Here is a 60,948-nt window from a genome sequence, read left to right on the forward strand (position 1 = left end):
AAATCAGAAAGAGAAATTAAGGAATCAATCCCATCCCCCATTGCAACAAAAAGAATTAAATATCTAGGAGTAAACTTACCTAAGGAAACAAAGATCTGTATTCAGAAAATTATAAGACACTAATGAAACAAATCAAAGATGACATAAAAGGTGGAGATATATTCCATGTTCCTAGGTAGAAAGAATCAATATTGTAAAAATTACTATACTACCATATGCAATCTAGAGATTCAATGAGATCCTTGTCAATTACAAATGACATTTTTCACAGAACTAGAACAAAAAAATTCACAATTCATATGGAAACACAAAATACCCTGAATAACAAAAGCAGTCTTGAGAAAGAAGAATGGATCTGGAGGAATCAAGCTTCCTGACTTCAGATTATACTACAAAGCTACAGTCATCAAGAGAGTATGGTACTGGCACAAAAACAGAATATAGACTAATGGAACAAGATAGAAAGCCCAGAAATAAGCCCATGCACCTATGGGTACCTTATTTTTGACAAAGCAGACAAGAATATACAATGGAGCAAAGACAGCCTCTTCAATAAATGATTCTGGTAAAACTGGAAAGCTACATGTAAAGGAATGAAATTAGAACACTTCCTAACATCATACACAAAGATAAACTCAAAATGGATTAAAGACCTCATGTAAGACCAGAAACTATAAAACTCTTAGAGGAAAACATAGGCAGAACACTAGATGCCATAAATGAAAACAAGATTCTCTATGATGCACCTCCTAGAGTGATGGAAATAAAAACCAGAGTAAGCAAATTAGACTGGATTAAACTTAAAAGCTTTACACAGCAAAGGAAATTATAAGCAAGGTGAAAAAACAACCCGCAGAATGGGAGAATATAATAGCAAGTGAACAACTGACAAAGGATTAATTTCCAAAAGACATAAGCAGCTCATACAACTCAATGCCAAAAAACAAACAACTCAATCCAAAGCTGGAAAGAGACCTAAACAGACATTTCTCCAAAGAAGACATACAGATGGCCAACAAACACATGAAAATATGCTCAACATTGCTCATTATTGGAGAAATGCAAATCAAAACTACAATGAGATATCACCACACACCAGTCAGAATCAGTTCAGTTCAGTCATTCGGTCCTGTCCGACTCTTTGCGACCCCATGAAGCACAGCACGCCAGGCCTCCCTGTCCATCACCAACTCTCGGAGTTCACTCAGACTCACGTCCATCGAGTCAGTGATGCCATCCAGCCATCTCATCCTCTGTCGTCCCCTTCTCCTCCTGCCCCCAATCCCTCCCAGCATCAGAGTCTTTTCCAATGAGTCAACTCTTCGCATGAGATGGCCAAAGTACTGGAGTTTCAGCTTTAGCATCATTCCTTCCTAAGAAATCTCAGGGCTGATCTCCTTCAGAATGGATTGGTTGGATCTCCTTGCAGTCTAAGGGACTCTCAAGAGTCTTCTCCAACACCACAGTTCAAAAGCATCAATTCTTTGGCGCTCAATTTCTTCACAGTCCAACTCTTACATCCATACATGACCACTGGAAAAACCATAGCCTTGACTAGATGGACCTTTGTTGGCAATGTCTCTGCTTTTCAATATGCTATCTAGGTTGGTCATAACTTTCCTTCCAAGGAGTAAGCGTCTTCTAATTTCATGACTGCAGTCACCATCTGCAGTGATTTTGGAGCCCAAAAAAATAAAGTCTGACACTGTTTCCACTGTTTCCCCATCTATTTCCCATGAAGTGATGCGACCAGATGCCATGATCTTAGTTTTCTGAATGCTGAGCTTTAAGCGCTAACTTTTTCACTCTCCTCTTTCACTTTCATCAAGAGGCTTTTTAGTTCCTCTTAACTTTCTGCTATAAGGGTGGTGTCATCTGCATATCAGGTGATTGATATTTCTCCCAGTAATCTTGATTCCAGCTTGTGCTTCTTCCAGCCCAGCGTTTCTCATGATGTACTCTGCATATAAGTTAAATAAGCAGGGTGACAATATACAGCCTTGACATACTCCTTTTCCTATTTGGATTAGAAGATGTTAAAGGAACTCTGTATCTAATACTTGTCAAGGAAAGAAAGTTCTAACTATTTTTGTTAATGTCACAATCCATACAGATATATGTGTTTTTAACATTTACTTGAAATATGTGAAGTTTCTAACAGAACTGAATTAAAACTTGTCCCAGTCTTGGTACTTTTTATTTAGATTTTTCTAAGAAAAGAGAGTAATGCAAAGAATGTAAATGCAACCAAAGAAAAATTTTAAAAAAGAAAAAAAAGATAAGGAACGTTATGTAAATGTAGGCTACTGTCTGAGAGTATTGCTTTATTTGAAGCCTGAAAAAAATTAGGGGTAAAAAGTGTGCCAATGTCAGTGTGTTGGTAGAATTTGAGGAAGAGAGAAAAGTGAACAGTTAAGTACAGGTGTCTTCTAGGTCCTAGAGTCTGTGGTGAATTATCTTCAATTCATTATGACGGTTACTCTGTTGGTTTACTGCTCTGGGTGAATTGCAGTAGGAAGTAAATCAAGAAGGAGAGGTGATAAAGAAGAGAAGTCCATCAGCAGATGAATGGATAAGAAAGCTGTGGTACATATACACAATTGAATATTACTCAGCTATGAAAAAGAATGCGCTTGAATCAGTTCTAATGAGGTGGATGAAACTAGAGCCTATTATACAGAGTGAAATAAGTCAGAAAGAAAAACACCAATACAGTATATTAACACATATATATGGAATTTAGAAAGATGGTAACGATGACCCTATACATGAGACAGCAGAAGAGACACAGATATAAAGAACAGACTTTTGTACTCTTTGGGAGAAGGTGAGGGTGGGATGATTTGAGAGAATAGCATTGAACGCGTGTATTACCATATGTGAAATAGATTGCCAGTCCAGATTCTATGTATGAGATGGTGCTCAGGGCCAGTGCACTGGGAGGACCCTGAGGGATGGTATGGGGAGGGAGGTGGGAGAGGGGTTCAGGATGGGGGACACATGTACACCCATGGCTGATTCATGTCAATGTATGGCAGAAACCCAGAGAAGGCAATGGCACCCCACTCCAGTACTCTTGCCTGGAAAATCCCATGGACGGAGGAGCCTGGTAGGCTGCAGTCCATGGGGTCGCTAAGAGTCAGATACGACTGAGCGACTTCACTTTCTCTTTTCACCTTCATGCATTGGAGAAGGAAATGGCAAGCTCTTGCCTGGAGAATCCCAGGGACAGGGGAGCCTGGTGGGCTGCCGTCTATGGGGTTGCACAGAGTCGGACACGACTGAAGTGACTTAGCATAGCATAGCATGGCAGAAACCACTAAAATATTTTAAAGTAATTAGCCTCCAATTAAAATAAATAACTTAAAAAATAAGATAAAGAAAAAGGAAAAGAATGGAGAAAAGGCACTAAAAATCCTTAAGGTCTAGTTCAAAATATTTTATATAACAATAAAAATGGCAAATCCAAACTTTATTGATAACTTTTCACATACCAGGAACTGCTTTAAGGTATTTGTACACATCATACCTGATTGATCTCATCCAGTCCCTTGGCTTTTAATGTCATACATGCACCGATGATTCAGAAAATAATGTCCAAGACAGACCTCACCTCTGAACTCCAAACTCATACCTTCAGTTTCCTACTCAATATATCCATTTGGTCATATAATAAAACATCCAAATTAAAATATTAAAAACAGGAAACTGCCTCCTAAACCTGCTCTCTACCATGACGATTGATCCAACCTCAGGCCCATATCCTCCATCCTATCTCTGCCACTCTTTCTCAGATGCCTGTATCCAGCTTGTAATCCAGCCCCAATTTTTCCAACTACTTCTCAATATCCCCATCATTACCAATCTGGCCCAAGCTATCATCTCTCAACAGGAGCACATTTTATCTTCTATCTAATTCCCTGAATCTCCTTCTTCACTCTTCCATGAACATTCTTGACAGAGCAACCAGAGCCTGAGGGATCCTTTTAAAAATACATCAGAGCATAGAACACTCTGCCTTCTGCAAACTCTTCAGCGTTGCCCCATCATACATGACATGAGATTCACAGGTTTTACAAATACCTGCAGCCACACACAGCCCCATTTACAGCCTCCACTTGTCTTTCAGGCTCTGTCTAGTCCAGCCTCACTGGCCTCCTAGCGTTCCTCCAACACGCCAAGCATGTTCTCTGTCAAAATCTTTACTCTGTGTTCTCTCTACACAGAACAATCTTTGATTTTCAGATTTATCTAGACATACAACATTGTATTAGTTTTAGGTGTACAATATGATGATTCAATATATGTATATACTACAAAATTATCACACTAAGTTTTGTTAACATCTACCATTTCACCTACTTACAATTTTTTCTTGTAATGAGAATGTTTTAGATCCACTCTGTTAGCAACTTTCAGATATACAGTATAGTAGTGCTGCTGCTGCTGTGAAGTCGCTTCAGTCGTGTCCGACTCTGTGCGACCCCATAGACGGCAGCCCACCAGGGTCCCCTGTCCCTGGGATTCGCCAAGCAAGAGTACTGGAGTGTGTTGCCATTTCCTTATCCAATGCATGAAAGTGAGAAGTGAAAGTGAAGTCGCTCAGTCGTGTCCAACTTTTCGCAACCCCATGGACTGCAGCCTACCAGGCTCCTCCACCTGTGGGATTCTCCAGGCAAGAGCACTGGAGTGGGTTGCCATTGCCTTCTCCATAGTAGTGCTAACTGTAGTCAAACATGCTATATATCATATCCTTAGGAATTTTATCTTATAATTGGAAGTTTGTGTCTTTTGATATCTTTAATTCATTTCACTCAGGATCATCTATTTTTAAATATTTATTTATTTTTAATTGAAAGATTTTTGCTTTACAATATTGAACTGGTTTCTGCCATACATCAACTTGAATCAGCCATAAGTATGCATATGCCCCCTCCCTCTTTGTCCTCCCTTCCACCTCCCACCTCATGCCACCCTATCCCACCCCTCTTAAGTTGTTAAGTGGCTGCCCCTCCACTGGTTCTCAAATTGGCTCCCATTCATAGAGGACAAAAAAAGACTGAAAATAGAGGCAGGTCACTTCAGATTGTTAGGTGGCAGGTTTAATAAATGAAGGAACTAATGAAGCTTGTCTGGTGACCACATGGCAGTAGATCTCCACACCTGCCCCCAAGAATCTTAAAGGTTTATTTAGTGAAATAAAGCAGTGAAAATATTATTGCTTTCAAATTGTCTGATTTAAGGCAAGAGTTTACTTAACTTCTTTCTCAATCTCTCAGTCAAGAAAAAAACAAAGAAAAAGTCAAGATATCTTGGAGAAAATAAGCACTTTGAAATTGGAGCCAGAGAAGACCAAATTAAAGGTGTTAAAGATGCCAAAGCCAAGAGGAGAAATGCAAGAGATACCAGCAAGAGACCAGTTATACTCTCCCTTGAGACATTGGAAGAGGGAATAGATTGCTGCAGATTGAACATCAACAAAACAGGGCAGCAACACTGAACGGTTTCTCAAAAGGTGTCTGAACTACAGAAAGGTGGTTTTCCATTAATTGTTGTTGTTAGTCACCCAGTCATGACCATCTCTTTGTGACCCCATGGACTGCAGCATGCTAGGCCTTCCTGTCCCTCACCATCTCCCAAAGGTTTCCCAAGCTCATTTCCATTGCATCGGCCATACCATCCAGCTATCTGTCTGGATGCCATGCCATTCATCCATCCATTAATAGGGGAATCTAAAATTCAGTTTGTAAAGACAAAGTGATTTTCACTCCTAAATGTCACTTGGGAATAGTAAAGACTGAAGCCAAATGAAACATCAACATCTTGAGAAAGTCTTTGATCAAGAGTAGATTTTAGTGTCTTGTTTCCTGAAATTCTGGGTCCATTAGAAACTATATCATTCATCAGATCTTGGATTGTTAAATCTTGTCAGATGACAATATTTGGCCAATGAGACTCTCTTCCCCGAACCACACTGGGACAAGAATGGATACAGGAAATCATTCTTCGGTAACTGAATTCATCCTTGAAGGGTTAACAGATCAGCCAGGACTCCAGGTCCCTCTCTTCTTCCTGTTTCTATTGATCTACATGGTCTCCATGGTGAGCAACCTGGGCTTGGTCATTTTAATCAGGATCAGTTCTCAGCTTCACATGCCCATGTATTATTTTCTCAGTAATTTGTCCTTCATAGATCTCTGCTACTCCTCAGTCATAATTCCAAAGATGCTGGTGAACTTCATGTCAGAGAAGAACTTCACTTCCTTTCCTGAGTGCATGGTCCAGCTCTTTTTCTTCTGCTTCTTCGGTATTAATGACTCCTACATGCTGACAGCCGTGGCATATGATCGTTATGTTGCCATCTATAACCCCTTGCTCTACACTGTTACCATGTCCCACAGAGTCTGTTTCCTACTGGTCACTGGTGTGTATATAGTGGGGGCTGTTGGAGCCTTAATTCACACCAGCTTCATATCTAGTCACTCTTTCTGTGGCAGTAATGTCATCCACCATTACTTCTGTGACATCCTTCCTCTTCTGAATATATCTTGTTCAAGAGACTACACCAAGGAACTTTCTGTGATGATTTTGGCTGGATTCAATGTCTTTGTATGTGCTGTAGCCATCTGCATCTCTTGTTGTCATCCTTCCCAGAGTCTTGTGCATCCACTCAGCTGAAGGCAGATCTAAGGCTTTCAGTACCTGCAGCTCCCACGTTGCAGCTGTTGGGGTTTTCTATGGCTCCATCATCTTCATGTATTTCAAACCATCTACCAGTGGCCCAGTGCAGGAGAAGGTGGCCTCTGTGTTTTATACCACAGTGATTCCTATGCTTAACCCCCTTATCTACAGCCTTAGGAACAAGGATGTCAACAAATCCATTTAAAAAGTTCTGCATGGTGGGATACTCCTCAGGTCTGTGTAGAAAACAGTACTTTTGAAAATAAATAGCACAAATAGATCTTGTGTTTTCTTTTAGCTTGTTTTTAACAGTAATTATTTTCAAACCAAGAGCCATTTTAAGCTAAAAGATCTGAATAACTTATTTTCAATTACTGTTCAATTACTATTCCCAATACCAAGTGTCTTTTTAGTCTCCTAGCTACTCAAGAAACAAACTTCTTACCTACATTTTCACCCTTTGGTGTAAACTTATAGGTATCTCAGAACTCTTTCTTTTTGTAATTTTTCTTGCTAAACTGGAAACTCCTTACCAAACTTTCTAAAGTTGTAATATATAATGATAAGTAAATATGTAAATCCCCTTAGGTATTTGTATTTTAATACACAACAGAGTTTTAGAAGCAATATACACTTCTTTGTAAAAACTTTTAAGGAAACCTGTGAGTGCTGCAGTCATATCTGACTCTTTGCAACCCTACCTAGTTTCTAGTAGATAAGAAGAAACAGTATTTTCCTAAGATTTCTAGCCATTGTTATAACCATCAAAAATAAGATCCGTCTTGGGGTGGTCTCAAGTGGGATGGAGGTTGGGATGGGCATGGCCCAAAAAAACAAAATTGTTTATAATTTTAAATTTTCACTGAAATTTTAACTCACATATTTTCTTTCCAACTTATTGAATACTTTAAATTGGATCTTAATATGACTTTCTTCTGGATGACTTCCTTAGTCATCCCCTACTTATTTTCTCACTATTCATAATAATTTCTGTGCCTCACTATACCATTATAGTTCACTCTTCCAGTAAATAAATCAATCAATTATTGATGGACAACTATGTGCCAGACAGACAAAATCCCTACCCTTGTAGGGAACAAATAATGAAAAAGAAAACATGGACTCTGTATATAAGAAGCAGAAATTTTAAAAGTGTGCTTTAAACAGGAAAAACAAGTGTCAGAGTATGGAAGGTGACAAAGGGATGGTGGGGGAAGAGGGCAAATATCTGTGGGGCTTTATGGGAAAGTTTGAAAGTTTTGACTGTCCTTCTAAATGAAATGGAAAACCACTGAGAGTGTGAACATAAAAAGACGTGATTAATGCGTGACTCTTGCTCTTTCTGCTGAATGGACCTAAAAGCAATGAAATCCAAGTAACAAATATCTTACTATCATCTAATGATATTTGGCTTCTAACCATCACATTCCACTAAAATAAACCAAGGCTTGATGGAGAAATGGCGGATTCCAAGGTGGGATATCTAAAATTCAAGATGAGTCTAGAGAATCTCAGTATTTCCTAGAGGAAGAAAGTGCCCAATAGTTATGGAGATGTATCAAAAGGAAAGAGCCCCTATTGGACAAATTTAGGACAATTTAAATTGCAGAATGGATGGCTTATGAGATTCTAGGAGTCCCTCCTGATACAAAAATAACAACAATGACAATAATAAAATTTAAAATAACAGAAAAGGGAAAGCACTTCTTTACAGGATGACATCAATTAATGATATAATTAGAATGATATCATTCTATACCTATATAAATCTATATCTGATATAAATTTATATATATAAAGTATATATAAATATATATCGATCATATATTATATATTAATTTATATACTTATAATTATATTATACTTATTGTATATAAAACATTTACATATATATTTATACATATAAATATAAATTCAGATTTAAATCTATATCTGAATGATACAATAGAAACTTATCAAGTTGCAATGACCATCCTAATTGAATTAGGTAAGAATAATCAATGGAAACTAAAATCAATGAGTTAAAAGAAACTTCCTCTTAAGGGAATAAGAACAAGAGAGACCTACAATCTTAAGGTATCACGTCGCAGATTACTCATTCATAACAAAGGGGAAAGGAGTACCTCTACAATAGTAAATTTTAATGGAAACCTTTTTAAACCAAACGATTAAATTTAACATTAGCAATAATGGAACAAATTGATGTATCATGCCTTCTGCTGTGATTTTTTGAAAGAAATAACACAATGTCACCTAAAGTAGCCATCTGAGCCAAAGATGTTTAACCTGAATTTAATCACAAGGAGTTAGACAAATGGAAACTGAAAGATCATCTGTAACATAACGAACCATGTTCTTTTTAAATGCCAATGTCATCAAAGACTGAAAAAGGCTGGGAAAAAGACATTAAATTATGTATACTAAAGGGAAATGTCAATTAAATATCATGCTTAGTTAGCTCTTAGATAAAAAACAAAGCAAAAATAACCTATAACACACATTATTGGGGACAATTGAGGGTATTTAAATGAGGGTTATGTGTTCATCACTAAAACTGAGTCAATGCTGAGTTTACTGAGTGAATAGTTGCATTGTGGTTGTATAGAAAAAACATCTCCTTTCTTAGGGGACTTAAGCCAGGCTGTTTAAAGTGTCATGATGGATTGTGAGGAGTCATTTCTCCAATGATATGGCATTGTGTACGTGTGTGTGTGTGGGCGGTGGGGGTTTCCCAAATTAAACACAATTCAGTTTAATGGTGACAATGGCCATGTTTTTCTTGTACGCCTTTCTATCTCTAATATCTAGGGTAACAAATGACACACAGCTGTTCAAACAATATGCATTGAATGACTCAACGAATCTGAGAATAAAAGTGACAAGCAAGAATTAAATAAATGAAAAATAAGTAGAGGTAATGTATGCAGTCAAACTCCTAGATGCATATATTTCTCTCTTCTGGGAATATCCCTGTCTGGTCTTGGTCTCTAGTTCAATATATTTCTTACACCTCTTCCTCAGTTTTCTCTTTTCTGCCTGAACAAATTGTTCTTGTTCTTATTCCCAGGTCACAATACAAGGACTAGGCTGGAAGTGAAGGACAAATTGATACCCAACAACTGAGTTTCAAAAATATTAAAAGCTAACTTATTAAACACCACTTTATAGACATTACCTCATGTCATTCGGACAAAAGTCCCATGATCAAGGATGTCAATTTTTTAGGGTAAATAAATGGGAAATTTTAGACTCAGCACTGCTGAATCTAAAATAAAGATCTCAGCTGGTAAATGGCAAAAGAAGAATACTTTGCAAATTTATATATTCTCTGTTATCTTTATGAATATAGCCATATTTGTACATTTTTTCAAAAAAATTAGAATTTTGATTTTTAATTGTCTGTTTTTCTACTCTATGATTTTTTTCTTTATATATTTTCTCTGGTGCATTTTCTGCTTTATTAATTTCTTTCTCATTTTTGGAGTTAATAATTTAATTTATATTCATGTTTATTTTTGAGATATTATTTACATGCAGTGAAATGAACGGATAGCAAGCATGCAGTTGGATCAGTTTGAAAAATGAACACGCTGTGTAGCCTATACCCAAAAAAAGATGTAAAATATTTCCATAACTGAGAATGTTCCTTCTTGCCCATTGCTCACCCCCACCTCCAAATCACTACTGTTTATTAATTTTTAACCATAGATGAGTTCTGTCTGTGGTTGATCTTCATATGAATTTAAGGGACAAGTTTTTCTCTCTGAGGTAATTACCAGTAATCTTAGTTCATCCATGCTCTCTTCTGTTGGTACAAAAGCATGAATGTAATATACAATGTGCTCAGTCATGTCTGACTCTCTTCTCCCCCCCAACCCACCCATTGCAATCCACCAATATGTGGTTCTTTGCTATAAGTACTGTATCCTCACAGCTCGGTCGTGATATCAATATTCTCAATATTTCACTATTTAGCTATAATGGCTTGGGGATAGAAAAAAAAAAAAAAAGCTTCCCTTGGAAGTTTAAAAATACCTCTCTTTCTGCCTTTCAAGATGATGAATCAGTTAACATCATCTGTTTTCAAACACAACCCTGAATCCACTTATTTATCAAGCACTTTCAAAATTGATATCTTCAACATATTCTTTTTTGTTGTTGTTCACTAGCCCTCCCTCTTCTGCCAAATCCTGTTCCTTGAATACAAGTAAAATTTCCAAATATTATATTGACTATGAGAAAATCTTATTGTTTGATAAAAACGACCAAAATGCCTCAAACATTCTCAAGTACAAATATATATTTTATAAGTAACAGTGCATTTTGTCTCTAGAGGAGAAAAAGAAATAACACAGAGCTCATGACAACTTTTCCTCTGGTTCACTTCTTCCTCTCTGTGGAAATCTCCTTTGTTGGGGTGACTACTTTCCCCTAAGCACCTTCCTCAGTGCATTCTTCACATCCTTGTTCCTTAAACTGTAGATCAAGGGGTTCAGCATGGGGATCACGGTGGTGTAGAACACGGAGGACACTTTTTCCTGTTCCATAGTATTGCTCGAAGGGGGCTTGAAATACATGAATGTTATAGACCCGAAAAAGATAACCACAGCCATGAGATGGGAGCTGCAAGTGCCAAAGGCTTTGGACCGTCCCTTGATGGAGTGAATACAGAAGATGCTAGAGAGGATGAACGCATAAGAGATGAGTACAGCCAGTGTTGGTGCCAAGGTATTAATTCCTCCAATAATAAACAACAGTATCTCATTAACGCGGGTGCTGGAGCAAGAGAGACTCAACAAGGGAAGAATATCACAAAAATAATGACTGATAACATGAGACCCACAGAAGGACAACATTGACATGCGGGTAGTATGAACTGTGGCCCCAAACAAGCCCAGTGAATACACTACACCCGTCATTATGGAACAGACCCTATGGGACATGATAATATTGTAATGCAGTGGGCTGCAGATTGCAACATAACGATCATACGCCATGGCGGTGAGAAGATAACCTTCTGCTATTACAAAAATAAGGAAGAAGTAAAGCTGAGCCATGCATTCCAGGAAGGAAATAACATTCTTTTCTAACACAAAGTTCACCAGCATCTTTGGAGTAATGACAGAGGAGTAGCAGAGATCAATGAATGACAAATGGCTGAGAAAATAATACATTGGAGAGTGAAGTTGAGAACTGATAGCGATTAAGAAGATCATGCCCAGGTTCCCCACCACGGTGACCACATATATTCCAAGGAACAGGAGGAAGAGTGGCAACTGAAGCTCTGGGCATTTCGTTAACCCTTCAAGGATAAATTCACTCACTGAAGAATGATTCAAAGTAGTCATTCCTTACAAGATATTATCTGCAGAAAGAAGTGAGACAAAATAGGTGCATTAGAGTTATTTTCTGATTCCCAAAGCAGCATGAAAGGTCCTGTCTTGATTGGTTCCATATTTCATCTGTCCCATGTCTTTGTCCTTTCCAGTGATCTCTTAAAAGCTCAAGGACATGGTACTGATCAACCTACTTGCAGGGCAGGAGTAGAGATGCAGATATAAAAAATGGACTTGTGGACATAGCTGGGGCAGGAGAGGGTGGGGCAAATTGAGAAAGTAGCATTGACATATATACACTACCATGTATAAAATGGGCTCCTCTGGCAGCTTATCTGGTGAAAAATCTGCCTGCAATGTGGGAGACCTGGGTTCCATCCCTGGATTGGGAAGATCTCCTGGAGACGGGAACAGCTACCCACTCCAGTATTCTTGCCTGGAGAATTCCATGGGCTGTATAGTTTATGGGGTTGAAAATAGTCAGACACGACTGAACAACTTTCACTTTCATGTGTAAAATGGATAGCTAGTGGGAAGCTATCCATTTTACACGTGGAACTGTATAGACATCAATGCTACTTTCTCAGTTAGTATAGCCAGCGTTGTAGAGCCCATCCTGGCACTCTATGATGACCTAAAGTGGTTGGGGTGGGAGGGAGTCTCTAGAGGGATGGGATATACATATAAGTATCACTGATTCAATTTATTGTATGGCAGAAGCCAGCACAACATTGTAAAGCAATTATCCTCCAGTTAAAAATAAATAATAATTTAAAAAGAATAAGAATCTACCAAAAAACAAAAACAAACAAGCACTCAAAGACAAAGACTAGAAGTATAACCCAGAGCCTTGGTGCTAACACTCAAATACCCACCCTGTAAGTCATAGCCTTTTCATTTTACTCCAGGCTTAAACCAACAACTACCTCACTTTGAAAAAAAAAAAGCACAAACTTTTAAGATCTAATTAGTCTTTCTTTAATATACTTAAAGGAATGTTGCCCATCCCTTTCTCTGACATATATGAATAAGAACCTTCAAATTTGGTTGAAACATGGCTTCTAATCTAGCTCTAATGAAATGAAAGTCATCCTTTTCAATATCTCAACCCATCTATATGAATCATCATAATATTCTCTGAAACTGGGAATCTAGAAACATAATAAACTTATTAAAGAGATTGTTTATACAAAAAGAAATTCAATCAGTGTCTTTAATCAATTCAGATTCCCACTTATCTCTCTATTGTTCCCTGGATGGAAGACTTTAGTTAAGCCAGGAAACTCTTTTCATCCTCTGTCAGCAGATGTGGTTAACAGAAATAAGGTGCCAAAGGCTGTTCTTAGGCTGTATTTTAAAACTTTCTTGTTCAAGGAACAGCAAAGAAAGAAGATTAGCTTTCAGGTATACTTCCTGAGCCATCAACAAATCAGTGTTTTATCCCTGGCTCTTCCCTACTGTCCGTAATCAGAGGCCAAACTTGCACTGAACTTTCTCTCTCAAAGCTGTTATATCAGAAACTGGGGATTTCTCCTCCACTAACTTAGTTTCCTCTAAAGAGGAATCAGGGGAAAGAGATTCCTGCTTTCAGTGCATGCACTCTTTATTACCTAAAGGAATCAAGCTTAATAACTGTTCATTGAGTGAAAAAAAAAAATCAATGGAGAAAAATTTCTGTACACAGAGTGATACAGAATTTGATTTTATTTTGCATGAAAAATAAAAACAAATTTGGTTTCGTCACGAGCAAAAATTTATGAAACTTTGCTTTAATTTATTTTCTCTCTCTACCTTCCACAACATGCTGAGGGTGCCCAATACATGTGTTGATTAAAAGGCTTAATTACACAGGGTCATTATCTTTGAGAGCACATGAGAATAAATATCTTTTGAAATCGCTTAGATGTGGAACCTAAAGTATGACACAAATGAACTTATTTGTGAGACATAAACACACTCCATACAGAAAACAAACTTGTGGTTCCAAAGGGAAGGAGGTAGGGGAGGGATAAATTAGGAGTTTGGCATTAGCAGACATGCACTATTGAATATAAAATAGATAAACAACAAGGTCATACTGTATAGCACAGGGAATTATATTTAATATCCTGTAATAAACAGCAATGGAAAAGAAAAATAAAGAATATATGAGAAAAAAAACATGGTTCTGAATTGAGAAAATTAGATAAAACTTAAGAAAAGAGAATCAGAGTTGCCAGGATAAAACTCAAAGTAACCAGATTAGCAAAAACCATGAAATTCTAACATCTCCAGGTAGATGCTCTGAATTTGTCTGAATAGAATTCAGACTGAAGGCGGTGGTTTTTGTTATTCAAACCAAATCAACGCTCCATGAAAGGGAGAGGTGGGACATTTTGGGTTGAGATTCACTTTGGGTTGAGTACTACAGTTTTTAATAGGCTCACACATAAACTGACTAAAATTCTTTTTTTAATCCCAAATAATACTAAAGTCATTACCAGTAAGGGTTGTCCAGAGGTCAGAACCAAAAAAAGATTGTTTTCCTTGTCCAGATATTCCTGCTGATGTTGAGACTCAAGTTGCTGATCTGTCAAGTAAACAAAGCCCATTATTATATTATGTTTTGATGGAATCCAGTAGAATAAGAAAAGCAATATTATATGCATTAACTCTTCACTTGTTTAGAGATATTTATCTAGTAACTTACAATTTACCATGAAACTGAAGGTAAGTAAAAATACCTTGAAAAGTGAAAGTCATTCAGTCAAGTCCAACTCTTTGTGACCCCATGGACTCTATTGTCCATGGAATTCTCCAGGCCAGAATACTGGAGTGGGTAGCCTTTCCCTTCTCCAGTGGATCTTCCCAACCCAGGGATCAAACAGGGTCTTCTGCATTGCAGGCAGATTCTTTAACAACTGAGCAATCAGGGAAGCCCCAAATACCTTGAAGACACCAATATAAATGTCACACTATCATTTAATAAAATTTTTCCATTTGTCAATCCACTTAGGTTTCTCTTAGTGCCCTGTTATTCTTTTCCTTAAGAAATACTTCTAACAAACGTGGAGGAGATCAGAATGAAGTCAGAATTTTAAAAGGGGAGGGGAGACATGAGAAAGAAGCCTCAGGATAGCAAGAAGAGCAGCTTAATAGCAAAAAAGGAGGCCTCCAGAAGAGTGCTTAAAAAAACAAAAGGAAAAAATCCTCAAACTGCATAGATATATAGGACTTGAGAAAATTTGAATCTATCAAAATGCAGATACATGCAAAAAATACCTCATGTGCATAAAAATAATTGCCCTGAATCACCAAAAGAAGGTTAATTTTTAATATATTTAACTCAAAATGCCAGGGGAGCATGAAATGCAATATTTAAATTTCCTATCAAAGTAATTCAGTAAATGAAACAAGAATAATGAGATATTTACATATGTGAGATTTTTACTGGAAGTGAAATGTTATTATGCCAAATGAAATGAAAGTGAATAGCTACTATATATGTAGGTAATAGGCTTCTCTGTGGGGAGAGAAAAAAAGACAGTACTTTGTTTCCCTTTGAATTTCTCTCCCCCATAGCTAGTGGTCTAGGATGCTACTATTTTTAAACTTTTATAATACAACCAATAGTGCAGGCAGAAATGTGCCAGCTCCTATCCTTGGAGACCATAAATGGAAGTAGGATCATTAACTACTCAAGGATGTAAGAATACTGCTCCTTATATCCTTAATCAAGTTACCCATAAAAGATTCAAAATTAAAATTTAAATATCTATACAGTATAAGTGTGCTTCCCTTGTGGCTCAGCTGGTAAATTATCCACCTGCAATGCAGGAGATGTGGATTCCATCCCTGGGTTGAGAAGATCCCCTGGAGAAGGGAAAGGCTACCCACTCCTGTATTCTGGCCTGGAGAATCCCATGGACTGTAGCATTTGCATATGTGTGTGTCTGTGTGTATGTGTCTGTATGCCTAATTAATTTTTTTTAACTCTAAAGTTTTGTGTTCTTTAACGGAGATACACAAATCTAAGAAAACTCTTCTTGCAAAGGCCTACTTTTTTAACGCAGAATTATTTAGGGCAGATATTGATTTGCTATTTTCTCTCACTGAAAAATAACATAACACTAATAACATTTTCCTAAACTAATTTGTTGCAGGATCTGTAATACAGAGTTATAGTTATGGGAGAGATCCTGTTCTTATTCTTTCTACAATGTAACTTTATTTGAGAGAGAAGAATAAAATTGTCTTAATACCCGAATCTCAAATACTACTGGGAAAGTAGATGCCTGTCCCTTTAGGATCTGATGGAGTGGGTATTTTTGTCAAGAAAGTGGAATTCATAAAGTTTAATCTTTTGGGTAGAGAATGAAGCTTAATTCTTCATAGAAGTCAAATATTGTGGAAAGGAGATATTCCTGTTTGTTTCTTTATCCAAAGCAAATGTTATAAAATATCTGTATGATTTAGAACAAAATCTTTATTAATTTCAAATCTTAAATGCTATGATTGTATAATGACACACAGAGTCTGAAGAGGGGGCTAAGAGCACTTTGTATAGAGTCTGTGTGACTAAAGCAAGTCACTTACCCTCTCTGAATCTTTGTTTCCTCAACTAGGAAGAGTAACTATGAGGATAAAGACTTGTACAGAGATTTGAAAACTTGATAGCACGGGGTTACCATTTGTGATTTCTTACACTTGCAAAACATACTCTGAGTTTACTTTACCTGTATATGCCAATGTTCCCCAAAGTAACAGGCACCCTTACCCATGTAATGAAAGTATAGGAGTGTATTCACCAAGAAAAGCATTGTTTGTTCCAGGATCTCATCAAGAAGGGCACTCTCTTTAACAATGAAAAGCAAAAAGTTTTTCAAATTATAATTTAAAAAGCAAAGCAGTCAGGATATTCCAGGTGTTTCTACAGTGGCTTTGAGAGAACTCTCAAGAGTTTGGTGCACATTTGAGACTATGAATAACGGGAAGTCTGGATTCAGATTTAAGAAGGAGCTGTTAGCCACTATATCAACTCTGTTCCTGCTGTCGTAGGAACAGATTGCAGTAAACTGCTCAGAAAAGCACTGGGAGCAACAGAAAGATGAGATCATTAAATGCGGCCAATCCCAGATGTGCTGTAATCCATGGGGTCACAAAGAGTCCGATACAACTTGGTGACTGAACAACAGCAATAACAATACAGCTGAGCATTCTGACCTTTTCATATCTAAATATTCTCACCAATTTCTTAAACTTTAACAATGACGGTTAACAGCCCAGTAACCTAAGTCTGATAATTTAGAGCTTCATTTGCCAGTTCTGCCTTGGATAGGGGACCATTTTGCTAGCAATTTCCATCTACATAAGAAGGATCATCTGGTGTTCAGTTGAGCCAATGTAACAGATTTCAGGACAAGAGGAATTTAAAACACTGGGCTCTGTGAAAATTGTTTAGTTCACTGGAGCATCTGATAGGAAATATTGAAACTGAATTGCAGATATTGGGTAATTAAATCAAGAAAATTGTCATCCAGTTTACAGACTGACTAAAAGCAAGTAAGTACATTTAAAGTTCAGGATTACCTTTCTCCAGGCAAAGTTTTCAGAATAATTGGCTTGTCTTGAAATGTATGTCTTTTTCTTCAGTCATTGAAAAATTAAATGAGTATAATATCAAAAAATAAAGAATAGAGTAACATATTGATTAGAGCTTTAATGACACTCTAGCCTCAGTCTTCCTAGAACCATGTGTTGGTTTTACTACTTAAGATTTGTGTGATTTGGGACAATTATATCACTTGTTACTCAATGTTTTCATCTGTAAAATCTGTCTCCTAAGATTTTTGTAGTTAATAGAGGTTAGTAAAAAACAAAAAAGTGGTACATATTAAGTACTGAATAACAATTTCATACTATTAACCTAATATCATGAACAAAAAATGATTAATTAGGCTGTTTTAATACAACCAATCCAGACAACACTTTAAACTTTTTCTCTGCTGAGAAGTTGATATACACTCACCTTAAGATATTTATTTATTTACCTTACAATATTGTAAAGTAATTAGCCTCTACTTAAAATAAATTTTTAAAAAGATATTTATTTATTAATCTTCAAAGACTGCATCTTGATATTGTTTGCAAATATTGAGATGGGGCTTAGAAATACACAACAACTAATTCCCAAAGGTCTACAAATCTCTCAAGGTTTGGCCCTATGTGCATTAGGCAATCAATGAAAAAAAAACAAAAATAAAAAAAAAAAAAGAAATTACATCTCAAAAAGATTTCATCACCCAAGGGACTGGTCTCTGTTAGTAAAACACAATAAAAACCAATAGAATATTGTAAAGTAAATAATAATAATAATAATTCATGTTGATGTATGGCAAAACCAATACAATACTGTAAAGTAATTAACCTCCAATTAAAATAAATAAATTTTTATTTAGAGAAAATAAAGTTACCTGGGAGCTTTAAAAAAAAAACACACAATAATAATACATACATTGTCTTCTGTAATAGAATTTACAAACTGTTACACCAAACATTGCTCTTAGCAAAAATTTTTTGTCTGAATCCACTCTAGTTCTCAGACAGCCCCAAAGAGATGTGCTATCTAGGAAAGCTTTTGAATTTTTTCTACTTAATAGTCCATCTGTTTTCTGTCATAAAATTAACAAGGGAACATAGAGTGTCAAGTATAGTTGTTTCTGGAATAAATTTAATTCTTTTGTGTAGCGTACGATTTCAATATTTTAATTACTTTGGGTCACCAGGTCAAATCTCAGCTTCCTAAGCTGTGAAATAATGCTAGATAACTTAAGTATTTCCGTAGCATAACAGCAAAAGTAAATTTCTGATGCTTCCAAACAGGGTGAAAGTCATTCAGTCATGTTCCACTCTTGTGACACATGGACTCTATACAGTCCATGGAATTCTTCAGGCTGGAATACTGGAGTGGGTAACCATTCTCTTCTCCAGGGCATCTTCCCAACCCAGGGATCGAACCCAGGTCTCCCACACTGCAGGTGGATTCTTTACCAGCTGAGCCACCAGTGAAGCCCTCCATATAGGTTGCTGCTGCTACTGCTAAGTCGCATCAGTCGTGTCCGACTCTGTGCGACCCCATAGACAGCAGCCCACAAGGCTCCCCCATCCCTGGGATTCTCCAGGCAAGAACACTGGAGTGGGATGCCATTTCCTTCTCCAATGCATGAAAGTGAAAAGTGAAAGTGAAGTCGCTCAGTCGTGTCCAACCCTCAGCGACCCTATGGACTGCATCCTTCCAGGCTTCTCCGTCCATGGGATTTTTTCAGGCAAGAGTACTGGAATGGGGTGCCATTGCCTTCTCCATCCATACAGATTAGGTTGCCTTATTAATAGTTCTTTCTTATACCATCATCTTTTAGTGAGCTCTTAGTGTTATTGTTAACAATTTGAGGGAGCTATCCCTCTAGTTCTTCTCCTCAAAAATGTTCACATAAATTAGAGATATCTATGTTTGAAGTTATGTTATAATTTATATGTAAAATCACCACAGAATTTTTGTGAGGACAAAATTTTTAAGATTTTTAAAAAACTGATTTGATTTTTTTTATTGTTTAAAGGTTTATTCAGACTATTTTAAGCTATTTTTAATTGAAAGATTATTACTTTACAATATTGTTTCATTTCTGCCATTCATTAACATGAACTAACCATAAGAGGGGACATATGCACAGACTATTTTTTGAAATGAGGTTGTGATAAGATGTCTTTTTACACAAAGTTACTGGTTGTATCTGAGCTTTCAAATTTATGTAAAATTATTCATATTTTCAGTATTTTTTTTAATATCTGACATTTTAAGTTTGTAACACTTCCTAATACATGATTATATAGTTGTTATTCTGGTCACCATGCTTCTCCCTGCAGTAGGAGGGCCTGATCTTTGGGATCAAGGATCACAACAGAGCACATGAATGCCAAAGAATTGATGCTTTTGAACTATGGTGCTGGATAAGACTCTTGAGAGTCCCTTGGACTGCAAGATCAAGCCAGTCAGTCCTAAAGGAAATCAATTCTGAATATTCATTAGAAGGACTGATGTTGAAGCTGAAACTCCAATACTTAGGCCACCTGTTGCAAAGAGCCAACTCATTAGAAAAGACCCTGATGCTGAAAAATCAAAGGCAGGAGGAAGAGAGGATGACAGAAGACAGGATGGTTGGGTAGTATCACTGACTCAATGGACATGAAGTGAAGCAAGTTCCAGGATATGGTGAAGGACAGGGAAGCCTGGCATGCCACAATCCATGGGGTTGCAAAGAGTTGGGTATGACTGAGGGAAGGAAAAAGGAGAAGGTAAATGTTCTTCCCAATCAGGTAATGGCTAGCAAAGGGCGAGGTGATTTCACTAATGTTCCTACTCCATATGGAAGGAAACTCTGAAAGCAGAGACTAAGTATCCCCTTATTCTCTTTTCTTGGAGTCCAAGTAGTCCCACAATATATTTTATAGATTAATATTCTACCAGTAAAAATTGTTGAAGTTCTAATATATCTGTTTGTTGTCTGTGCTACTTCCCACTCACACTGAATCATTCCTTTTTCTGTTTAAGTATTTAATTTCCCCTGAGAAAATCCCCTGCAGACTGACAATGAGAAATTTCCACCCAGAGAAGTTTTGCACATTTTTCAGGCACCCCAGTATTATTATCTAAGATGAAGGAGCAATTGAATTCAAAGAAGAGAAAGACATTAAGCAAATATACACAGTTAGATATTTGGAATATTACAGGGAAAAGTGGGTTTTGGGGGAGAGGGACTAGAAGGAGGCAATATACCACGAGAAAATGCTATAGCTTTGATAGAGGCCAAATTATGAAAGGCAGTGTTGTTATGGTATTTATTTTGAAATAGATATATGCTATGCTATGCTAAGTCGCTTCAGTTGTGTCTGACTCTGTGAGACCACATAGATGGCAGCCCACCAGGCTCCCCCGTCCCTGGGATTCTCCAGGCAAGAACATCTTTTGATAAGACGTCTTTTTACACAAAGTGGGCTACACAAAGTGGAGTGGGCTGCCATTTTCTTCTCCAATGCATGAAAGTGAAAAGTGAAAGTGAAGTCACTCAGTCGTGTCTGACTCTTAGCAATCCCATGGACTGTAGCCCACCAGGCTCCTCCATCCATGGGATTTTCCAGGCAAGAGTATTGGAGTGGTGTGTCATTGCCTTCTCCAGAAATAGACATACACAGTGGCTATTTTTAATTTTTCCATATTATCTTATTCTGATAATTTAATGTAACCTACAAATCTGTACATGGTATATTAGTTGATCACTTTTGAACAGATATAAGACAGATTTGGTAAAAATAAATAAAATGTAAATATCCTGGATGATAAATTTAGAAGCATTGGGATTTCTGAGATAGGTTTCAAAATCATCTTCTTTGAAATACATCAGTAGCATATTTCTAAAGCAACCAGCTATATTTGCCCTTGAGATATATTCTTAGAAATTGCTACCAGTGTTAACAAAACGTCTCTAACTGTTCTAAAACTCTTTTAATTTCTTTCTGCTTTTCATTTACCCTCAATAAAATTCCTTGATTTCTATTTCCCTGAACAATTTCTCTTGGGAGTGAGAAAAGCAATATGCTTGCCATGTGTTAATATTTGAAAATCGTCCTCTTATTTCAAACAACCTCTAAGACAAATATTCACCTAATTCATTGTCAAATCAAAGTGGAATTGTTTCTTGTCAGAAGTTAACAAATACTTTCATATATCTTATTTATGCCTTAAGATATGAAACTGCAACCACTTTTTTTAAATTTAAATTTATTTATTTTAATTGGGGGCTAATTACTTTACAATATTGTATTGGTTTTGCCATACATCAACATGAATCCGCCACGGGTGTACACGTGTTCCCCATCCTGAACCCCCCTCCCGCCTCCCTCCCCATAACATCCCTCTGGGTCATCCTGTATGCAAGACAGCAAAAGAGACACAGATGTATAGAACAGTCTTTTGGACTCTGTGGGAGAGGGAGAGGGTGGGATGATTTGGGAGCATGGCATTGAAACATATATAATATCATATGTGAAACGAATCGCCAGGCCAGGTTCGATGCTGGATACAGGATGCTTGGGGCTGGTGCAACCACTTTTATAATGATTTTTAATAAATTCATGCTCTAAAACTACAAAAATAAAATATACATGTATCATTTATATTGACTTTCTGAAAGTTTTAAATAAAAATATCACTAAGTTTAGATGCAAAGATAGTGCAGAATTGTTAAGCATCTTAATTATCTCTTAAAACTTTATATTAAGCAATATATTCTTCATACTGAATGGTTGAAACACAAAGTTTTATGTTTTAGAAGCAAAAAATATCATACTGTATTTTATATTACAATATTAAGAGTATAAAACACTGAATGATTTCCAAACAAAAACTGCATCAACACCAGGAATACAAAGATTTAAAAAAAAAAAAAAAAACAGTCTGAGTTTTATAGGATTTCATAATCTATTAGGGGTAGCAGAGAAATAATTATTTTTCAAGATTAACTGTGTCAGGTAGTATAATAGGGTTAACAAAGACTACTTAAAATGATGAAAAACAGACTGATGCTAGAGAAGTTGATAGAAAGAAGACTGTGAAAGGCAGCATTCACCATAGTACTTATTTTCAACACACATCTACACTAACAGCCATTTTATATTTTTTCATCTAATAATTTGTACAGACTAACAGAAGTTGGTAAAAGTTTTGCAAACGTTAATGAAACCAGGAAAGAATGAAAGCAGTAAATTACAAAAGCTCTTGTTCACTGCTTTTGTTTCTGTGAACAAATTTGAAACTGTGCTCAAATTTTTATATTCTTTGCAGCCAAAGATGGAGAAGCTCTATACAGTCAGCAAAAATAAGACTGGGAGCTGACTGTGGCTCAGGTCATGAAGTCCTTAGCCAAATTCAGACTTAAATTGAAGAAAGTGGAGAAAACCACTAGACCATTCAGGTATGACCTAAATCAAATCCCTTATGATTATACAGTGGAAGTGAGAAATAGATTTAAGGGACTAGATCTGACAGATAAAGTCTGCAACTGGTTAGGTAAGAGAGAAGTCTGGCTCTACACAGAGTGGAAATAAATTGAGAGATGACTCAGATTTCCTTCTACCTGGTTAAAAAGAAACAAAAAAATTGTCAACAAAATTATTATGATTAAACACAGAACCTTTCTCCTGTGACCAACTGCACAGACAGATACCCTAGTATATTCAAAATTCTCTCCTACTCAGAGTTTTTCCTCAGAGCAGCTTTCACATTTTTATTTCTCAAGCTTAGATTAAGGGGTTCATCAAGGCAACCACATTGGTATAAAAGAGAGAAGAGACTTTTTGCTCATCCAGAGATCCAGCAGAAGATGGCCTGAGATACATAAATGCACATGATCCAAAGGACAGAGAAACAGCAATGATGAAGGAACAGCAGGTACTGAAGGATTTGGACCTGCCCTCCGTGGAGCTAATGTAGAAGATGCTGGAGAAAATGAGACCATAAGAGACAAAGATGGTGAGACTGGGCACAATGTCATTGATGTCACCACAATGAAAAGTACCAGCTCATTGATGTAGGTACTTGTGCAAGAGAGCTGGAGCAAAGGGTGGACATCACAGAAATAATGGTTGATGGTGTTTGCATCACAGAAGGTCAGTCTCAGCATGCATCCAGTGTGAGCCATGACACCAGATAATGCCATCAAGTAGGAACCAAGCATAAGGCTGGAACACACTTTAGGGGACATGACAACATTATACAAAGATGGCCACATAGCGATCATAGGCCATTGATGTCAGCACACAGAATTCAGAAATGACAAAAAAAGTACAGAAAAAGTAAAAATGCAGCTGAATCATGAACCTCATGTGAGAAATAATATTCTTCTTCAATGAGAAATAAATCAGAATTTTGGGTATAAACACAGAAGAATAACAGAGGTCCTTGAAGGATAAGTTGAAGAAAAAGTACATAGGGGTATACAGATGTAAATTCAGTGCAATTAGAATTATCAATCCCAAATTTCCCAGCACAGTGACCATACACATTCCTAGAAACAGAAAGAACAGAGGGAGTTGGAGATCAGGTCAGTCTGCTAATCACAATAGAATGAATTTGGTCACAAAAGAGACACTTCCAGTAGCCATTCTTCTCAAAGGGAATCTGTGGATACAGGAGGAAAGTGTTCCATTAGAGAACAACTCAGCTCTTCCCACAAAAGATCTCATCCTACAAAAGTATATTTTTTTGTTGTTGAGTTGCTAAGTCATGTCCAACTCTTTTGTGACTCCATGAACTGTAGCCCACAAGGCTCCTCTGTCCACAGGATTTCCCAGGCAAGAATATTAGAGTGGGTTGCCATTTCCTTTTCCAGGGGATCTTCCCAACCCAGGGATTGAACCTGCATCTCCTGCCTTAACAGATGGATTCTTAACACCGAGCCACCAGGAAAGTTCAGCACTAAAGAGTGCACACACTGCGGATGCCTGACACTATCCCAACCTAGTCCCATAGAATCTGCCTTCACCTTTGTCACAATATGGAGTGATGTGGACTTGCCCTTAATTAGAGCTTTTATAATCTAAATATAGCAAAGGATATCACAGACAGCCTACAGAGGGAAGACCAGTGATTCCATACACAACCATACCTGCTGGAAAAACCAAGGTAGAGGAGGGGTGGATTAGTGCACTATCATTCTACTCTCATCTCAACATTTCCTCATTCACTTGAGCTCTTCCCTCACCAGTAGAACCACAAGCAGTGACCCTAGCAACCTGGTGCTGGCTTCTAATGCACATTAGACTTCATGTGGTCAGAACCAAGAATTCTGTTTCTAATCCAAGAAGATAGTCTATGAGAATTAAGTAGCTTCCCTTGTCATAAATGTAAAAGAGTGAGAGCTTTATCCTCTTACAGGAAACTTCCTGACATGTTTTGAGCCTACTCATGTCTTGGAACATTCTCTGATCTCTTTCCAACAGATTCTCTCGGTTCACTTGAGTCTCAGAACCACACAAAATGAGAAAGATTATGCATATATTAGGCTCCCCAACTTTCATCTCAAAACAAGAAATAAGTATTGTAAATTGAGTTAGGTCTGTAAGTTGAATTCAGAAACACTCTTCTTAGTTCAGAAAACCACAGAGCTGGTTCCCTTAGCATTGATTGTCACTCTGTTGGTATTGAAAACGTAACTTCAGGTTCTTGGGGCTTGATTTCTTTGATTCTAAGAGGAGACAACCTAGACATATGCCTAGGAAATGTTTATGATCTAGTGTCATTTCTGATTTTATTAAGTCCTTTCAAGAAGTAGAAAAAACAAAGCCTTTAATTACACACTTGTTAGTAATAGACAACAGAAGATTTAATGTGAGTATAATGATGTAAAGCTGTTAGTTAAAAACTTGGTAGAAGCTTTCTAAGTCTCTTCCTGGAGTAAAGAATATATATATAAATGGAATAAGGAAATTATAGATTCCAGTGTGTGATCTGTCTTTAGTTCTTATAGACCTACTCTTCTACTCATTTTTGCTTTACTCTGGGAACTGTACATCCCTCAGGTAGATCCAAAGTGAATTCCCATCTCTTCATTATCTTCACCTCTGAAGGGAAAGCTAGGACACTGCTTCAGTCCCTCTCTATGCCCATTTCCTAAGTGGACATATTTCCATAAGAGTCCTAATCCAGGTCTCTTTATTTCTTTATCTGAAATTTTTCAAATGTTGCAGTGTTCAAGTTTTGCAATAATATGCTCCATATTTTACACATAAGCATCCTAACTTGATTCCCCTCCTTTTATCGAGGTCCAAGGAATGATGCTAAAGCTAAAACTCCAGTACTTTGGCCACCTCATGCAAAGAGTTGACTCATTGGAAAAGACTCTGATCCTGGGAGGGATTGGGGGCAGGAGGAGAAGGGGACGACAGAGGATGAGATGGCTGGATGGCATCACTGACTCAATGGACGTGAGTCTGAGTGAACTCTGGGAGTTGGTGATGGACAGGGAGGCCTGGTGTGCTGCGATTCATGGGGTCTCAAAGAGTCGGACACAACTGAGCGACTGATCTGATCTGAAACAGATACACAGAGCTTCATTTGCTAACAAGATATAATAATTAACTTGATTCCTTAAACCATTGCCAAATGTAAAGTTTAGAAGTATTATTTAAACTTCTATATTATTTTATACACAATATTCTGATAGAATGAAATCTAATTTGACAGAAAGTTTATTTAAAAAAAAAATGAAACAAATTCTATTTTGAGGCTTCTAAAATGGAAATCTTGTGACCAACTTTAACATATTTTAGCACATCAATTAATGCTAAAATACAAAAGAGTGGCTGTACCTCTGTATGCCTACAAGGGTTCCCAAATAGTGTAATTATTATTTAATTCTTTAGATACACTTCTTTTTCAATAAGGAAGACAAGTTTATAAAAAAGGGGTAAAATATAAATGAAAAAAATTGCCAACTAGGTCAACTATTTTATAAATATAGGCCTTGGTATGTGAAAATAATATATGTTGATATTGAGATCAAGGGATGTGGTATGAGTAACACTGAAAACAATAAATCAAAGATATAGCAAGGAGTTAAAAAATTTAAGTCAATGCTGAACATCTAAACTTACAACAAAAGCAAGCATATCAGTGTTGCTAAATTCATAATATCTAACTCTTCAGAAGAGGTTAGAAAGCAAGAAAAATTTTAAAATATTATTAAAGTTATCTTTTAAAATGCTGAAATTGCCACAAGTAAGACAAGCATTTTAATAACCATTTCCCCCTATTTTCTCAAAAGAAAAATAATCCAACATTCTATTCCAGAAAACACAGCGTCACAACATTTGATTCATCCACCAAATGTTTCTTGCAAATTATCATAGTTCTCATCATCCTAACTGCAGACTGATTTACAATTTCATGCCTTGAAATCCATAAGTACCATATGGGAGCCAACAGAAGCAGGAGTGATTTAGCTGTGCCCAGGTTACACCAAATGGATGCAGGTTCATGGGTTTAACTTTTTCTTTAAATATCAAACATTTTAAGCTTTTATCCTATCCAGACAAATCCCATGATCTTTATAATATTTCTGTGGCTGTCTAGAAACAGGTGACTTATAAATAGAGGTTTCTGTTTTCTATCATATTTTTCTAGATTCCATCCTTCTAATTTGAGCTTTAATTACTACTCACCATCTAATCTTATGAAAACGTATCCTATGTCTTTCTGGTTTTCCACAATTATGGCACAGCTTGTTCACCTTTATTCCTGCAAATACTACTGCTGTATGGTCACTATGCATTATAAGTTCAGAAAAACTTTATGGACTGGATATATTCACTTCACCAGATGGAACAGAATAAACATCCAGATTAAAATGCAGATCCTAAGCCTCACGACTACTCTCCACAGGGTCTTCTTATGTATTGGCCATGGATCTGTTGAGGTCCAGCCTCATGAGAGATTTCTGGGCTCCTTTCTCTCCCATGTCCTGTTCTCTGAATTACAAACATTGCAAGCATTCCAAAAACTAATTTTTAAATTTTGTGAATGAAGAAACATTCTTAGTCACCAATCTTCTCCCCAGTATACTAGCCCCAAAGGCATTATCTTTCCCATAAACAACTATAACAAAACCCCTGATGAACTGTTTTCCTCAAAAATTTAAATAAAATTAAAAAAGAGCAATATGCACTCTGAGAAAAATTCATGTAACAACCTGAAACAAAGCATACTCAGATTAAAAACTAGGATAGTTTTTCCTGTGCCACATTTACATAAACAAAATTAAAGAGATACAATAGAAGCCAAGTATATTGAGAAAAGTAGTCTTGAAATCAGAAACCTAAACTTATTCTAGACTATTTCATTAAAAACACATATGATTGTAAAAAAGTCATTAACCACTCTATGTAATGACCATATAATGAATACATTTTGACAATCCATTACATGCAGATAACAAAATCCTTTGTCAAAGGAGGCATTCACAGTGCTTACAGATACAAAGTGGGTTATACTTAACAGTCACTATAAAGTCTTCCACTTCAGAAATTAAAAGTGATATAATCTTGCTCAATGAAGCCTGGAGAGATGGAAAGAGGAAACATTCTCAGATTCATACTTCTAATGGCAATTGGCAGATAAGACATCCCCAGTGACATTATGTCACCCTCAGTTTCAGTCACTCAGTCATGTCCGACTCTTTGTGACCCCATGGACTGCAGGACACCAGGCATCCCTGTCCATCGTGAACTCCTGGAGTTTACTCAAATTCACGTCCATTGAGTCGGTGATGCCATCCAACCATCTCATCCTCTGTCGTCCCTTTCTCTTCCTGCCTTCAATCTTTTCCAGCATCAGAGTCTTTTCCAATGAGTCAGTTCTTTGAATCAGGTGGCCAAAGTATTGGAGTTTCAGCTTCAGCATCAGTCCTTCCAATGAATATTCAAGACTGATTTCCTTTAGGATGGACTGGTTGAATCTCTTTGCAGTCCAAGGGACTCTCAAGAGTCTTCTCCAACACCACAGTTCAAAAGCATCAGTTATGTCACCCTAGTGTTCCTTAATTTGATGATTTGTTGACCAGTCTTCAATTTCCACAGGTAAAGGTAAATTCAGACTAATGCAGAAAATATATTATAATAAATAATTTGATAAATAAACAAAATGATTATAATGAATTATAAGATGATAAATGTTCTTCTTAGTAGTATTAATAAATGGGAACATGTGAGGAAAGGAAATTATGCAAATGGTAAATAAGGAGAGAAGTCTACTCTGTGATAAGTTTAAATAAATTGAAATGTCAAAAAAGTCTTTCATATGATACAAACTAGAATAATAAGAGTGCTAATAAGATCATTAAAATTAAAAAGAGAATATCCCTATCCTGTGATTTTCTGCACAAAAAGGTGTTGTCTCTAATCAAAACTGTATTCCACTTACAGTTTTTCTCAGAGCAGTTTTCACATCTTTGTTTCTCAAACTGTAGATTAAGGGGTTCATCATAGCAACCACATTGGTATAAAAGAGAGAAGAGACTTTTTGCTCATCCAGAGACCCAGCAGATGATGGTTTAAGATACATAAATGCACATGATCCAAAGAAGAGAGAAACAGCAATGATGTGGGAACTACAGGTACTGATGGCTTTGGACCTGCCCTCTGTGGAGCTGATGTGGAAGATGCTGGAGAAAATGAGACCATAAGAGATAAAGATGGTGAGACTGGGCACAGTGATGTTGATGCCCACCACAGTGAAAACAACCAACTCATTGACATAGGTACTTGTACAGGAGAGCTGAAGCAGAGGATGAATATCACAGAAATAATGGTTGATGGTGTTTACATCACAGAAGGTCAGTCTCAGCATGCATCCAGTATGAGCCATGGCACCAGAAAATGCCATTAAGTAGGAACCAAGCATAAGAGTGGAACACACTTTAGGGGACATAACAACATTATACAAAAGTGGGTTACAGATGGCTACATAGCGGTCATAGGCCATTGATGTCAGCACATAGATTTCAGAAATAACAAAAAAACAGAAAAAGTACAGCTGAGTCATGCACCCCATGTAAGAAATAATATTCTTCTTTGATATGAAGTTAATCAGCAATTTGGGTGTAAACACAGAAGAGTAACAAAGATCTATGAAGGACAAGTTAAAAAGGAAAAAGTACATGGGGGTGTGTAGATGTGAATTTAGCAAAATTAAGATAATCAAGCCCAGGTTCCCAATCACAGTGACTATGTACATTCCTAGGAACAGGAAGAACAAGGGGAGTTGTAGATCTGGTTGGTTTGTTAAACCCATCAAAATGAACTGAGTCACGAAAGACCCATTTCCAGGAGCCATTCTTCTCTAAAGGAATCTGTGGATACAGGAAAAAGAGTCCCATTAGAGAGCAACTCACCTCATCCAGTGCCCCATTCTCCAAAACAAAATACACACTGCAAACGCCTGACACTATCCTGACTCAGTCCCATACAGTCTGCCTTTTCCATTATCAGGATACAGAGTGATGTGGACTCACCTATATAGAGTTTCTATAAGCCAAATATACCAAAGGAGATCACAATCATACTAGAGAGGGAAGACAAGAGATGCCATATGCAAATATACCCTCTGGAAAAACCCAGGGAAAAGAAGGATGGACAAGGATGCAACTCTTCTACTCTCTTCTCAGCATTCTCTCTTCTCAGCATTCCCTCTTCTCAGCATTCCCTCATTCCCCTGAACTCTTCCCTCACCAGTACAACTGGAGGCAGTGACCCTAGCAACCTGGCGCTGGCTTCTCATGCAGATACACCTTATGTGGCAGGAACCAAGAACACTGCTTCTAAACCAAGATGAGGGGACCTGAGTCTAGGAGAATTGTTACCAACCTTGTCACAAAGTGAAAATCATAAAGGAAGAAGAGTGAGAGATCAACCTACTTAGAGGAAATTTCCTTACTGATATGTCCTTTGAGCCCCTCTAATATTCTCTGATTCCTCTCCAACAGATATTTCTAGAAGTTTACTTGCATCTCAGCTACACATGACAAGAAAGAATGGACATATAATAGGTCCCTGAACTTTGAACACCAAACAACGAATAAATATTGTAAATTAAATTCAGAAACTCACCCAACTTTGATCTTAAAACCGCAGGACTGTCTCCCTTATCCTATGTCTTTACCCTGTTGGTTCTGGAAATGTCATTTCACGTTCTCCAGGCTTGATCCCATTGATTTCAGGGGAGAGGAGCTAGACATTAATTCACCTATGCCCTGGAAATCTTTCTGAGCTTTCATAATTTCTGATATCTTCAGTGTTTTCAAGCAACAGAAGAAAAATAATCCTTTTATTGTCATACTTGCTACTTGATTAGACACAGATTTAATGTGAGTGCAGTGATGTAATGCACTTGGTGAAATGTAGGTTAGAAGCTTGCTTGGTCTCCTCCCCAGAGTGTAGATTATATGTACAATATGGAATAAGGAAATTATGGATCCTGGTTCATGATCTGTCTTTAGTTCCTTAGGGGCTCACTCTTCCACTCATTTTTGCTTTACTCTGGGGACTGTACATCCCTCAGGTAGATCCAAAGTGAATTCCCATCTCCTCATTATCTACACCTCTGAGGGGAAAGCTACTATATTGTCTCATTTCCCTCTTTATTCACATTTACTAAATGGACCTATTTCTACAAAAGACCTACTTCCAGGTTTCTTTATTTCTTTATCTGAACACATCAAATGTTGCAGCAACTAATTTCAGTTGTTCTCTTTGTGAGATATCTTTAAAATAATTTCAATATAGTATAGCCCTTCTATCGTTTATATTTTTTACATAGTCCTGAAATTTCTACCAGACTCTCCTGCTGCCTAATTTTCTGTAACATTTCAGTAAGTGAAGTTATCAATTCTTCTCATCATAGAAAAGAGTATGGGTTATGAGTTAGAGAGTGCTATGAATCCTACCTTCCTTCTTCCACTTTTACACACTATAACCTTTTGGAAAAGTTATTGAATCCCTTGGTTCTCCTATGTAAAATAAGGAATGTAAAAATAGCATCTCTTTCATTGAGCTGTTGTGTTAATCAAATGAAAAAAAAAAAAAAAAACCTAAAATGGTTGGGCCAGTATTGGCATATGAGTGTCAATAAAAGTCAGCTGTTATTACTCATGTTCTCATAAATTTCAGTAGATTCTCTTTCACAATACTCATCAGACTTTTCCCCTTTAATTCATGCTTTTCTATAAACTGTATATTCTATGAGGACAAACATCTATTCTATCTTGTTAACTATTTGGACCCAGAAACTAAGAACAATGTTGGAACAATGCTGAGAACACAGAAAGAATTCAATGAATACTTCTGAAACTTAGAAAGATGGTAATGAAACTCATCTTATTTTTATCTAAGAGCTTTCAGAATACATTCAAAACTTCTCTTGTGCTAAACCACAACATCTGCAACCACAGTGACCTGCACCCATCTGTCCCCAGCCACCGCACAACTTCTGGCTTTATGATTAAACTGAACTAGTGTAATATTGAACTATAGTAGCTCCTAACTATTATTTTCACATTTTCCCACATATTCACTCTTATTTGGTCATGAATAATGCTACTAGATAACGTCTGAAAACATGGCTCTGTCCCTCCCTAGTTCAAGAACTTTCAGTGGTTCTCCATTACCCACTTGAAAGTTGAAGCTATGTAGTAAAAACGTAATTCTCAAAACTATGATTAAGGTTTGGTTAAAATTCAAGAAGAAACTGAGTCAGAGTTAACTTTGATGAGAAGCCTGAAAGTACCATTCTGATTAGTATCTTGCACACTTTAAATATGGTACAAAACTTTAACTTTATCAAAAACATAAAAAAGTAAGTAGGAGAATGTTTACTTAACAAAAACCATTCAATTGTCTTGGGAGATTCAACCCATTTTAGAAATATATATGTTTTTGTGTGAAAAATAAACCTACATGAGTCTATCTTTAAACACACTACTTATATTGAGTGGAAGGAGGGAGAAGAATATCATTCTAAGATAATGGAGTGTTCTCTCTCTTATTGATAGAAAAGCATCAAATGCTCAAAAATATGCCTTCAAAATGCTCCAGAAAAGAGGGCATCCACAAACAAAATAATGGATTGTGCAGCTACCAAAATTATAGAATTTGTTTGTTTGTTTTTAGTGGGGCAAAACTTAAAAGGGAGATGGAAGAAACCACTAGGCACTGAATTTCTGAAGGACGAAAAGTAAAATCATGCCATGTGAATATAAGCTTCTTTGAAACATCTTCTTAGTTCTCTATGTCTTGTTTAGAATCTTCCCAATATATTGTATAATATTTTAAATCACTAGCTAGCTAAATTAGGAAAGAAAATATATATTCATGATGCAACATTTTGGAAAAGAATCCAATTTCACAGCAATTTAGAAAAAGTTCTGTCCTGGTTGATGGGCACAGGAGAAACCAAGGGCTTACAAGGTTGACTCTAAGATTGAACACCTTCAGCAGAACCGTAACTTCCCTCAAAACCTGTCAGTGCCAGTCACACAACTCAAGAAAGGAAGAACTACAAAGAGATCAAACCAGTCAGTCCTAAAGGAACTCAGTCTTGAATATTCATTGGGAGGACTAATGTTGAAGCTGAAGCTCCAATACTTTGGCCACCTGATGTGAATAATGGAATCATCAGAAAGGATGCTAATGCTGGGAAAGACTGAAGGCAGGAGCAGAAGGAGACGACAGAGGATGTGATGGCTGGATGGTATCACCAAATCGATGCACATGAGTTTGAACATGCTCCAGGAGTTGGTAATGGACAGGGAAGCCTGGAGTGCTGCAGCCCATGGGGTCTCAAAGAGTGAGACACAACTGAGCAACTGAACATTTAAAACACTCTGGCTTGTCTTTTGGACTCTGTGGGAGAAGGAGAGGGTGGGATGATTTGGGAGAATGGCATTGAAATATGTATAATATCATATATGAAACGAGTCGCCAGTCCAGGTTCGATGCACCATACTGGATGCTTGGGGCTGGTGCACTGGGATGACCCAGAGGGATGGTTTGGGGAGGGAGGAGGGTTCAGGATGGGGAACACATGTATGCCTGTGGCAGATTCATTTCGATATATGGCAGAACCAATACAATATTGTAAAGTTTAAAAATAAAATAAAAATTTTTAAAAATAAAAATAAAAAATCATATTAATGTATAATAAAAAAAATACTCTGGCTTGATTCCCCCTCTACTCAAAAGAAGTCCAAACACAGAGATGCACAGTTCCATTGCTAACTGAAACAATTCCATTGCTAACTGATTAATTTGCTGAACAATCAGCAAAGTTGCCTCCTTTACAATGTTACTACAGGTATTATTACAAATTGTATTTTAAGTTACTTATAATTTTTTCAAATTAACCAAAGACATAAATTACTCATTTTAAAGAGTAGTTCTTTTATGTAAATGAACAGATTTCATTCTAATTTTGAGGGTCATGAAATGAAAGATTAGTGCCAGGCTTAGTTCACTCCTAGGGATGCAGCTGTATTCTATAGGTTTCCAAATTACCCAGTTAATTTCACTTGTTTAGATACATTTCTTTCCATTTAAAAAAAAAAAAAAGTTTATAGAGGGAAACATGAGTTTAAACAAAAAAAACCACAAAACTCTAACCAAGATCGACAATATTATGTAAATAGAACTTGTTAAGGAAAAATCAGTCATGTTCATATTGCAATCAGGAGATGAAATATGAGTGGTCATCTAAAAATATCAGCCAAGGATTAAGTTATGCTGAACATCTCAAACAAAAACAAGTCAAAAATCAGCTTTGCCAAATTTCAAAATACATAAATACAGACTGGAGATTAAGAAGAGTGTTTAGTAATTAATATTTTTCAAAATATCTTAGAAAATGATTACAGGGTCATTGATACAGCATGTTGAGGATTTTTAAAGTAGCACACTTTTGCTTTCAAAAAATAATCCAACATTCATGTCATAACTTGCTTTACTCTCCAAATATTTCTTTCACATTGGCATTATTCTCCCAGCTGCAATTTAATGTTTCTGTACCTAAAACTCCAATGAATGTAGCACACAGAGGCCAACAAAACCAAGAATAATCTACTTGTTCAAAAGGCATCTAGTCCTGTTGGTTTAACATTTTAAATCATAAATAACTTAAGCTTTCATCTTATATAGAGAAATTCTGTGATCTCAGTAGTGTCTAGGGTCCTGCACAAGGAGTGAGTCCATAGGTAAAGGTTTTCTACTGAAATAGAATAACATTATCAGGAGTGTATAGAGTATACTGAAGAATAATATACTTGACTTGAAGTCAAAATGATAAGACTTTAGTCTACAATTTTTCTTTCTAAAGCTGTGTAACTTTAAGTAAATCATTATCCACTCTTGGCTTCACTTTCGCACCCATGCAAAACATGTATTTTGATGACTGGTTATGTGTCAGTTCTACTTACAAAGGTGAAAAATAAAACTCTTTGCTAAAAGAAGTTTAACACTAAAGGTTTACATATGGGAAATGGATTATCCTTGATACTCTTAGAACCATCAATCTCTGGTATTTCAAGAAGGTATATTATTGCTAAGTGAAATATGGAAAGATAAGAGTAGAAACAGAGTTTCTTACTTATCCTTCTTATTGCAAGTTGACAGATTAAAAATAACCCATGTGATAGGTTTCAGTCTAATGTTATGTAATTCATTATTTGGAGGCCATTCATCTTTTCCCAGTGCAAAAATAATTTCAAAATGATAAGGAAAAAAGATAATATATTCACTATTTAATGTTAGTACTATGCAAGAAAAAGAGATGATATGTATTTTTAAAACGCTAAGAAAAACATATAAAATGGAAATAAATTATTCAAACAGGATTTAAATTTCTTTAAGATACTAGGTTAAAAAAAGGTAATAAAAATATGGTAAGAAGGTTTCCATTAAAATTAAAAACAATATATCACAATAAAAGTTACTTGTGCACACAGACAGTTCTAATTAAAACTGTCTCCTACTCAGAGTTTTTCTCAGAGCAAGTTTAACATCTTTGTTCCTCAAGCTGTAGATTAATGGGTTCATCATAGGAACCATATTGGTGTAAAAGACGGAAGAGATTTTCCCCTCATCCATAGACACAGCAGAAGGTGGTTTGAGATACATGAATGCCCCTGATCCAAAGAAGAGAGAAACAGCAATGATGTGCGAACTGCAGGTGCTGAAGGCTTTGGACCTGCCCTCTGTGGAGCTGATGTGGAGGATGTTGGTGAGGATGAGACCATAAGAGACAAAGATGGTGAGACTGGGCACAATGATGTTGATGCCCACTACAATAAACACTTCCAGCTCACTGACATAGGTACTTGTGCAGGAGAGCTCGAGCAGAGGGAGAATGTCACAGAAATAATGGTTGATGGTGTTTGCATCACAGAAGGTCAGTCTCAGCATGCATCCAGTGTGAGCCATGGCACCAGAAAATGCCATCAAGTAGGAACCAAACATAAGGCTGGAACACACTTTAGGAGACATGGCACCATTATATAAGAGTGGCTTACAGATGGCCACATAGCGATCATAGGACATTGATGTCAGCACATAGCATTCAGAAATGCTAAAAAAACAGAAGAAGTAGAGCTGGGTCATGCACCCCATGTAAGAAATAATATTCTTCTTTGATAAGAAGTTAATCAGCATCTTGGGTGTAAATACAGAAGAATAACAGAGGTCTATGAAAGACAAATTAAATAGGAAAAAGTACATGGGGGTGTGTAGGTGTGAATTCAGTGCAATTAGTGTTATCAATCCCAAATTTCCCAGCACAGTGACCATGTACATTCCTAGGAACAGGAAGAATAGAGGGAGTTGGAGATCTGGCTGGTTGGTTAATCCCAACAGAATGAATTTGGTCACAAAAGAGCCATTTCCAGGAGCCATTCTTCTCTAAGGTGATCTGTGAGCACAGAAAAAAAAAGGTTACATCGAGAACAATGTTTTCACACAGTATCTCCTCTCACAAGTGTGCTGTTTGGGCTGGAGATATCTGAGAGTAACCCAGCCTGGACTCTTGGAATTGTCTTACCTACTCTCTCATGGAATTGTGTTACCATTATCCTGAAACTGAGTGACTGGGAATTTCACTTTTTGGTGTCTTTATAAACTAAGTAAGAAAGAGTATCAAAACTTAGCCTACAGAAGAAAGAAACCACTGCCCTGTGCAGACTTGACTGCTTGGGATAAAAAACAAACAGTGGATAAAGGAGAGGTTTGGACGAGGACTGACTCATTCTTCCCACATCTCAACATTTCTCCTTTCGCTTGGGGTCTCCCCTCACCATTAAGACTATGGGCAGAGACTCTAGCAATCAGGTGCTGGCCTTTAAAGCAGATTAGACTGGTGGGGTGAGAACAAAGGAAATTACTTCTTAACTAAAACTAAATGGCCAGAGTCTATGAGAGGTTAACTCTTCACCCCACATTACAGAGTAAAAGCTGTAACTGTAGATGAGTGAGACTTCCGTCCATGGAGAGGGAACTTACTGACTGATCTAACGCATCCTTTTAGGCCCCTAGTGTCTCTGAGTGTTCACTGATCCATGTCTTGAATAGACATTTTTCTAAGTTTTATTTGAGTCTCAAGGTGCTAAATTGGAAATAAACTGTGATATCTTAGATCTTTGAACTTCAGTTTCAAACAAGAAGGACATGAATAAATGGAATTCAGAAACTCACCTTCCTTTCTCCAGAAAACCCGAGGTCATTGGTTTTACCCTCTGGGCTTAGTAGGGCAATTTCAGGTTCTGAAGCTCTGGTTCCTTTGATTCTTAAGAGAATGCGGCTCACATATATTTTCTGATTTGACTTCAAAATCTTTTAGAAATATAGATCATAATTTCTGTTTATGACTTTCAGTCCACTCAAGCAGCAGAGAAAAATAAGCATTCTTATTATTATTTTTGCCACTTGGTAAGTCACAGATTTAATGTGAGGGTGATGCTATAATGTACTCAGTTATAAATGTGGCAGAAGTTTATTCAGTCTCTTCCCCAGGGAAACACTCTATGTATAATAGGGACCTGGGGGGATTGCATTTGCATCCTGTACCTTAATCTGTCCTTTGTCCCTTAGAGATTCAATAGTTTACTCAAGTTTTCCTTTCACTTAGGGATTGTCCATTCACCAAAGAAGAGCCAAATCTCCCATTTTCTGTTCGTGTAGATTACAGAAATGAAGAGGAAGCCCTAGTCTCTTTTTTCCTACAAAAAACAGCTGATTCAAAAACAATTTATGTACCGAATATGTAGGATTCAGAAACTTGTTAAGAGAGTCTTTCACCCAGTTCATGGAAAAAGATATACCACACAAATAGAGACCAAAAAAAAGCAGGAGTAGCAATACTCATATAAGATAAAATAGACTGTAAAACAAAGGCTGTGAAAAGAGACAAAGAAGGACACTACATAATGATCAAAGATCAATCCAAGAAGAAGGTATAAAAATTATAAATATATATGCACCCAACATAGGAGCACTGTAATATGTAAGACAAATGCTAACAAGTATGAAAGGGGAAATTAACAATAACACAGTAATAGTGGGAGACTTTAATACCCCACTCACACCTATGGATAGATCAACTAAATAGAAAATTAACAAGGAAACACAAACTTTAAATGATACAATAGACCAGTTAGACCTAATTGATACCTATAGGACATTTCACCACAAAACAATGAATTTCATCTTTTCTCAAGCGCACACGGAAACTTCTCCAGGATAGATCACATCCTGGGCCATAAATCTAGCCTCAGTAAATTCAAAAAAATTGAAATCATTCCAAGCATCTTTTCTGACCACAATGCAGTAAGATTAGATCTCAATTACAGGAGAAAAACTATTAAAAATTCCAATACATGGAGGCTGAAAGACACACTGCTGAATAACCAACAAATCACAGAATAAATCAAAAAAGAAATCAAACTTTGCATAGAAACAAAGGAAAATGAAAACACAACAACACAAAACCTGTGGGACACTGTAAAAGCAGTGCTAAGGGGAAGGTTCATAGCAATACAGGCATACCTCAAGAAACAAGAAAAAAGTCAAATAAATAACCTAACTCCACACCTAAAGTAACTAGAAAAGGAAGAAATGAAGAACCCCAGGGTTAGAAGAAGGAAAGAAATCTTAAAAATTAGGGCAGAAATAAATTCAAAAGAAACCATAGCAAAAATCAACACAGCCAAAGCTGGTTCTTTGAGAGGATAAATAAAATTGAAAAACCACTAGCCAGACTCATCCAGAAATGAGTCCTAGCAAATCAGTGCTGGTGCTGTGCTTACTCACTCAGTCTTGTCCAACTCTTTGTGACCCCATGGACTGTAACCTGCCAGGCTCCTCTGTCCATGGGGATTCTACAGGCAAGAATACTGGAGTGGGTTGCCATGCCCTTCTCCAGGGGATTTTCCCAACCCAGGGATCGAACCCATGTGCCCCTCATTGCAGATGGATTCTTTATTATCTGAGAAACCAAGGAATCCCAAGAATACTGGAGTGGGTGGCTCATGCCTTCTCCAGGGGATCTTCTTGACCTAAATAGAACAAGGGTCCCCTGCATTGTAGGTGGATTCTTTACCACCTGGGCTACCAGGGAAGCCCAATTAACTGGCCTATCAATGACTCACTTATAGGAAAAATGTTCCCTCTGAGATTTTCTAATCCATCAATTCTCTACACAGTCTAGAAATTAACTCTTATTAAAGAGTAAAGGAACAATGGGTCTTCAGGTAAAAGCTTTCTTATAATTTAAATGGTTCTGAAATAACAATTTTCTTCTGTATCAGAACTTGAACAGTGCAAAAAACTCAGGTTCTTGAGCACCCTCACCGTTTTTGGTTTCCACACCGAGGTAGAGTTTATAGTGAGACTGTATCTCAGCCTGTTATATCTACCTCTATGTGGCCTTTTTCTCACCTTACAAGGTGAAGAAAGTGCTCAGCAAGTTTTCAGATCTTTTTCAGAGGTGATTGTTTCATATATAGCTGTAGAATCACTGCATTCATGGAGGGAGGTGAGCTCAGGATCTTCCTATGTTCCCATCTTGAACCACGTTCCCTAAAACTGGGCTTCGCTAATAGCTCAGTTGGTAAAGAATCCGCCTGCAATGCAGGAGACCCCGGTTCAATTCCTGGGTCAGCAAGATCTTCTGGAGAAGCAATAAGCTACCCACTCCAGTATTCTTGGGCTTCCCTTGTGGCTCAGCTGGTAAAGAATCCACCTGCAATGCAGGAGACCTGGGTTCAATCCCTGGGTTGGGAAGAACCCCTGGTGAAGAGAAAGGCTACCCACTCCAGCATTTTGGCCTGGAGAATTCCATAGACTGTATAGTCCCTGGGGTTGCAATGAGTCAGACATGACTGATTAGTTTTCACTTTCACTAAATGTATACAGTCAATTTTTTCTCAATAAAACTGCAAAAGTATGAAAAAGTTACTAAATAAGATATTTTATTTTTTTAATTTTATTTTATTTTTAAACTTTACATAGTTGTATTAGTTTTGCCAAATATCAAAATGAATCCACCACAGGTATACATGTGTTCCCTTATTTTTAAATGACAGAAAATGTATGGCCATCGGACTTCTACCACTTTACTACTGGTGGCCCAGTAGTAAAGATTCCACCTGCCAATGCAGGGGACATGGGTGCAATTTCCTGATACAGGAAGATTCCACATGTGCTGGTACAACTAAGTCCATTCACCACAACTACTGAGCCCTTGGGCCACAACAGCTGAAGCCCATGCTCTAGAGTCCAAGTGAGGCAATTCCTGAGTTTGCGAGCCACAACTTGAGAGTAACCCCCACAGGCCACAACTAGAGATAGCCCAGATACATGTTTGGAAAAACTTAAGTATGGGATTCTGTCTCTTCAACTGTAAATTTAATGAAATTTAAACAGAGGTCAAGTGCTCTTAATTTTTAAAATTTAGTGTCACATTGATCTGGGCTGTTCTGACAACACTTTGAAGGCTTAGTACAATAAAAGGTAAAAATATCTTAATTTTTATATTGGTTTCATGATGAAGTGATAATATTTTGGCTCTATTGAGTTACAGGAATCACTATTGTAATTAACGTCACATCTTTCTCTTTTATCTTTTTAATTCGGCTAGCAGAAAATTTTAAATCACATGTAAAAGGACTTGAAGTATATTTAAATTGGATATTGCTATAACCACTCTTTTTTTTTTTTTTAATTTCCTTCCCATTTAGGTCACTACAGAGAATTGAATAGAGGTTTTTGTGCTATACAAGAGGTTCTCATTAGTTATCTATATTATACATAGTACTGTTTATATGTCAGTCCCAATGAACTAATTCATCCCACCTCCTCTTCTTATTTTTTTTGTTGTTGTTCAGTTTCCCAGCCTTGTCTGATACTTTGTGACCCCATGGACTATAGCATGCCAGGCTTCCCTGTCCTTCACTATCTCCCAGAGTTTGCTCAAACTCATGTCCATTGAGTCGATGATGCCATCCAACCATCTCATCCTCTGTCATCCCCTTGTCATCATGTCCTAAAATCTTTCCCAGTATCAGTGTCTTTTCCAATGACCTCATTCTTTGCATCAGGTGGCCAAAGTATTGGAGTTTCAACTTTAGCATCAGTCCTTCCAATGAGTATTCAGGGTTAATTTCCTTAGGATTGAGTAGTTTCATGTCCTTTTTGTCCAAGGGACTCTCTGCAACCCCATGAACTATAGCCCACCAGGCTCCTATGTCCATGGGGATTCTCCAGGCAAGAATACTGGAGTGGGTAGCCACTCCCTTCTCCAGGGGATCTTCCTGACCCAAGGATCGAACCCAGGTCTTCCATGTTATAGGATGATTCCTTACCTATCTGAGCCACCAAGGAAGCTTCTTCCCTTCTTAGTACCCATAAGTTTGTTCTCTACATCTGTGACTTTATTTCTTCTTTACCATTTTAACTAAAGGTAGTTAATCTCTGCCATTTTTCAGGATGTAATTTAAGAACTTTCTGGTCTGTGATTCAGAGAACCATTTTTGATAAAACTAGAAAACCAGACCTTCCAGCTCTGTTTAGTACATAAGTATAGTCACATTCCATAGTTTACCTGATGGACTCTCAGTTGTGAAAATTTCAACAATTTCCCTTGTTACTTTTTTGCTCCATTCACATACGTTAAGAAAGCAAAACCAACTAAGAATAACTATGCTGTGCAAGCAAAATACCCTGACCCTCTTTTGAAGGAAGTTCAAATAGACAGACGTTGTACTTATTTCTAACTAAACTGTGTTCAATTGCTCAACTCTCTGCTAAGTTATCTCTTTAGAAATGTCACCACTCTTTATTATAACAAATACTATTTAAACTATTTTATTAATTTTTTCCAATCAGTCAAAGACAAATTACTTTCAAGGAAACATTTTCTGTAAATGAAGCACATTTCATTTGCATTTTGATGTTCATGAAAGATTAGTAACTGGTTTTCAGCCACTCTTGCGACCACCTCAAATTATGATAGAACATATAATTTAGTGGACACACCTCTGTGATGTCCACAGATTTCTAAATAACACTGATATTATTTATACCTGTTTATATATACTTTTTTTTCAGCAAAGAAAACAAGTTTTTAAAAATGAAGAGTAAGTAAAAGAAAGGGAAAAAAGCAAAAAGCTGCAGCCAAGATCAACTATTTCACATAATTAGAACTTGTAAAGTTAAAATAAATTGTGTTAATATTGGAATCAGGGGAGGGGATGAGTGGTCTTTTTAAACTAAGACAGGATTTAACAATCACAACATCCAAAAAACTAAAAGACAAACCAGTTATGCTGAATTTTAAAATAACTGAATAGTGAGTGGAGACTAGGAATGTGGCAAATGGTGAATATCATCAAAGGTATCTTAGAAAATATTTAAATTATCACTTGATACATTGAGTTGAGGGTTTTTAGAGTTTCCTTTTTTAACCTTTTTTCCCCAAAATGATAATAATTCAGGATCCTTTCCAGAAGTCATGGTCACAACTTGGTTCATTCATCCAATATTTTTTTTTTTAATTTCTTTAATTTCTCATTGCCATACCAACTGCAGTTCAAGGTTTTCATACCTAAATATCCAAATGGAAATAGCATATGGGAGCCAACAAGAAGGTGTTATTTAGTAATTTCCAAGTCCTCCAGTCCTGTGAGTTTAGTTTATTTTTTCTTTTACTTCAAGTAAATTATGCTTTTATCATCCAAATAAATTATGTGACCGCCACAATATATCTAGGGCCTTCCAGAATGGAGAAAGCAATAGGTAAGGGGTTCCATTATCTACCATTCTTTGTTCTAAATTCCTTTTTCTTAAATTGAGTTCCAGTTATCCCTAGCTATTTTATCTCCTGGGGCTTCCCAGGTGGCTCAGTGGTAAAGAATCTGCCTGTCAATGCAGGAGATAAAGGTTCCATCCCCAGGTTGGAAGATCCTCTGAAGAAGGAAGTGGCTACCCACTCCAGTATTCTTGCCTGGAAAATCCCATGGACAGAGGTGCCTGGCAGGCTAGAGTCCATCAGCTCGCAGAGTTGAATGTGACTTAAGCTACTGAAAAACAATTTTATCTCCTGAAGAGCTGTCCTTTCTCTACCTGCTTCCCCAAACATGACTATAACTTTTCCATCTTAATTTCCAAACACCACCAATGTATGGACACTGTACATTATAATTTTATCAAGGCTTTATGGACTCTGGAATGTATTTATGATACTCAATGGGATATAAATTCAGATTGAAACTGTATCATGACCACTCCCAAGGGGAACCTCTTATTTACTGCCCATGTGTCTCTCTGAGTCCTGACATATTGCATGATTTAGGCTCCTTTTTCCCACATGTGCTGTTCCTGAATTACAGATAGTTGCAAACTTTCTAAATTCAAGTCTTTAATTTTTTTTTTTTTCAGAAAAAGTAACTTCCTTGTTTGAACCAATCTGCTCCCCAATATATTAACCCCAAAGTTTTCCTAAGTCCCAAGAAAAAGAACAATCAAGCTATTTTTCGACAAAATAATTTTTAAAAGTAATAGCCACACTGAGGGAAATTCATTTATCATCTTGGGACAAGACAGAGTCACCTTTGAAATTAGCAGTGTTTTCTCATATTCCCCCATAACTGAAATAAAAGTAATAGAAGAAAGTAACAGCAAAATAGATTACAAAGTAGCAAACTTGAAATCAGGTTTTCTTTGTAAAGTTAGGTGACTTAAGTAAATCTAACCACTCTAAACTTAACTTTTGCATGCATACAATAAATGTAGTTTGATGACCTGTTATGTCTATGCTTGACTGTACAAAGGTTAAAAAAAAAAACTCTTTGCCCTATCCTTGATAGTCATCATAGAACTTTTAAACTCTGGCATTCTTGAAAAGAGCATGAAAAGAGTAGAAATATTTAATTCATGCTTTTAATAGCAAGTGGCCGATAAAAACACCCTCAGTGATACAATGTCACTCTATTGTTGTAGAATGCCATTATTTGAAGACCATGCATAATGTTCCAAAGGAAAAAAAAAAAAAGAGTTCAAAAGTGACAACGAAATAAAAAGATGGAGACAATGTTATGATTTAATTAATGCTATTACTAAACAGGAAAAAAAAAAAAAGGTAGAGAAGATATTTTGGTAATAGTGAGGGGAAAAAAAAAAGACCCACTCCAAAAAGACTAGAAATTACTTATGAAAAAAGACTCAAGTTTCTTTTATCAGGTTAAGGAAAAAAATAGGATTAAAAGGCTGCCATAAATAATATATGATTTCAGCAAGAATCTCCTTGTCATATAACCAACTGCACAGCAGATACTCTTTGTTCATCACTATCTCATACTCAGGGTATTTTTCAGAGCAAGTATAATGTCTTTGTTCCTCAAGCTATAAATTAAGGGGTACAACAAGGGAACGGGGTTGGTATACAAGACAGAAGAGATTTTTCCCTCATCCTTGGACCCAGAAGAAAATGGTTTGAGATACACAAATGAACCTGATCCAAAGAACAAGGAAACAGCAATTCTGTGGGAATTGCAGGTGCTGAGGGTTTTGGGTTTTCCTTACATGGACTTGATATGGAGGATGCTAGAGAAGATAAGACCATAAGAGATAAAGATGGTGAGACTGAGCACAATGATATTGATGCCCACTGCAATGAAAAGTACTAGCTCATTGACATGGGTACTTGTGCAGAAGAGCTGGAGAAAAGGGAGCATGTCACAGAAAAAAAATGGCTGATGATGTTTGCATCACAGAAAGTCAGTGTCAACATAGAGTGTGAGCCATGGCACCAGAAAATGCCATCAAGTAGGAACCAAGCACAAGGCTGGAACACACTTTAGGGGACATGGCATTATACGAAAGCGGGTTACAGATGGCCACATAGCGGTCATAGGCCACTGATGTCAGCACATAGATTTCAGAAAGAGCAAAAAAACACAAAAAGTTAAGTTGGGTCATGAACCCCATGGAAGAAATAATGTTATTCTTTGATATGAAGGTAACCAGCATTTTTGGTGTAAACACAGAAGAATAACTGAGATCTATGAAGAACAAGTTAAAGAGGAAAAAGCACATGGAGGTGTGCAGATGTGAATTGATCCCAATTAAAGCTGCCACGCCCAAGCTTCCCAACACAGTGACTGTTTTATGTTACTAGGAACAGGAAGAACAAGGGGAGTTGGAGATCTGGTTGGTCTGTTAATCCCAATAGAAGGAATTCAGTCACAAATGAACCATTTCCAGAAGCCATTCTTCTCTAAGAGAATCTGTGGACACAGGAGAAAGAATTACACAGAGAAAAATTCAACTTTCCCACAACATCTGTTCTCAAAAGAATGCTGCATGCACTGGCAAGATCTGAGACCCGACCAATGTGGACCGTTGCCTATTTTACCATTATCATGAAACTGAGTGACATGGGCATTCCCTTGTTAGTCTTTATAAGCTGTATGAGCAAAAAGTATCAAGACTTAGCTTACAGCATGAAGCACTTTGCTTCCTTATGCAAACATGACTGCTGTAAAAACCACAGGATTGTGGAGAAGTTTGGACAAAGACATAGTCACCCTTCTATCCCTCATCAATTCTTCCTTCACATGACCCTTCTCTTCACAGTAAAATTGGAGACAGCAACCCCACTAACCTGGTACTGACCAACACAGATTTGACTTGGTGGAGGGGGAATCAAGAGGATTTTCTAAACCAAAACTAAGGGACCAGAATCTAGGAGGGATTAAGTTACTGCTCCATGTCACAAAGTAAAAACCATAAATATGGAAGAGTGAGATGTCTTTGATGCAACTGATTGAGATAACACATTCTCTGAGTGAAATAATGTCTTTAAACTTTCCTGGCACCCTTCCTTTAATGTATCCTTCTGCCAGTTTCGCTGAATCCCAGGACTACAAAAATGAAAAAGAAAGTCATCTATCTTAGCTCCCTGAACACTCATCACAAAAGGAGGGCATTAATATAAGTGGAATTCAGAAACACACCTTATTAGGCCATCAAACCATGCAATTGCCTTATCTGAGTTCTTACCCTATGTCTTAGAAGAGCAACTTCAGGCTCTGAGGCCTTCTTTCCTTTGTTTCTAAGAGGATGCAGCCTACACTTAATGTCTGATATGCCCCATAAATCTTTCAGAACTACAGCTCATAATTTTTGAGCAAATTGAGTTTTAATTATTATTATCTTTGCCACTTGGTAAGCCACAGAAGATTTCATGTGAGTGTAATGATGTCATACAATCAGTTATCCCAGGGTAGAAGCTTGCTCAGACACTTCCTCAGGAAAACATTCTAGGTGTAATAAGGACCTGAGGGGATTTTATTTACAAATATGACCATTATGTGTTTTTCATCACTTAAGGATTCAAATGTTTACTCAAGTTTTCCCTTCACTATAGGTATTATTGTCTTCCCTGGCAGTCCAGTGCTTAAGACTTTGAGCTTCCAAAGCAGGTGGCCGAGTTCAATCCCTGCTTGGGGAACTAAGATCCCACATGCCACGTGGCGCAGACAAAATACATTTTGGGCTTCCCTGGTGGCTCAGCTGGTAAAGAATTTGCCTGCAGTGCGAGAGACCTGGGTTCAATCCCTGAGTTGGGAAGATTCCCTGGAGAAGGGAATGGCTACCCATTCCAGTATTCTGCCCTGGAGAATTCCATGGACTGTATACTTCATGAGTTGAAAAGAGTCAGACACAACTGAGTGACTTTCACTTTCATAGAGATTATACATCCCCCAAGGAAAAGCTGAAAATAAATTCCTGTTACCTATTCAGCAAGATGATAGAAAAGGAAGCCCTAGAACTATCTACCCACCATGAACACACTGATTCAGAAACATTTCAAGTACAGATTCCTTTGTAAGAAATCCAGAGTCATTAAAAAGGTCCAGCTCCTAGTAATGTATGAAACCAGTTATACAGAAACTGTTAGGGAAATTCAGGAAATCCTCTTTTCATAGGACTTATTCTTCCAAAGAACCTTCAGGTTGGGACCAACTCCCCAGCTCTAGCTTCTCCCTGGGGAAGGAAAGGTATGCACTATGTGGCCAATGCCCCAACTTTTCTTCAGGCTGCGCAGGAGACTGGCTTCAAGACAGCCTGTGTGTCAGAAAGCACAGGGGACCCAGGATAAAGAATTAGTAGCTATCCTGGGTGAGAGAGAACCACCCAGGGCTGGAAGCCACCATAGCTCCCCCTCACCAGATCAGCTGAGAACAAAGTACTGAAAACCCCTCTCACAGCTTTCCCTGGAGAGGAAGGAAGTGCACCATACATCTCAGGACACAGCATATCTGGGGGCTGCATGTGGACTTGGCTTCGGTCTTGCTTGTTTAGACCACTGAGGGGACCACGCACACTTGGAATACCTGGAAGCCCACCAAGAACAAAGAGAGAAGGCTGAACTAACAGAAAGGTTGAGCAGTTCACACTGGCCAGGCTTATTAGTGCTTTCTCCAGCACAAGGCCAGCCCATGAAAATTAGGACAGGTGAGTGTTTTGTGCAACATGCAGACACCAAAGCAGAGTCAATGAAGATGAAAAATAGTTGAAATATTTTCCAAAAGAGTTTAAGATAAAGTACTCCAAACTGACTTTAATGGAATGGATATGTAAATTACCTGACACAGAATTCAAAAAAGTATCACGCTTACTATAATCAGAGAATAATACATAAACAAAGTGAGAATTTCACAAAGATACAGAAAACTTAAAAATACTAAGCAGAAATCATGGAGCTGAAGAATAGAACAGAGAGAACATAGAATGTCACTCAGTCATGTCTGACTCTTTGTGACCCCATTGACTGCAGTCTGCTAGGCTCCTCTGTCCGTGGAATTCTCCAGGCAAGAATACTGGAACAGGTTGCTCCTTCTCCAGGGTATCTTACCAATCTAGGGATTGAACCCGCACACTGCAGGAGAATTCTTTACCATCTGAGCCAACAGGGAAGCCTAAAGAACACATAAGTATGTGTTTATTTACACACATACACATATTTAGTAGGGCTTCCCTAGTGGATCAGTGGTAAAGAATCCACCTGTGAGACATGGGTTCAATCCCTGGGTCAGGAAGATACACTGGAGAAGAAACTGGCAACCCATTCCAGCATTCTTTCCTGGGAAATCCCATGGACAGAGGGTCTGCTGGTCTAGAGTCCATGGGGTCACAGAAGAGTCAGAAAAAACCTAGCGAATAAACAACATTTAGTACGAAAAAACAGTATCATTTTTACCTATATAGCAGGGTACCCTTTGGAGAAGGCAATGGCACCCCACTCCAGCACTCTTGCCTGGAAAATCCACGGACGGAGGAGCCTGATAGGCCGCAGTCCATGGGGTCGCGAAGAGTCGGACATGACCGAGCGACTTGACTTTCACGTTTCACTTTGATGCATTGGAGAAGGAAAGGGCAACCCACTCCACTGTTCTTGCCTGGAGAATCCTAGGGACGGGGGACCTTGGGGGGCTCCCGTCTATGGGGTCACACAGAGTCAGACATGATTGAAGCGACTCAGCAGCAGCAGCAGGGTACCCTTAGTAGTAAAAGAAAATACCAGACTCTCTGAAATTTGTCAAACCGCACAGAATAAGAAATGGTCACAATTCAAAACCCAGAACAATGACCTGTGCTACCACAAATATGGGATATTTTTTGCAAGGCAACTCTAAAGGGAGACATATTGAAAAGATTAAAAGACATTGTATGATTCCATTTTGGCTGCTACAATAAAATCTGGGGCTTCTCTGGTGGCTCAGATGTTAAAGTATCTGCCTACAGTGTAGGAAACCCAGGTTCAATCCCTGGGTTGGAAAGATCCCCTGGAGAAGGGAATGGCAATCCACTCCAGCATTCTTGCCTGGAGAATTCCATGGGAATTCAGGACAGAGAAGCCTGGTGGGTTACAGCCCAAAGGGTGGCAAAGAGTCAGACATGACTGAAAACTAACACACACATGCACACACACACACACACACAGTAAAATCTACAGATTGGGGGGCTTCATAGAAAAGTAAAGTTTATTTCTCAAAGTTCTGGATCCAAGGAAGTCCAAGATCAAGGCCTTGGAAGATTCAGCATCTGGTGAGATCCCTCTTCCCAGTTCACAGCCTGCCATTTCTTGCTATATCCTCTCAGGACAAAAGAGAAAGGAGACCTCTCTGCTGTCTCTTTTACAAAAGCACTGATCCCATCTATGAGAGCTCTATCCTTATGATGTAATCAACTACCACAGTTCTCACCTCCTAAGATTAATTTCAGGAGGACACAAACATTCAGTCTATAGTAATCGTCACTCAAAGATTACACATTCTGACATTTTAATTTTAGGTTTCACTTTGAATTTTTTCCTTCATTCTTTGTATCAACAACCTAAGATCTATGTTTAGGATCATTCCAGTATATCGCATTGGATTTTGAAAATGCTATACTCACACAATTAGGTAGAATGGGGAAATTCATGATGTACTATTTTGGGAAAAAATCCAAATAAATAGACAATTATTAATTATGTGAATTGTGATTAAATATCCTGCTAGGAAACTCCAGAAATGTTTGTGATATTAAAAAGAGACAGCAGACTCTCTTCACAAGAATAATTTTAACAACCAAAACTCCCCATTTCAAAGCAAATAGCCATGATTGAGGGATATTCTTTTAGTCAAAACTTGTCATATTTTGAATTTTTAAACAGAAAAAAAGAATAGAAATCCTAGGTGCAAATGCAATGAATAATTGCATTTCTGGGCAACAGAACTTAGAAATGTGTTCTGGCAAATCCCACAGTGTTACCGTACGTGTATTATTAGAAGAGAAGTGCAGTTATCTGCGGTTTACCCTACTATGCATATTAACAGTCCTATCAATGACTTGTAGGATAAAGGTTTTCTCTTAGATTCACTAGTTCATATACATAAATTATCTACATAGTCTAAAACATAAGTCTTGGCAAAGGAAAGGAAGAACACCAGTTTTTAGGGGACAGATTTCTTAAAATTTCAAGTATCTCAAAATAAGCTTTTCTTCTGTATCAGAACTACAACCTTGTGTGAAAACAAGTAATGTGTTAATTGTCCCTGTGTATTAAAGAATAGAGTTGTGAGGTATGAAACAGTCCTTATCAGTGAAGAGAATTAGTCTCAATTGGAAATTGTTTCAGCAATAATCTAAGTAAACAGCTCCCTCTGATGGGGACTTCTGTCTTAAATAATATTGGAACTAACTTAACAGAAAAAAAAATTGCTGTAAAAAATATACCAAGAGTATAGATGAGATTTTCCTAGAAACACATAACCTACCAAAAAGTAATCAAATAAAGATCTGTGGCAAGCAAAAGAGTAAAATTAGACCATTATCTTACACCAAACACAAAATTAATTCAAAATGGATTGAAGAATTAAGTGAAAGAACTAACACCATAAAATTTCCAGAAGAAAACACAGGTGGTTTTCCATAACATTAATACTAGAAATGTTTTTTCATTAATTAATTTTTAATGAAAGCATAGTTGATTTACATTGTTATATTAGTCTCACATTAGTTATATTAACAGCATAGTTACTCATTCATTTAAATTTTTATATTTCATTTATAAGTTAAAAATGTACAATTTATCTTTCTCTATATGACTTATTTCACTAAGCATAATAACTTCCCAAGTCCACCAGTCTTCCAAATAGCAAAGTTTTTTTTTGACTGATTAGTACCTGCTGCATATATATTCCAAATCTGCTTCATCCCATTCATTTACTAATGGACACTTAGGTTGCTTCCACATCTTGGCAGTTATAAATAATGCTGCTATGAACAATGGGGTTGGAATTAGTGTTTTCATTTTCTTCAGATATATACCCAGAGTAGGATTTGCTGGATCCTACAGTGATTCCATTTTTAGTTTTCTGAGGAACCTCCATAATGCTTCGCATAATGGCTGTATCAGTTTACATTCCAACCAGACTCCATGTGGGTCTCTCTTTACAGCCTTGGTTGTGAACAGCTGTTCTGCTAGTCCCCACGCTGATTTCAGCAAGAGTTGCTCTATGTGTGGTTGTAGTCTGATATGTTCTTCAGGGAAGGTGAACCCACTGTCTTCCTACTCTGGTACCTTGATCTCCCTTTTCATATTTGTAGTTTTGATTGTGATAGGCAATCTCTGTGCTGAGGGTCAGTCTCAGGCAAAACAAGTTCTTCTCTGGTCTGTTTGAGCTTGCACCTCTCACTGTACATGCGTGAAGACTTTCTAATTTTTTGTGTGTATGTTTCTTAAAAGTCCTAGTCTTTAATGTCAGGCTCCCAAAATACCAAAAAAAAAAAAAAATGAAGATGGGAGGGATACAAGGTCAGTTCAGTTCAGTCGCTCAGTCGTCTCCGACTCTTTGTGACCCCGTAAATTGCAGCACGCCAGTCCACCTGTCCATCACCAACTCCCGGAGTTCACTCAAACTCACATCCATTGAGTCGGTGATGCCATCCAGCCATCTCATCCTCTGTCGTCCCCTTCTCCTCCTGCCATCAATCCCTCCCAATATGCTATCTAGGGATACAAGGTGCTCTGCTGCTGCTGCTAAGTCGCTTCAGTTGTGTCTGACTCTGTGCGACCCCACAGTAGGCAGCCCTCCAGGCTCCTCCGTCCCTGGGATTCTCCAGGCAAGAATACTGGAATGGGTTGCCATTTCCTTCTCCAATGCACGAAAGTGAAAAATCAAAGTGAAGTTGCTCGGTCGTGTCCGACTCTTAGCGACTTCATGGACTGCAGCCTACCAGGCTCCTCCTTCCATGGGATTTTCCAGGCAAGAGTACTGGAGTGGGGTGCCATTGCCTTCTCCGGGGATACAAGGTACTGGTCTTTAAATTCCCTGAAACTCACTTCAGCTGGGCTGCGGAGGGGCAAAGCCATGGTGGGGAGATGCACCAATTACAGCTGCTCTCCTCTCTGCACCTCTGATTCAGAAGCAACAATCAATAATCAGAGAACAGATATTGGATATTTGGAGGAAAATGTCCTATTTACCACCTGCCTCCCATAAGCATTCTTGCAAAGTTCAACTGGAACTTATGCAGGTGGGTTAGTCATAGAGTTATGTGGGAGCGTGGGTAGCTGCACTATAGTGAAAATGACTGAAATCAACCACAATTAACTATCCAAATGTCCCGGAATTTGGGCTTCAATAGACTACACAGCTCCAAAATAGTTATATAAGATAGATTCTGGAAGTGCAATTGTTTTTAAGTGGGCAAATATTTGCAGGGCTTCCTGTTTGCCCTCTTCCCAGGATCCTCCTCCTTCCCCTTTTACATAGCCATCTGTTTCCTTTCACAGCTACCCTCCAGCTCATCAACCCAGTTACACATGATTAAACCTAGCATACCCTCTCATATTTTCTTACTTGTTCAATATACTCAAATACATTTAGAGGGGCTATGTCTTTGATTTAAAATAAACATTATTTAAAAGAGCATCTGACCTTTTGTTTTTGAAGAGCATTTCTGACCATTTAAAACAACTTCATTGAAACCTCTTCAGTGTTCTATGCTGTAAACATAATTTATCCAACCATCTCACATAGAGATTTTATATACTTCCAATTTTTATCATCAAAAACAATGACAAAATAAACACCAGTATACATACGTCATTTTATGCCAGTACTTTTACTTCAGTAACATCCCAGAAGGTTGTCTTTCTGTGTGTATATAAATCAAATATTTCTCTGAAGTGAGTCGGTCAGTCAGTTCAGTCACTAAGCCTTGTCTTTGGAACCCCATGGATGGCAGCATGCCAGGCTTCCCTGTCCGTCACCAACTCCCAGAGTTTGCTCAAACTCATGTCCGTAGAGTCAGTGATGCCATCCAACCATCTCATCCTCTGTGTCCCCTTTTCCTCCTGCCTTCAATCTTTCCCAGCATCAGGGTCTTTTCTAATGAGTCAGTCCTTCACATCAGGTGGCCAAAGTATTGGAGTTTCAGCTTCAGTATCAGGTCCTTCCAATGAATATTCAGGACTGATTTCCTTTAGGATTGACTGGTTGGATCTCCTTGCTGTCCAAAGGACTCTCAAGTGTCTTCTCTAACACCACAGTTCAAAAGTACCAGTTCTTCAGCACTCGGCTTTCTTTATGGTCCAACTCTCACATCCATACATGACTACTGGAAAAATCATAGCTTTGACTAGATGGACATTTGTTGGCAAAGTAATGTCTCTGCATTTTAATACGCTGTCTAGGTTGGTCATAGCTTACCTTCCAAGGAGCAAACATCTTTTAATTTCATGGCTGCAGACCCCAGCTGCAGTGATTTTGGAGGCCCAAAAAATAAAGTCTCTCACTGTTTCCAGTGTCTCCCCAGTATTTGCCATGAACTGATGGGACCGGATGTCATGATCTTAGCTTTCTGAATGTTGAGGTGTTTTTTTGTTTTTAATTTATATTTAATTGAAGTATAATTGCTTTACAGAATTTTGTTGTTTTCTGTCAAACCTCAACATGGATCAGCCATAAGAAAGAAAAGAAAGAAAGTCACTCAGTCGTTTACAACTCTTTGCGACCCCATGGACTGTAGCCTACCAGGCTCTTCTGTCCATGGGATTTTCCAGGCAAGAATACTGGAGTGGGTTGCCATTTCCTTCTCCAGAAGATCTTCCTGACCCAGGGATTGAACCTGGGTCTCCCACATTGTAGGCAGATGCTTCACCATCTGAGCCACCAGGGAAGTCATAGGTATACATATATCCCCTCCCTTCTGAAACTCCCTCCCATCTCCCTCCTCATCCCAACCCTCTAGGTTGATTCAGAGCCCCTGTTTTAGTTTCCTGAGCCAAATTACCAATGGCTATCTATTTTACATATGGTAATGTAAGGTTTCATGTTACTCTTTCCATACATCTCACCCTCTCCTCCCCTTTCCCCATGTCCATAAGTCTATTCTCTATGTCTGTTTTTCCACTGCTGCCCTGTGAATAAATTCTTCAGTACCATTTTTTCTAGATTCTGTATATATGTGTTAGAATACAATTTTATCTTTCTCTCTCTAACTTACTTCACTCTGTATAATAGGCTCTAGGTTCATCCACTCCATTAGAACTGACTCAAATGTGTTCCTTTTAATGGCTGAGTAATATTCCGTTTGCATATGTATCATACTTCTTTACCCATTCATCTGTTGATGAACATCTAGGTTGCTTCCACATTCTAGCTATTGCAAATAGGGCTGTAATGAACAATGGGATACATGTGTCTTTTTCAATTTTGATTTCTTCAGGGTATATGCTTAGGAGCTGGGTCATAATGTGGTTTTATTCCTAGTTTTTAAAAGAATCTCCATACCATCTTCCATAGTAACTGTATCAATTTACATTCCCACCAACAGTGCAAGAGCATTCCCTTTTCTCCATACCCTCTCCAGCATTTATTTGTAGACTTTTTGATGATGGCCATTCTGACTAGTGTCAGGTGATATCTCACTGTAGTTTTGATCTGCATTTCTCTAATAATGAGGGATGTTGAGAATCTTTTCATGTGTTTGTTAGTCATCTCCATGTCTTCTTTGGAGAAATGTCTGTTTAGGTCTTTCCCCTATTTTTTGATTGGGTTGTTTGTTTTTCTGGTGTTGAGTTGTATTAGCTGCTTATATATTTTGAAAGTTAATCCTTTGTCAGTTGTTTCATTTGCTATTATTTTCTCCCATTCTGAGGGTTGTCTTTTCACCTTGTGTATAGTTTCCTTTGCTGTGCAAAACCTTTTAAGTTTAATCAGGTCCCACTTGTTTACTTTTGTTTTTATTTCTGTTACTGTAGGAGGTGGGTCATAGAGGATCTTCGTTTGATTTATGTCATGAAGTGTTCTGTCTATGTTTTCCTCTAAGAATTTTATAGCTCTGGTCTTACATTTCTGTCTGTAATCCATTTTGAGTTTATCTTTGTGTACGGTGTTGGGAATTTTTCTAATTTCATTCTTTTACATGTAGCTGTCCAGTTTTCCCAGCACCATTTATTGAAGAGGCTGTCTTTGCCCTGTTTTATATTCTTGCCTCTTTGTCAAAAATAAGGTACCCATAGGTGCATGGGTTTATTTTGGGGCTTTCTATCTTGTTCCATTGACCTATATTTCTGTTTTTGTGCCAGTACCATCCTGCCTTGATGACTGTGGCTTTGTAGTATAATCTGAAGTCAGGAAGGTTGATCAATCCATTCTTCTTTTGTGTGTGTGTGTGTGTGTGTGTGTGTGTGTGTTTATTTTATTTATTTTTTTAAGCATACTCATTTCTTTCTTTTTTTTTTTTACTTTACAATATTGTATTGGTTTTGCCATAGGTGGGAGGGGGGTTCAGGATGGGGAACACGTGTACATCCGTGGCGGATTCATGTTGATGTATGGCATCCATTCTTCTTTCTCAAGACTCCTTTGGCTATTCGGGGGTTTTGTGCTTCCATGTGAATTGTGAAAATTTTTGTTCTAGTTCTGTGAAAATGCCATTGGTAATTTGATAGGGATTGCATTAAGTCTGTAGATTGTCTTTGGTAGAATAATCATTTTCACAATATTGATTCTTCCTACCCAGGAATATGGAATATCTCTCCAACCGTTTATGTCATCTTTGATTTCTTTCATCAGTGTCTTATAATTTTCTGTGTACAGTTCTTTTGTCCTCTTAGGTAAGTTTCTTCCTGGATAGTTTATTCTTTTTGTTGCAATGGTGAATGGGATTGATTTCTTAATTTCTCTTTCTGATTTTTCATTGTTAGTATATAGAAATGCAGGTGATTTCTGTGTATTGATTTTATACCCTGCAAGTTTGGTAAATTCCCTGATTAACTCTAGTAATTTTCTGATACTAACTTTAGGGTTTTCTATGTACAGTATCATGTCATCTGCAAACACTGAGAGCTTTATGTCTTCTTTTCCAATCTGGATTCCTTTTATTTCTTTTTCTTCTCTGATTGCTGTAGCTAGGACTTCCAGAAATGTGTTGAAAAACAGTAGTGAAAGTGAGCATCCTTGTCTTGTTCCTGATCTTAGAGGGAATGCTTTCATTTTTTTCACCATTGAGAATAATGTTTGCTGTAGGCTTATCATATATGGTCTTTACTATGTTGAGGTAGGGTCCTTCTATGACTGTTTTTGAAGTTTTAATCATAAATGGGTGCTGAATATTATCAAAGGCTTTTTCTGCATCTATTGAGATTATCATATGGTTTTTATCTTTCAGTTTGTTAATGTGGTGTATCACATTGATTGATTTGTGTATATTGAAGAATGCTTGCTTGCCTGGAAAAAAACAAACTTGATCATGGCATATGAGCTTTGTGATGTACTGCTGAATTTTGTTTGCTAAAATTTTGTTGAGGATTTTTGCATCAATGTTCAAAAGTGATATTGGCCTGTAGTTTTCTTTTTTTGTGTTTGTCTGATTTAGGTATCAGGATTATGGTGGACTGATAGAATGAGTTTGGAAGTGTTCCTTTCTCTGCAATTTTTTGAAAGAGTTTTAGGATAGGTATTAGATCTTCTCTAAATGTTTGATAGATTCTACTGTGAAGCCCTCTGGTCCTGGGCTTTTGTTTTTTGGAACATTTTGATCACAGCTTCAATTTCACTGCTTGTAATTGGGTTGTCCATAATTTATATTTCTTCCTGATTCAGTCTTGAAAGATTGAACTTTTCTAAGAATCTGTCCATTTCTTCCAGACTATACATTTTATTGCCATATAGTTGTTCATAGTAGTCTCTTATAATTCTTTGTATTTCTGCATTGTCTCTTGTAACCTCTCCTTTTTCATTTCTAATTTTGTTGATTTGGTTCTTCTCTTTTTTTCTTGATGAGTCTGGCTAAATGTTTGTTAATTTTGTTTATCTTCTCACAGAACCAGCTTTTAGTTTTATTAATCTTTACTATTGTTTCTTTCATTTATTTTTCAATTATTTCTGCTCTGATCTTTATGATTACTTTCCATCTACTAATTTTGGGGGTTCTTTGTTCTTCTTTTTCCAGGTGTAAATTTAGGTTGTCTATTTGATGTTTTTCTTGTTTTTTGAGGTATGACTTCATTGTTATAAACTTCCTTCTTAGATCTGCTTTTGTTGCATCCCATAGGTTTTGAGTTGTCGTGTTTCATTGTCATTTGTTTCTAGAAACTTTTTGATTTCCCTTTTGATTTCTTCAGTGACCTGTTGGTTATGTAAAGTTTAAAAATAAAATAAAATTTAAAAAAAAAGAAAAAAAAAGAATTACACATTAAAAAAAGAAAAGAAACGTGTTGTTTAATCTCCATGTGTTTGTGTTTCTTACAGACTTTTTCTTATAATTGATATTGTCTCATAGCATTGTGGTTAGAGAAGATGCTTGACACAATTTAAATTTTCTTAAATTTACTGAGGTACGATTTGTGACCCAAGATGTGATCTATCCTGGAGAATGTTCCATGTGCACTTGAGAAGATGGTGTATTCTTCTGCATTTGGATGGATGTCCTGAAGGTATCAATGAGATCCATCTCATCTAATGTATCATTTAAACTTGTGTTTCCTTATTAATGTTCTGTTTTGATGATCAGTCCATTGGTATGAGTGGGGTGTTAAAATCTCCTACTATTATTGTGTTACTGCCAATTACTCCTTTTATATCTGTTAGTGTTTGTCTTATGTATTGAGGTGCTCCTATGTTGGGTACATAGATATTTACAATTGTTATGTCTTCCTCTTGGATTGAGCCCTTGATCATTATGAAGTGCCCTTCCTTGTCTCTTGTAATATTCTTTATTTTGAGGTCTATTTTGTCTGACGTAAGTGTTGCTAACCCAGCTTTCTTTTGCTTCCCATTTGCATAGAATAAATTTTTCTATCCTCTCACTTTATTCTACATGTGGCTTTAGGTCTGAAGTGGGTTTCTTGTAGACAGCATATATATGGGTCTTATTTTTATATCCATTCAGCCAATCTGTGTATTTTGGTTGGAGCATTTAATCTATTTACATTTAAAGTAATTATTGACATGTATGTTCCTATTGCCATTTCCTTAATTGTTTGGGGTTCATTTTGTAGATCTTTTTCTTCTCTTTTATTTCTTGACTATATAAGTTCCTTTAGCATTTGTAGTGAAGCTGGTTTGGTAGTACTGAATTCTCTTAACTTTTGCTTGTCTGAAAGTTTTTTATTTCTCCATCAATTTTGAATGAGATCTGTTCCAGGTGCAATAATCTTGGTTGTAGATTTTTCACTTTCAATACTTTATATCCTGCCATTCCCTTCTGGCCTGCAGAGTTTCTGCTGAAAGATCAGCTGTTAAACCTATGGGGTTTACCCTGTATGTTAATTGTTTATTTTCCCTTGCTGTTTTTAATATTCTTTCTTTCTATTTAGTCTTTTTAGTTTGTGTATGAGTCTTGGCATGTTTCTCCTTGGATATATCCTCTACAGGACCCTTTGTGCCTCTTGGACTTGATTGACTATTTCCTTTTCCATGTTGGCGAAATTTTCAACTACAGTCTCTTCAAAAATTTTCTCATACCCTTTCTTTTTCTCTCCTTCCAGGACCCCTATAATTTGAATGTTGGTGCATTTGATATTGTTGCAGAGATCTCTGAGACTATCCTCAGTTATTTTCATTCTTTTTACTTTATTCTGCTCTTCAGAAATTATTTCCACCATTTTATCTTCTGGCTCACTGATTCATTCTTCTGCTTTAGATATTCTGCTATTGATTCCTCTAGAGGATTTTTATTTTCAGTAATTGTCTTGTTTGTCTCTGTATGTTTATTCTTTAATTCTTCTAGGTCTTTGTTAATTGATTCTTAAATTTTTCTCCATTCTGTTTTCAAGATTTTGATCATCTTTACTATCGTTATTCTTATTTTTCAAGTAGTTTGCCAATTCTTTTTCATCTATTTGGACTTCTGTGTTTCTAGTTTGTTCCTTCATTTGTGTTGTATTTCTCTGCCTTTTCTTTATTTTTTTTTAAATTTTATTTTATTTTTAAACTTTACTTATTGTGTTTGAGGTCTTTTCCCAGGCTTCAAGGCTGAATTCTTTCTTTCTTTTGGTTTCTGCCCTCCTAAGGTTGGTCCAGTGGTTTGTGTGAGCTTCATATAGGGTGAGATTTCTGCTGAGTTTCCCTCCCCTTCCCCGCTCTGATGGGCAACACTGAGTGAGGTGGTAATCCTATCTGCTGATGATTGGGTTTGTATTATTGTTTAGTGTTTAGATGAGGCATCTGGCATATGGTGCTACTGGTGGTTGGGTGATGCCAAGTCTTGTACTTAACTGGTTTCCTTTGTGTGAGTTCTCACTACTTGATACTCCTTAGGGTTATTTCTCTGGTAGTCTAGGGTCTTGGAGTCAGTGATCCCACTCCAAAGGCTCAGGGCTTGATCTCTGGTCGGGAATGAAGATTCCACTAGTGGTTTTCTATGTCATTAAGTGACATTAAAACAAACAACCAAAAATGAGAAACCAAAGACAAACCCCAGACAAGTGGCAGTTTAAAAATCAGGCAAATAATATTTTTTTTTCAATATATGGAACACTTCACTACTTTTCAGGCCATCCTAGCACAATGGCCATGCTCTCTTCTCTGTAAGGTTCCAGTTTTAGTATATGTGCTGTTGAAGCGAGCACTGAAGATTGAGTTTTAAGCCAGCTATTAGACTCGCCTTCTTCAATTTCATCAAAAGTCTCTTTAGTTCTCTCACTTTCTGATGATCCAACAGATGTTGGTAATTTGATCTCTGGTTCCTCTGCCTTTTCCAAATCTAGCTTGAACATCTGGAAGTTCATAGTTCACATACAGTTGAAGCCTGGCTTGGAGAATTTTGAGCATTATTTTACTAGCATGTGAGATCAGTTCAATTGCACAGTAATTTGAAGATTCTTTGGTATTGCCTTTCTTTGGGCTTGGAATGAAAACTGACCTTTTCCAGTCCAGTGGCCACTGCTGAGTCTTCCAAATTTGCTGGCATATTGAGTGCAGCACTTTCATAGCATCATCTTTTAGAATTTGAAATAGCTCAACTGGAATTCCATCACTTCCACTAGCTTTGCTCATCATGAAGCCTCCTAAAGCCCACTTGACTTCGCATTCCAGGATGTCTGGCTCTAGGTGAGTGATCATACCATCGTGATTATCTGGGTCATGAAGATCTTTTTGTATAGTTCTTCTGTGTATTCTTGCCACCTGTTCTTAATATCTTTTGCCTCTGTTAGGTCCATACTGTTTCTGTCCTCTATTGTGCCCATCCTTGCATGAAATTTTCCCTTAGTATCTCGAATTTTCTTGAAGAAATCTCTGGTCTTTCACATTCTATTGTTTTCCTCTATTTCTTTGCACTGATCACTGAGGAAGACTTTCTTATGTCTCCTTGATATTCTTTGGAACTATGCATTCAGATACTTATGTCTTTCCTTTTCTCCTTTGTCTTTAGCTACTCTTCTTTTCTTAGCTATTTGAAAGACCACCTCAGACAACCATTTTACCTTTTTGCATTTCTTTTTCTTAGACTTTGGTTTTTTTTTGTTTTTTGTTTTTTGTTTTGATCACTGCCTCTTGTTCAGTGTCATGAACCTCTGTCCAAAGTTCTTCAGGCACTCTGTGTATTAGATCTAATCCCTTGAAACGATTTGTCACTTCCACTGTATAATCGCAAGGGATTTGATTTAGGTCATACCTGAATGGCCTAGTGGTTTTCCCTACTTTCTTCAATTTAACTCTAAATTTGGCAATAAGGAGTTCATGATCTGAGCCACAGTCAGCTCCTGCTCTTGTTTTTGCTGACTATATAGAGCTTTTCCATCTTTGGCTGC

General features: G+C 37.3%; 3 protein-coding genes, 1 non-coding gene and 3 pseudogenes across 4 annotated transcripts; 1 reads left to right on the forward strand and 6 right to left on the reverse strand.

The window, feature by feature from the left end:
- Positions 1–5,965: 5,965 nt before the first annotated feature.
- On the forward strand, positions 5,966–6,893 carry LOC133241818 (olfactory receptor 8A1-like; annotated as a pseudogene).
- Positions 6,894–11,074: 4,181 nt separating this feature from the next.
- On the reverse strand, positions 11,075–12,032 carry LOC133241819 (olfactory receptor 8D2-like). Its single transcript, XM_061407738.1, has one exon. It carries the CDS (start codon positions 12,027–12,029, stop codon positions 11,103–11,105), a length of 927 nt encoding a protein of 308 aa, XP_061263722.1. The 5' UTR covers positions 12,030–12,032; the 3' UTR covers positions 11,075–11,102.
- Positions 12,033–23,298: 11,266 nt separating this feature from the next.
- LOC133240972 (olfactory receptor 8B3-like) lies at positions 23,299–23,871 on the reverse strand (annotated as a pseudogene).
- Positions 23,872–28,852: 4,981 nt separating this feature from the next.
- LOC133241820 (olfactory receptor 8B8-like) lies at positions 28,853–29,937 on the reverse strand. The gene is made up of 2 exons (XM_061407739.1): positions 29,022–29,937; positions 28,853–28,857 (listed from the first exon to the last, which is right to left on the reverse strand). Exons 1-2 carry the CDS (start codon positions 29,935–29,937, stop codon positions 28,853–28,855), a joined length of 921 nt encoding a protein of 306 aa, XP_061263723.1.
- A 5,666-nt stretch (positions 29,938–35,603) lies between these two features.
- Positions 35,604–36,536, reverse strand: LOC133241821 (olfactory receptor 8B8-like). The gene has a single exon (XM_061407740.1). The coding sequence runs from the start codon at positions 36,534–36,536 to the stop codon at positions 35,604–35,606; it is 933 nt and encodes a 310-aa protein (XP_061263724.1).
- Positions 36,537–44,479: 7,943 nt separating this feature from the next.
- LOC133241822 (olfactory receptor 8B3-like) lies at positions 44,480–45,402 on the reverse strand (annotated as a pseudogene).
- A 14,258-nt stretch (positions 45,403–59,660) lies between these two features.
- On the reverse strand, positions 59,661–59,766 carry LOC133241888 (U6 spliceosomal RNA). The gene has a single exon (XR_009734699.1). It is a non-coding gene; the product is annotated as a U6 spliceosomal RNA (small nuclear RNA).
- Positions 59,767–60,948: the final 1,182 nt, after the last annotated feature.

The sequence above is a fragment of the Bos javanicus genome, chromosome 29 (genome assembly GCF_032452875.1).
Source record: "Bos javanicus breed banteng chromosome 29, ARS-OSU_banteng_1.0, whole genome shotgun sequence".
Lineage (NCBI taxonomy): Eukaryota > Metazoa > Chordata > Mammalia > Artiodactyla > Bovidae > Bos > Bos javanicus.

Bases quoted from the DNA above. Each gene is read 5' to 3' on its own strand.
- LOC133241820 (XM_061407739.1), bottom strand. From the start codon at position 29,937: ATGGCTCCTGGAAATGGGTCTTTCGTGACTCAGTTCATTTTGATGGGT.
- LOC133241819 (XM_061407738.1), bottom strand. From the start codon at position 12,029: ATGACTACTTTGAATCATTCTTCAGTGAGTGAATTTATCCTTGAAGGG.
- LOC133241821 (XM_061407740.1), bottom strand. From the start codon at position 36,536: ATGGCTCCTGGAAATGGCTCTTTTGTGACCAAATTCATTCTGTTGGGA.